This window comes from Anas acuta, chromosome 29, assembly GCF_963932015.1.
Source record: "Anas acuta chromosome 29, bAnaAcu1.1, whole genome shotgun sequence".
NCBI classification, from domain to species: Eukaryota; Metazoa; Chordata; class Aves; order Anseriformes; family Anatidae; genus Anas; species Anas acuta.
Genome location: NC_089007.1, coordinates 2,271,316 through 2,340,101, shown reverse-complemented (window position 1 = coordinate 2,340,101; position 68,786 = coordinate 2,271,316). Strand labels below are relative to the sequence as shown.

At 49.7% G+C, this 68,786-nt stretch overlaps 4 protein-coding genes and 2 long non-coding RNA genes across 14 annotated transcripts in view; 2 read left to right on the top strand and 4 right to left on the bottom strand.

Moving 5' to 3' along the window:
• Positions 1 to 7,609: 7,609 nt before the first annotated feature.
• On the top strand, positions 7,610 to 8,242 carry LOC137845986 (uncharacterized). The gene is made up of 2 exons (XR_011090353.1): positions 7,610 to 7,774; positions 8,125 to 8,242. It is a non-coding gene; the product is annotated as an uncharacterized lncRNA (long non-coding RNA).
• A 13,237-nt stretch (positions 8,243 to 21,479) lies between these two features.
• Positions 21,480 to 60,978, bottom strand: HOXC4 (homeobox C4). 3 transcript variants are annotated; one of them, XM_068663285.1, is made up of 3 exons: positions 60,241 to 60,978; positions 23,180 to 31,277; positions 21,480 to 22,661 (listed from the first exon to the last, which is right to left on the bottom strand). In XM_068663285.1, the coding sequence occupies exons 2-3, from the start codon at positions 23,721 to 23,723 to the stop codon at positions 22,318 to 22,320; spliced, it is 888 nt and encodes a 295-aa protein (XP_068519386.1). In that variant the 5' UTR covers positions 23,724 to 31,277; positions 60,241 to 60,978; the 3' UTR covers positions 21,480 to 22,317. The 3 variants fall into 3 exon arrangements, with proteins under 3 accessions (XP_068519386.1, XP_068519387.1, XP_068519388.1); XM_068663286.1 differs by having other exon boundaries at positions 23,180 to 25,957; XM_068663287.1 differs by lacking the exon at positions 60,241 to 60,978 and having other exon boundaries at positions 23,180 to 25,165; positions 25,256 to 25,673.
• Positions 33,631 to 43,942, bottom strand: HOXC5 (homeobox C5). Its single transcript, XM_068663290.1, has 2 exons — positions 43,452 to 43,942; positions 33,631 to 42,731 (listed from the first exon to the last, which is right to left on the bottom strand). The coding sequence occupies exons 1-2, from the start codon at positions 43,906 to 43,908 to the stop codon at positions 42,517 to 42,519; spliced, it is 672 nt and encodes a 223-aa protein (XP_068519391.1). The 5' UTR covers positions 43,909 to 43,942; the 3' UTR covers positions 33,631 to 42,516.
• Positions 46,177 to 53,048, bottom strand: HOXC6 (homeobox C6). Of its 2 annotated transcripts, none has more exons than XM_068663288.1 (2): positions 48,532 to 53,048; positions 46,177 to 47,365 (listed from the first exon to the last, which is right to left on the bottom strand). In XM_068663288.1, the coding sequence occupies exons 1-2, from the start codon at positions 48,929 to 48,931 to the stop codon at positions 47,028 to 47,030; spliced, it is 738 nt and encodes a 245-aa protein (XP_068519389.1). In that variant the 5' UTR covers positions 48,932 to 53,048; the 3' UTR covers positions 46,177 to 47,027. The 2 variants fall into 2 exon arrangements, with proteins under 2 accessions (XP_068519389.1, XP_068519390.1); XM_068663289.1 differs by having other exon boundaries at positions 46,177 to 47,341; positions 48,532 to 53,042.
• Positions 60,979 to 65,796: 4,818 nt separating the features above from the next.
• The window catches only part of HOXC8 (homeobox C8), a 4,017-nt gene continuing 1,027 nt past the window's right edge, over positions 65,797 to 68,786 (bottom strand). Inside the window, exon 2 of the mRNA XM_068663502.1 lies at positions 65,797 to 67,460. Within this exon, the coding sequence (XP_068519603.1) occupies positions 67,168 to 67,460 (293 nt within the window). The 3' untranslated portion in view covers positions 65,797 to 67,167. The remainder of the gene's footprint in view (positions 67,461 to 68,786) is intronic.
• The window catches only part of LOC137845958 (uncharacterized), a 4,167-nt gene continuing 2,671 nt past the window's right edge, over positions 67,291 to 68,786 (top strand). For 4 of the 6 annotated variants that reach the window (XR_011090342.1, XR_011090339.1, XR_011090341.1 and 1 more), the window contains exons 1-2: positions 67,291 to 67,428; positions 67,723 to 68,786. The exon at positions 67,723 to 68,786 is cut by the window's right edge. This is a non-coding gene — a long non-coding RNA (uncharacterized lncRNA). The remainder of the gene's footprint in view (positions 67,429 to 67,722) is intronic. The other 2 variants (XR_011090343.1, XR_011090345.1) reach the window with 1 other exon arrangement.

Genomic DNA, 68,786 nt, shown 5'->3' with positions numbered 1-68,786 from the left:
TCGCCATCCCAAAGCATCTCTCCCGTGGACACTGCAGGAGGGATGTATCGGTGGCTCAAACCCTGACCGAGCACCGCCACCTGCAATTACCAATCCCAACCTCATTAGCAGGACACATTCACCTTGTTTGGGGCAGTCATTCCCCTCCAGCAGCAGGAGGTGATGACATCCATCCCCTGTCTTTTTGGAAGGGCACTCCAAAAAGGTGCCCAAGGCACAAGGGGCAGCAGCGGGCGCTGCACCGCGCTCGCAGGGCCGCCGGCACCCACGTCCCCGCCTCGAGCCCCAGAAGTCTATTTATTACTCGCAGCGATTAATAAGCGCGAGAAGGGGAGGCAGACGAGCATTTCTGCTGCCTGTTGCTAATTAGTGCGCTGCTCGGAGGAGCGGGAGACGGGGAGACGGAGGCTGCAGGGAGCTCGTTCGCCCACGACGCTTAATGAAAGCAGCACAACCCTTCGCGTTATTTAATTTAATAGGAGAATTAATATCTGGATGGAGGGCGATCGCCTCTGCTCTGCAGACGGGGGGACGGACGCAACATCCATCTTGCTTTATTCCGAAAAGCGTCTCAAAGGCGATTTGATTACACGGTAATAGGTGGGTTTTGGTGGTGTCGGTGGTGTCGGTTTTGGGGTCGGTTTTCCCTTTTCGGCTCGGTGGGGTGGAGGCCTCCAGTCCTCCCATCGCCCAACAAATGAAATCCGCGCCTAACCCTTCACCCAGCGCCATCCGCTGATAAAGTCCCCCAATCTTAATTCAATCTGTAAAGATTAGGCCAGCAATAAGAAGCATCAGAGGGCTGACGTCCGCGGAGTCTCCCCGGGGCGGGTGACAAATGGCTTTGTGACAGTAATCGCAAAATTAGAATCTGCATCGCAATCCCCTCCGCTCGCATCCCGCCGCCGCGCCGCGCTCCTCCCCAGAAGCCGGTGCAAAGAAAGGTCACGCAGCGGCACCGAGCGCCTTGCATGCTAATGCACGGGGAGGATTTCGGGTTAAAAAAAAAAAAAAAAGAAAGAAAGAAAGAAAAAAAAAAAGCGGGTGTTTATTTATTTATTGTCCATTGTTCTCGCGCGGCGCTGGGAGAGGGCTGCTGGCGCGCCGCGGAGCGTTCAAGGCAGCGTCTCCTGCTCCATGCACCCGTGGCTGGAGCGGGGCTGAGCGGGTTTCCAGCTGGGGATTTCCAGCGTGCTGGGGGCAGCCGGTCCCCGGGGCATTTCCAATCTAATAATGATGAAGGCAAACGGCTGGGCCATGCGCCCTGGTGTAGCAACGAGGCCAAACCACGCTGCCCGCCCCAGCTCCCACCGGGCTCCTGCGCTCTGCATCACACGAAATCCGCTCCTGGTTGTGCCCAGCATGGTGAACCAGGGCGATGCTTTGCACCAAAATGTATCTATCACCCCAGCCTGCTCCCACCTTTTTGGCTGCAAATTCACTGCTGCATTAAATCCGTGCAAAGCCGCACGTGGCACGCCTGCGCAAAGCCACCTGCCCTTCACCTCACGCGTGCAAGGGTGTGCAAGGGGCCTCCTGCACCCTCCTGGGGGCTGCGGGAAGAAGCCCAGGAGGGGAAGGAGCTGGGGCGGCCCCACTCGTCTCGTTAGCGCGGGGCGAGGCTGCCTGGAAGCTCTCATTACTGGAACGCCGCAAGCGCGAGTCCCGCTTGACCTTTCCGCCGTACGAGGTGCAATTGAGTTAGCGCCGAGTTGTGATTTAATTCCCGGAATGGAGTTGTAATTCGCTTACAGCAGCCATTTTCCGGGCGCGCTCGAGCAGCCGGCGAGCTCCCGGCTCCTCCGGGGTGCCGGCATTTCACGGCAGCAAGCAGGGTGCTCGTCCCCCCCCCCCAAAGCTGGGGTTTTGGCTTTGGCAAGCAGGAGGGATGCAGATCTGTCCCTTGCACAGAGCCACCCTAAATATACGCATGGGTGTGCTCCCGAATTAGGAAAACACCTGCATAAGGGAAAACACACCTCTGCACCATGCCAGGGCATGTGCACACACGTCTGGTAGCATTTAGCCCTCATCCGTACTCCGACACGCACGGGAGATGAATGCTCATCTCCTAAAGGAGAGAAAAATGCACCGAATCTGCAATTGGACGGGATTTGCACTTTCTCTCCTCATTTTTCACCCTTGCGGTGGTTGCTCTTGCTTGCACCAGGTTCCTTGAAGGGGACCGGGACGTCTCTGTTTCTGAGCGTGGTGCCAGCCACCCGCTTGCACCCCAAAGTTTGGCACCCAAGAGGATGAAGTCCTCCCCCGATGGAATAATAACCGGCTCATTGCAATGCGGGGTAAATCATCTCGGAGGCCATGAGGGGGGCGATGAAATAGATTTGGAAACTGTGTCCTTGTCCCTGTGCAGGATGCAGGATGTGGGATATGGATGCGGGATGAGAGATGTGGGATGAGAGATGTGGGATGAGAGATGGGGGATGAGAGATGTGGGATGTGGATGCAGGATGTGGGATGAGGGATATGGGATGAGGGATGGGAAATGTGGGATGCGGGATGCAGGATGAGGGATGGGAGATGTGGGATGCGGGATGCGGATGCTCCTGGGTGCTCAGGAGCGGGATGCAGGCGCGGGGAGGAGGCGGCATTGTGCGGGGCTGGAGCGGGCGGGCGGCTGCATACAAACCGGGAGATGAAAAGGGTGAGAGGCCTCGCCAAGCGAGGGCTGTCCGGGTGATTAATGGGGGTGAGCGCAGGGTGAGGCCCCTCCTTCCCGAGAGCCACAAGATGGCAAAGTGATTCTAAGAACAAGAGAGCAGTGTTCGCCGAGAAAGCAGCCCAGAGAGCCTCCTGGAAAAAAAGAAAATACACTTTATTCCCAGCAGCTTGGAGAGCCAGAGGTTCCTCTCCTCCTTGGCTTGTTGGTTCTTTTGTTTGTTTGGGGTGGGATTTTTTGTTGTTGTTGTTCGTTTTTTTGTTTTTTTTTTTTTTGTTTTTTTTTTTTTGGTTGATTTTTTTTTTTTTAAACTATTTTAATAAAAATAAATAAGTGCGACGAGGACGTGTAAATGGCAGCGAGAATTGCAACGTGCTGCCAGGTCAAAGCCGCCTGGGAGCTGCCGTATATTTACATCTCTATTTGCTTAGGAAACAATAACCCACGGGGAGGAAGAGGGGAGGCGCCGGCGGAGTGGGTGCAGCACAACACGGCTTTGGGGGGGGGCTGCTGCAAGGGGCCCCCACCCTCCAAAGACAGAAAAAAAAAAAAAAAGAATAATAAAAAAAAAAATGGGACCCACAAGCGATTTTTGCAAAGCATCCCAAACCTGCTCGTTTCTCTCCCTTTTGCTCCAGCACGGTGTCGATGCCAGATTTTGGCTTCTCTTTCCGAATAGCTGCATCCCCGGGGGGGGGGATGGAGGTGGGCAGGAGGGGTAGCGCTGCAGAGCTGCCCCCAAACCTGCCCCAATTCCTGTCCCCAAAAGGGATGGAGCAAGGTGGGAAGCCGGTGCTGCTGCCCGTGGCCACGTCTCGCCCAGACTGAACCTGCCAAAATCGCGATGCTGTTGGGTGCACAGCGATGGGGTTCCCTTACATGACATAATAGGGCCACTGCAATTTTCCCAGCCCCGTTCCCGTAGCAGGAGGCCTCCCCCCAGGCAGACCCTCGCCAGCTCCCCCCCAGGCACAGGACACGCCATCAAATCTCTGGGGCTGGGGATGAGCCACCCTGGGGGCTCCCCAGCTGATTTAAACCCCTCATTTTTGGGGAAAAGCACCGGAGCGCACCAAAGATGGGTCGGGATGCTGAGCCCCCCCCCCCCCCCAGACCTGGGGCTGCTCTTCCTCTCCCTCCTGCTTTTCCTTCCTCCTTTCTTTCTTTATTGCCACCTCTCCCCATCCATCTCGCCGTCCCACCGTGCCTTCTTTAATACGCAGCTAACCAAAGTGACAGCAAAATATAATGCCTGCCACCTCACGAATTGAGATGCAGGAGTTATGCCCAGGGCTCGGAGCCGGGATTAAAGCTCGCCTCCAGCCCAGGCGAGCGTTGTTTTAAGGAAATTAAGGGAGGTTAAGAAACCGCGGGAGGCGTCGCAGGGGGAGCCGGGCATTTTGGTGGTGATGCCGGGGGGGTTGCGGGGATGGGGAGGGTGCTGAGGATGGGGCGCAAGGCAGCATCGCCGTGCCCCGGGACTGTGGGTGCTTTAGGGTCTGGGGTCCCTAGGAGCAGGAGCCTTCCAGGACCTCAGTGACATATCCCAAATGTTGCCAAAATGCAGAGAGAAAAGCTGTAGGAGGCCTATAGGGGACCTATAGGAGGTCTATAGGGGACCTATAGGAGATGCTGAGTGATGGGAGGTATGGGGAGGGTTAGGGGTGGGGGTAGGGGATGGGTGACTGTGGGGTTAGCTCCTGTCTGAGCTGGGGGGTCCTGGGTGGGCTCAGGGGGTGAGCAAGGGGACCCCCACCCTCCTTCACACCCATAGGTGAGCCCACCCCAGCAGCACCCTCGGCAGGGTGACCTCCCCCTGAGCCCCATCCCTGATGGGTGACACTGCCTGGGGGGGCCCAACCCAGCCCCCTCTGCGGCTGCACATCCATACGGCCCACAAGGAGGGTAAGGAAAACAGAAAAAATCTTAAAACATATAGAAAAAATATATAAAAAGTATAGAAATAGGGTCCTACAGAATTACAAACATCCGGGAATGGGGACATACGGACCCCCCCCACGTCTGTGGCTCCATCCCCAGAAATCACCCCCCACACCCCCCCCCCACAGCTCACAGGAGCAGCACACGCAGCTCTATAGGCGTAGAGACGTATGGAGGCACGTATAGGGGCAGGCACATATAGAGAGAGACGCGTAGATATGGAGGCACGTACTTAGGGGGTCATGTGTATATAGAGGGACGTATGTATGGAGACACATATAGAAGAGAAAGGCACATATAGAGAGAGGCACGTACATGTGGAGGCACATATAGAAGAAAAAGGTATATATAGAGAGAAACATACATACAGAGGCACATATAGAAGAAAAAGGCACATATAGAGGCATGTACATGTGGAGGCACGTATAGAAGAGAGGCACACACAGAGAGATGTACATACGGAGGCACATATAGAAGAGAAAGGCACATATATAGAGAGAGACGTACATATAGAGGCACATATAGAAGAAAAAGGCACATACAGAGAGAGGCACGTACATACGGAGGCACATATAGAAGAAAAAGGCACATATAGAGATAGACTCGTACATATGGAGACACATATAGAAGAAAAAGGCACGCACACAGACAGAGAGACATACACATGGAGGCGTATGCATACGGAGGCACATATAAAAGAGAAAGGCACATATAGAGAGAGGCACGTCCATATAGAGGCGCATATATATGGAAGCACGTATACATGGAGGCACACACATGTAGAGGCACATGCATAGAGGGCCATGTACGTATAGAGGCACGTGCAGATAGAGGCACAGAGAGAGGCACATGCGTACGGAGGCACATATAGAGGGGGGCACACATATATAGGGGCACGTATAGGGGTACGTACACATGGAGGCACATATATAGGGCAGCACACACATATATAGGGCAGCACACACATATGGAGGTGACAACACACACAGGGACCCAGCTGTTGCACTGGGTGCCAACCACCAGACCCAGGCAGCAATGGGGGGGCGCATCCTGCCCAGGATAAAGGGGGGGGACCCAACGAGGTGGCCGCGCACCTGCACGCCACTCGGCACCGAGCCCGCTTCGTTAGCTCGGAGCATAAATTAGCCGTGTGCACACACACACACACACACATGGGTGTGTGCACACGCATGCACACGCGCGTGCGCTGGCCCAGAAAGCGATTAGCTGCGGCTCGAATTTGCATCTGATTAACATTCCCACAAGGGTTATCCTACAGCCCAGCGCGGGCGGGGGCTCGCCGCACAAACCCGTTTACGGCGCCGAAAAAATAAAAATTAAAAAAAAAAAAAAAGAACCACAAAATTTTGGCTGATGCAGGAGGATGAGGCCGGGTTGAGGGGGGGGGAGAAGAGGCTGGGGGAGGAAGAGAAGGGGGCTCCAGGGGAATATAGGGGGGGGGAAACGGCGTCAGGATCTGGCCCCAAGCAGTGGGAGACGCATTGGGAAGCGAGTCACGTCGAGTAATTTATGGTTGATGCTTCTGCGGGAGTTTAAGACCTCGATGCCTTCCATAAACTATTTTACTTGTTTAAAACCCACGGTGGCGGGGGCTCGGAAGGAATTCGGGGGTGGGGGGTAGGTTTATTTGGAATTCCCTTGGAAAATAGGGCTGGGGGGGATGTCGCCCTTGCCCAAAGCCATTATTTGGGGGGAATTTGGGGGGATTTTTGCACCCCGTCTCCTACCATCGGTACCTGCGCAGAGCCAGGACCCCCCATCCGGGCTGCGCTTGAAGAGCAAAGCAATGGGGATGAGGGGGGGGCGCAGCCCCCGAGTCTCATTCTCAATTAGAAAGCCTTTTACACTCTCGAAACGCAGCAGTTGAGAGAGCGAGCGAGCGAGAGAGGCATTTCCAATAGTCACACTTGTCAAGTGAGACCATCTTTTAGCCCTCAGGAACAGCAAATCCCCGTGAACTCTGGGTGAACCAAGATTGAAGCCATAAATCAGCCCTACAAAAGCCTGCTGTTGGATGCGGGTGCCGGGCTCCTACCTTTAACGCTTTCGCGGGCGAAGGAAGGAGGAAAGGAAGGGGGGGGGGAATGCAAAAAAAAAAAATAATAATAATATACCGATAGCAAAAGTTCAAATTATCTGGGTGAGGGGAGAGGAAGAGGAGGGAGGGGGATGAATCTCGTCCCAGGGTGAAATGAAGCCTCTGAACCCCTCAGTGGGGTGGGGTTGGGGATTTTTTGGGGTGCTGGGGTGGGAAGGGGGGGGGCGTGTAGCTTGGAGAGGAGGAGGTGGGGGGGTGGGAGGAAGGAAAGGGGTGGAAGGGGAGATGGAGGAGAAAAAAGCATTGATTAGCGAAAGGAAATAGCTGGCGTAATGGATCTGGAGGAGAGGTCTCTTTTGCGGAGGGGCCATCGATCCGCTAATGGGAGAAAGAAAATGGGCGAGAGAAAAATATATAAAAAGCCTATTAAGAAATCCCCGGGAGTGGTTGCACGGCATACAGATGGGCCCTGGGCGAGCCCCGTGGCTATTTGGGACACGCGTGTCCGTGCTCACACGTGTCCGTGCACACGCGTGCCCGTGCACACGCGTGTCCATGCGCACACGCCAAGGAGGCTTTCGCTCCTTTCAACACCCAAATTCCCCCCTTCCCAAAAATCACCCTTCCCTGCTCAGCATCCCCCCTGCTTTTGGGGCCAAAAAACCTAAAATAAACCCAAGGAACCAGCACCCAGCTCGGCCCCAGCCACGAGGAAAGTTGCCCCCACCCGCGTCCCCTTCTCCCGTGCGCCCCGCTTGGCTGCTCGGAGATGACAAACAATATGATGGATCTGGTTTATGTTAATTCGCGGTGCCCTTTCCTCCAGAATTTAACTGTAAGTTAATGTACACCGGAAACTCCGGCTCGCCGTGCTTTGCTAATGGGCTGAGGTATTAGCTTGCTTCTAACGATGCATACAAATGTACTTGTCTCTGTGGGCTGCCCCAAGATTTATGGCTCTTTTGCCTTCTGTAGCTGTAAACAAGGGAGAAAAAAAAAGCCAGTCCATGCACCGCTTACTACCTGAAGGAGCCTTAAAAAAAAACAAAAAAAACAAAAAAAAAACCAACCCGGGCTGGAGGAGGGCGACAACCGTGCGTGCAACTTTCTTTTTTTCTTTCTTTCTTTTTTTTTTTCTTTTTTTCCCTTTTTTCAGGCTGAAAATGCTGGCTGGGAAGCGGTGGGGTGGGGGTCGCAGTTTGCAGCCCGGGTGCGGAGCGCGGCGCAGCTCCGGGGAGCTTCGGGAGGGGGGGGAGCGGCCGGGACCCCCCCCTCCAAAGCCACTGGGGATGCTCGGGGGGCACGGGGCAAGGAGCGGAGCTGCGCGGAGGGGCCGCATGGTTTGGGTTTTAATCGATCCTTTTTTTATTCTTATTTTTTAATTTCTGTTTACACAGCGAAAAGCACGGCGCGCTTTTTATTATTTTTTTTTTTCCTCCTGCAGGCGTTCCCGCTGCCCCCGGAAGAGATTGCGGCTTAAAAAAAAAAATAATAATAATAAATTAAGAATAAATAAGAAGAAAGAAAAAAAAAATCCAAATCGCAGCGAAAAACAAAAACAACAACAAAAAAAAAGGAGCAATTTGGGGAAATCCGCGTTTTCCTGCGGCGGAGATCGGGGCGCGGAGCCGCCGCCAGGTTTGCAGCCGCCGGGCTGGGGCGAAGACGCCGGAGTTTGGGTGCAAATTCCAGAGATTTGGGAAGAGTTGGCTAGCTAGAATTATTGTATTTCTTGAGCGCTGCGGGCCGGTAGGTGAACGCTGAGAGCCGGGGCGGTTTTGTTGGCGTCTCCGTTGGGTTTGGGTCGTTTTAGGGGCTCCGTGAGGCCCTAAAAATGCGTTTCAGAGGGAAAAGAAAAAAAAAAAAAAAAAGGAACCGGAGGAGGGAGGGTTGGAAGCGGGATTCAAAGCCCGGTTAGGTTCCTCCTTGCTTTTATTGTGGCTGTTATTGGCTTTTTAGGAAATGAACTTCGGTTTCTTGGCAGAGTTATGGTTCTCGGGGCATTTCGGAAAGTGCCTTTTATCAGCAGGACATCACTGCGGCTCTATTATATATTATATATATATATACAAGCTTTTTTTTTTTTAATATATATATATAAAATCAGAAAGCTGCTCGCATTGCACCGAGGGAAAAAAAAAAAAAGAAAAAAAAAAAAAAAAGGCAACTAAAAAAACTCACCAAACTACTCCAAGGAGGGGTGGGGACCCGCAATTTTTCCCCGCTTTGCAACCCGGGCTTTGGAGCACGGCTCAAGACACCCTCCTCTCTCCTCCCTCTCTTCGTGGCCGAGCTAAATTTTAGAAGAAAAACAAAAAAAAAAAAAAAAAAGCCCCGGCCCCAGCAGCCGCTGCCTCAGCCCTTCCCGGCTCGCCGAGCCGCTCGGAGCAGTTTAATATCCATTTAAGACCCAAATCGGTTATTTTCGGCTGGGCAGAACACGCCTCCTCCTCGTTCACATGTTGCCAATTTAATCTGGTCGCTCTTTAGAACCACTTCTATTTTATTATTTAGGGGAAAAGAGGGAGGAGGGGGGGGTGGGGGGGGGAAGGCAAAAGAACTTGGACGGGGGAAGGAAGCCGAGCCCGTGTGATGGGTCGGAGCCACATGGTGCTCCTTAAAATGTTCGCTTTGAGATTCATAAAATATTTAAAGCCCCGAGTCAAGCCTTTTCTATTTATTGCAGTGTATAATTCAAAATTATCGTGTATTAATAAGCCAATAATGATAATCTCTATAGGAAAAGCATGCTAGTTGTGCTGGTTTTATGGCTGCCCTTATCCTTTCTAATAACCTTTGGCTCGGCTCTGTAATAACTCACCGCCGAATGAGCAATTGCCTGGAGTGCCTTAAATATCTCCCAGCCTTTTCCACACTCCGGACCCCCCCTCTCCCCCCGCCCCGGCCCCGGGGCTCCCACGTGATCCCCGCCCCGTGCCCGGTTCGAGTCCCTGCTCCTCCTGCTCGGGTATCACACGGGGTGCGGGGCGAGGTTTTGGGCTAAAATCCTTTATTTTTCACCCTCCTATTATTATTATTATTATTATTATTATTATTATTATTATTATTATTATTATTATTATTATTATTATTATCGTTATCATTATTATCATTATTATCATTATTATCATTATTATCATTATTATCATTATTATTAAAACTTTTGGAGTTCGTTTCCTTTCTAAAAACCAAATCCCTCAACTTGGGAATTCAGGATGGGGATGCAGAACCACCCCAGGACCGTGCCTTCAACCCAACGCTGCTCATTTTCCATTTTCCTCTGCGTTTTTACAAACCTCAGCTCCTTGGTGGCCTGGCTGGGCCATCCCGAGGGGACAACACGCGTGTAGGACACACGCACATGCCAGCACACGCAACACACGCACGCGTTCCCCGCACACGGCGCGGGATCATCGGCCTCCAGCGGCAGCGACTGAGTGCGAAGCAGCTTTAACACTGAAGTTACTTTTAATCAAGAGCCGCCGAGGCCTTTTCCTACAGCTCCCGGGGGGGGAATCGCGGCTGCTGGCGCTTGCAGGGTTTTTTTTTTAAGAGTTATAGGTAAACACCGGGCACGGCTTCAAAGGCGGCGAGGGGACACGAACCTGCGGTGGAGTCACCTGCGATGGCACGGCGGGGGGTGGGGGGGGACACACACACACCAAGTCACAGCGGCTCTTTGGTGGGAAAGGGTCGGAAATGGGGTTTTCTGGAAGGCGGTGTGAAATGGGGATTTGGGCCATAAAAAGGGCTGAAAGGTGGATTTATGGCGTTTCTGCCTCTGCGGTGCCTGCCGCGGGCTCCCTGGGTTAATGCACGGCTGCGGGATGCACACCCCTGCGTGTGCAACACACCCCCGCGTGCACGTACACCCCTACGTGTGCAACACACCCCTACGTGTGCAACACACCCCTACGTGTGCACACACACGCACAAAGTCCCAGCCCTGGCTCCAACACGCACGCACACGCATGGCCGCAGCCCCCCTGTTGGATAAAATGTGCCCGATTGCACCCCCACATACAAAAAAAAACCCCTCGTGCATCCCCCAAACCAGCCGCAGAGCTTTGGCCGTGCACTAGCACAAAGCCAAGGTTTTGCACAGACCGTCCTCCCCCAGAAACGGTGCAAAAAGGGCCAAGGTGTCCCTGTCCCCGTGCCCGAAATCTGTGCTTGCAGGCAGCACGCGGGTAACGTGCAGCCAGGGGCACGCGTGCAGAGCACGCACCCCAAAGGCAGAGGCTTCCCCCCCCCCCCCCCAAAAAAAAAAATACCCCCCCCAAGGTGCACAGCAGGCACAAACCCCCTGAAACACACACCCTGCAAGGTGCACAGCCAGCACAGACCCCCCCAGAGTTCAAGTGCATTGAAAAGCCCCCCCCAAAATGCACACCCAGTGCATCCCCCCCCCCCGCCCCATGCACGGTGCAAACCCACCATTAATGCCCAGACACCCCCATACCCAGCGGGGGTCTTCCCCAAACCCCCAGAGCCCCCAAACCTCCTTTTCCCAATCAGCAAACCCACCAGAGGGGTTGGGGGCAGCATCCCCTCTTACCTGAGCCCCCCCTCACCATCTCCAAGCCACCCCCCCCCAGTATAAAGCCAGGCCAGCGTTGCTGGTGATCTTGGGCCTTTCTCCAATAAAGCCTGACCTCTGGGTGCCCTTCGGTAAAATATGCAGGGAGACAAAGCCCCAGCCCCCCCGCAGGGCTGCCAGAGGGGGGGGCACCATCCCCAGCCCTCCCTGAGGGGCCTCATTGCAGCTTTTTGGGGGGAGATGGAGCTGGCACCGGGGGGGCTCACAGCACCCAGCCTGGCCCCTCTCCTGGTGCATGTGCAAGGGGGGGGGGGCACAATCCTGACCTCTGCACCCTGCTGGGGCTGAACAACCCCCCCACAGCCCCCAGGCTTCCACTGGGTGCTTGCACTGGGCTCAGCACTGCTGTGAGCTGCTCAGCATCATGTGCACACGCGTGTGCCAGACGTATTTGCACCCATCACACGTGTGTGTGCAAACGTGCCCACCATAATGCACAGCTATGTGCACGTGCACCAAGCGTGTGTGCACACTGATGCCACACTCAAGCAGGCAAACACACGCTTGTGCGTGCAAAAGTGCCCAGCAGCTGCGTGCAGAGGTGTCATACACACCACTGGTGCACACGTGTGCATGCACACGCGTGCGCAGCTATCACCTGTGTGCAAACACACGTGCATGCACACGCGTGCACGGGTGTCACAGTCCTGTGTGCAAGCACGCATGCGTGCACACGTTCACACACATCTCGCACTCCGGTGTGCAAACACGGATGCTTCCAGAGGCCTGGGAAAATAGATTTAAATTTAAAAAGGTTATAATAAAATAACTCGTAAATTAAAAGGGGACCTAAACCTGCATTCAGGGCAGGGCAGGGTGAGCAGGAATTGGCTCGGACCCTTGCTGGAAGCACCGTGTCTGTGCCAAGCACTGGGTCATTTTTTTGGCCCCACAGCATCATGACTGGGGATGAAACCTTGCAGGGATGTGACCACCTCTGCTGCTCGTGATCTCCTTGTGGTGAGGGTGTTTGAGCAAAGCTCGGTGCCTCTGTGCTGCCTCTCCCCACTTCTTCCACGCAAAGCCTGTCCAGGCTCTGGTTTCACCAGGTTTGGCCCAAAGAAGGTCTCAGATCACCTTTATTCCAGGAGAAAACCCAAACCCTGAATTAAGAGCATCTACTCGTTAGCGTCCCAGCACAGTCTCATCCTCGGATGGGAAATTTGGGCGCTCGTCGTGGTGCCACAGAAATGCTTAGGGATGCAATTGCACCTTGATTTTCTTCCCCCTCGAGTTGCAACCAGGGCTGGAAAAAAAAAAAAAAAAAAAAGAAAAAAAAGGAAAAAAAAAAAAGAAAAAAAAATAAAAAAAGAAACCAACCACAAACCCCGCTCCTCCAGCAGCAGCAGCACAATATGGTAGGTGAGCGTGTTTGGCTAATCAAGATAAATATTGTATGCATCGCAGGAGCGTGGCAGGCCCTGCTAACGAGCAGAGGGGCGGCCGGGGAAGCGGTGCTGGGTTTGGATGCTGCGGCTCCGCATTGCCATGGTTACTGGGGGTTAGAGCAGCCGCATCTCCCCCTCCCTGAACCCTTCTCCGGCTCCAAGGGGTGCAGGGGGGCTGCACCCAGCCAGGCCAACCTCCCTCCCAAAGCCTCCTGCAGGAAAGCAGGGCGGAAAAATAAGCAAAATTCTGGGAATATAGAGATTTTTTTTTTTCCTTGGGTTGTTTTATAGGATTTTCCAAACCAGAGCAAACACATCTCTCTCTCTCTTTTTTTTTTCTTTTTTTTAATTTTTTTTTTTGGGGGGGGGGGAGGTAGGGGAAGCTATTATAGGAAACAATGGATTCCATCCTGGCTAATTGTCTCCAGGTTTTTGCTGTGGGAACATGCCTGGCACATGCGGATGCGCTGAAGAGGGAAAGGGGTTTGGGGGTGCCTGCCCCCACTTCTCTTCCTTCCCTCCTGCTCTTCCTGTGGGCCTTGCCCTGGGGATTTTCCCCATCTACCCCCCCCCCCAGCAGAAGCAGAGATGCTGCAATAGGAAGGGGGGGTGGGGGGGGGGGGGGGCTGTGTTTTATATCGCTCCATGCTGCAGCTCCCAGGAGAAGGGCGAAGGCGCCGGGTCCCAGCCAGGGAGCTGCTGAGCTCCGAAGGGATCAGGTGGGAAGCGGAGAGAAAATTGGGGTTGAAGCCGGGGAAAAAAGGAGGGGAATCAAGCGCAGGCCTGGCCGGTGTGATGAACAGCAAGCCGGGGCGCGGGGGGGGGGGAGGGAAGCGTGCTTTAAAACATCTGCTGCCAGGGTTATAAAGCAGTTGGATTTACAGCTTGCCTCCGCCAGACACCCATGCGGAGCCTGCTCGAGGAATCCCCGCTTTGCACCGGGGGAAGACGGGCAGCGTGCGCACACACACACGCATCCCCACCCCGTATCAACACTACCCAGCCAGGAGGTTCCCCAAATTTGGGTGGCATCTTGGGGGGGGCACCCTGCATCCAAGTGGCACCTGGTGCACATCTGGAGTGCGCCCTAGGGCGACGTCCCACATCTGGACGGCCCCGCGGTGGCAGCACATCTGGGCAGCGTCCCAAAGTGGCCCCCTCTGATCCGGGCACTGCCCCACATCTGGACGTCGTCAGCAGCCCCCACAGCTGGAGAGCCAAACGAGCTGGCACCGCACATCTGGGCACCCCACGAAGGGTTGAGCCAGACCCCCAGACCCCCCCCCCATCCCCTCCCCGGCTGGACACCGCAAGGGGCATCGGCGCACATCTGGATAGCTCCATGGGGCAGCGCCGCCCCACATCTGGATGCCTTCCCCCCCCACCCGGACACCCTCCTTACAGCAGCACCCACAGCCAGGACCCACGGCTGGGTGCCCCAGCAAAGTGTCCCCCCCATATCTGGGCATCCTCCCAAAGCAGCACCCCACATCTGGGCATCCTCTCACATCTGTCCCCCCCCCTCACACACACACACACACACGCGCGTGCTTGTGCCCAAGCCGTGCGCTCCAGCCGGGTTTTTCTCTGCTCCTGACCTTTCTGGGGACCTTCCCACTCTTATCTACCCATATTTGGGAAAAAAATGTTTCTTCCCTCCCGGGAAGATGCTTTCCAGATAGCGGAGGTGTTTGGATTAACCGCCCACCACCCCATGCCCCGCGTCCCAGGGCCCTGCAGGGTGCTGCAGTGCGGGCACGGCGCTCATGAAAAGCCCCAACCCCCCCCTAAAATAATCTGTGGGGGCGACTTTTAGGGCTCTGCCCTGCCCTATTCGTTGCCCCAAAGTTAGTCCGCGAGGTCTGACCCCTAAATTTTCAGAGGGGAGGTGAGAACCCCCCTTTCCTTCCTATAGCTCTGCATTCCTCCCCCTACTTATTTCCCCTCTTGCGTTTCTTTCCCTTAAAACCTCTTTGATTCGTTTTTATTTTAAGATAAGGAGGGGATTTTCCTGGGATTTTTTTTTTTTGGTGTATAAATAAACAAATAAATAAATAAAAGCGAGCAGGAAAAAAAATCAGCAATATACTCACACGTTTTCCTAAGGGGGTAAATGGCATTAACTGAACATTTGCCTTTTCCTTCACTGCAGCTGGATGCAGTCCGAGGATGGAAGAAAAACTTTTCCCTGGGTGTAGCCGTGTGCACCCGGACATGCACGCACACATGTGTACACAGAAACATATTTAGAGCTCCTTAAATTACACAAATGCATGTCTAATTACGTCTCCGCGCAATTACGTCTCCGCAAACGCTGCTGCCCATTAGCGCTAAATGCCCCACGTATTATTGCTAATAAATATTTTCTAATAATTAAAGATGCTGCTGGAGTGCTGATGCGTTTTTTTTAAACCCAGATGGGAAAATCCTGAAGCTGGCCCCTAAAGTGTCCCCCCGCCCCCGCCACGACACCGGCCCCGACCCCCAAATGTTATCGGCAGCAAACTTGCTCGATGCGGCCAAGGCAGAGGCCCGTCCCGGCGGCTTTTTTTTTTTTTTCTGATTTTTTTTTTTTCCCAATTCAGAATGGGCTAAAAAAAGCCTTTTTTTTCGGCTGCAACGTGGCATCTGCCCCTACGCTAAGTTGGCAGCCGGCGGGGGCGGCAGGGAAGCTCCAAGGGATGGGGAGAAGGGGCAGAGCCCCCAAGCACCCTGTCCCAACCTCAATCCAGACCCCCCCTTCGGTCCCTTTCGCCCCCCACCCATTTTGGAAACGGAAAGGGACAGGGCGAGACACCCCCTGCACGAAATCCCTCCAGCCACCATGGCAAAAAAAAAATATGTATTTATTATTTAATATATTATGGATTTATAGAGATCTTTTTGCCCCCTGAAATGAGGGTTGGGGGAAGATCGGGGGTTTTCTCGGCCCCCTCCCCAACCCCCCCCCGGCTGCAGCACCCGCAGGAGATGATTTCTCCCCAGCAGGCTGCCCCCCCCTCGCCCTACGCCAATTCACCTCCACGGCGGTGAATCACCTCCAAACTACGGGGAGAAATCATTAAAAATCTGCTAAAATCCCACAAATCCAAATAAAAGCGCCCGCGTTCAATCCCGGCTCGCAGCCCCCTCCCACACTCACACCCCCAGCCCAAGCTCCTGTCCCCAAATTTGAGGACAGACCCATCAAATTGAACCTGCCGGCCAGGGGCTGGTGGCCGCCCCCGCCCCAGCCCCCCCCAAAAAAGCCCCTTTTGTCCTGCTGTCCAAAGCGGGGTCATGACCCAGCTGCTGCAGAGCCAACCTGGACGTAAACACTTTATGGGCTCTTCTTTAAATATTTAGAGGCACTTCAAGGAACCTGGGGTGGGTTTGGGGCTGGGAGGATTTCAGAGAATCTGGGATTTGAGGTGTTTGGGATTTTTTTTTTTCTTTTTCTATTTTTTTTTTTTTTTTCTTATCTCGCGTCCTCTGCAAAACGCCGCTGCTCATCCCTGCGCCCTCCTCCAAGAATAAATCCGGGGCAGGGGGAATAAAACGCAGGGAATGCCACGCGTGGTGGCGGATTTAAACGCGGGGGGGGTGTTTAGGGTTTTAGGCTCGGCGGTGCTTAAAAAAAAAAAAAAAATCCCAAGGAATGGCAGAGTTGGGGCTGCAGAGAGCCACGCGTGTCCGTGTACCTGCGCGACACGCGTGGGTGTCCCCGCTTTTATTCCTCCCCGGGCACCTCAGCTCGCAGCTCCCTGCCTTGTGTGACTCTAATTGTCCCTATAAAAATGGGGGATAATTATAAATTATAATTATAAATGCATCTCGCCGGATTTCTCTGCCTGCCCATGCTCGCTCAGTGGTCCCTATAAATAAATCCATATGTGCTGGCTGCGTGCATGGCTGGCCATGGCTAAAAGTGCACCCTTGGCCGCACTTTTATTTAAAAGTCCCCAGTTTTGGGGGGGGGCAATGCGTTTTCGGAGTAGTGCACACCCCCGGCACACGGCCCAGCACTGGGGGCTCCCCCCGCAGTTTTATTTCCAGGGGAAAGTTGGGAGTAGAAATCTTCAAGCTGCCAGGTTAACACTAAAAATTAAAACATAATCATAATATATTTTTTAAAAATCCTCGAATTTCCGATTCTCGACCCACTTTCAGCTTGTTTAAGTTCCTGATTCTGTAAGAAGGGGAGAGATGCCGAGAAGGGGGTGAAGGTTCGGTTGTTTTTTTTTGGGGGGGGGGTGGGCTGCTATAAATCACCCCTCGTTTCCCACCTTCGGGTGGGCGCCTTCCGCTGCTCAAATCCGTGTTTTATGGCTGCGGGGGGGGGGAGGTGTTTGGGCCCCTGGGCTGTTCTGCTGTTTTTCACCCAAACTGGTGGTGCTGCTGAAGGCAAGGGGGTGCGCAGCACCCCCAGGTAAGCCGGGGGGGGGGGGGGGGCACAAGAGCCCCCAGAGCTGGGGCCGGGCGCTGAGTGGCAGCTGTCAGCAGAGCGGAGCCGGAGCTGGCAATGGGAAACACATGGAAAAGGATAAAAGTTTGGGGGAATGCTTTGGAAAAGCCCCCCTGACAGCCCCGGCGGGAGAAATTGGAATTTTGTGCCCGAGCAGCGTCGTTTTCCCCGGGTGCTCCTTCCTCTTCCTCGCGGGGCCAGGTATCAAAAAGTGTCAGCAAAGCATCAAACTCCTCGAAAAGAAGGGGAGGGAAAAAAATCCCAAATCCGCGGCTGAAGCTATTTTTAGTGCGAGAGTTTCGGTAGCAGCTGAAGGATCTGGAGCAAAGGTTTAAGAGGGAAAATAAAAAACAAGTTTCCTTTGGGGGATACAGCTAAATATTCCTTCTGGCGCAGGGAGCGCTCCCACCTCTCCCCTCTGCTGCATCCCAGCGTATCCATTACATGGCTCGGGAAATTATGCGATACATATGTTGGATTAGAGAGCAAGGAAAATGTTAATTAAGACATGGGAGGAAAAGTTAATCATTTACAAAGCAGTATTTAATTCCCTACACAGAAAGGGATGATTTATTTATTTACCTATTATTTATTTTGCTCACTCCACAAGCCTGGAGCTTGTCCCATGCACATCTATTTCCCAAGGAAAAAAAAATCACCCCAAAACACTACCAGCACGCTTTTTGCTTTTTTTTTTTTTTTTTTTTCCTTTAAAAAGAGACGAATGCTGCACTGAAGCAGACACCCAAACAGGCAGGAAGAGGTGATATTTGAAAATTGCTACCAGCATCCCCACCGCGGCTGCTGGCTGTTTGGAAAGGAAATTCGAGTCTTTCACTTAAAGAAAAAAAAAAAAAAAAAAAAATCCCCAAAATGTTTAGCTTGGTACCTTGCCCATCAAAATTAATCACGGCGACAGATTAGGAAGTACATAAAACTATATCTCTGGATAATGATATACGAGAGCACAATAAATAAAAGTTGCACGTTGGAGGTGCTGTCAGGGCTGGGGCGAACCAGTAACTCACTCGTTTAACCCCGGCTGCGTGTTTGCCTTTTAATCCCAATTAACGCCGGGGAGGACGAGTTTGCAGCTCCGGAGCCCGGCTGCCAGAGCACCCGCAGCACGGCCCCGGGGCAAAGCGGGGGAATCCCGCACGAAAAAGAAAAGGAAAAGGGGGGAAAAAGTTCTCCTCCGGCCGCAGGCACCTCGCTGGGGGCCGCTTTATCGCCCCGCAGCATCTCCTCTGATTTTTTTCCTTTCCCATTTTCTCGCCGCCTCGGCGTACAAAGACTTCCTGGCGGGTTGATTTATTTATTTATTAATTATTATTTTTTCCCCCTTTTTCTGGCCACTGAAGCCCTTCGCAAAAACGGCTTCCCCAGCCCTCCTGCAACCCAACCCGAGCCCTTCGCGAAGCTGCTTAAAAAGAGAGGGGAAAGCGAAATCCAGCTCGGGGAACCGCTGCAACTTCGCGGGCAACTTCCAAGCAAATTGGGCTCCAGGAACATGAAAGAGGCAAAAGAAAAGCCACCGAACCCAACCTGACCTCAGCTCTTAGGCTGAGCCCCCAGAAACACGTCGGTGCTGGGGAGTTTTATAGCCCCGTAATCAAAGTGGGGGGAATTATCCGAGCAGGAACAATGCAGCAGCCGGGGAGGGGGGGACACATCCTGCAGCAGGACCTAGAGGTGCCAGGGCCAGCCCTGGGCCCTATAGCCTGGGGGTGAGCAACCCCTGCTTCTTCTTGGGGGGGGCACACCTTCCTTCCAGCCTTTTGGCTGTCTGTCCGGCCGGCTGTCCATCCGCAACCCCCCCATCCTGCCCACCTCTGCCCACCTCGCCCTGCAGCAGCCCCCTTTCCCAGCCCACCCCAAAACCTCTGCTCCTGGCCACATCCCAATAAACCCCTCCAATAAAAAAAAAAATAAAAAATAAAAGAATAAAAAAAAAAAAGAACTTTCCGGGGCTCACTTTTTGCTCGGGTTTGGTTACGTTATATTATTTTATTATATTTTATTTCTTTTATTTCTCTTTTTCTTTTCTTTTTTTTTTTTTTCCTTCTACTTACGTGGCTGGGAGCGCTCCTGGGCCAGCCGGGAAGCGGAGCAGCACTGGAGGAAAAGAGGGAGAGAAGTTTGGCCGCCACTTCCCCCTTCTCTCCCCTTTTTCTCCCGGCTTATTTCGGAGAGGAGACAATGCCACAACACGCACCGCATCCCCCCCCAGCCCCCCCGTGCTCGAAAACCCACAAAGCCGCTCACCAGCGCTGCTGCTGCCTCTCAAGCTGGGGCCGCAGACACAGAGGGAACACGGGGGGAGAGGCAGCGGGTCAGGAGGGCTCCGGGGTCAGCCTCCTCGCCTCCAAAGGAGCTGCTGGCACAGAAAAGTTGGCCTCTCCATGAACCCAGTTTTCCCGTTTACCCCAACTTCAATAAAGTTTCTTTCAGCCTCCCTCCATGGAGGCGTCAAGAGGCTGCGAAGGGACAGGGGCGGCCGGGGCTGTTGGCAGCCAGCAGCTTTTTTTTTTTTTTTTTTTTTTTTTTTCCTACCCCCCCCTTTCTCCCTTACACCCCTCCGACCCTATTTTTGAAATTTATTTTTCATTTTTTTTCCCCCAGCTCCCTCGCCTTGTGTCACGGCCAAGTGCCGGGACTGGGGTGGGTGGCGGGGGCAGAGAGGTGCCAACAGGGACAGGGGCGCTGCTCCCCCCTACCCCGGGTGCTACCCCCGCACCCCTCCCGAGAGCTGGCTGGGAGAGGTAGGGGGGCAGCACCCCCAGTAACCCCCAAACTAACCCACAAACCCCTCGTCCCCAAAAAAGAGGGAGAAATCCCACTTTGGGGCCATGCTGCTTCCTCCCCATCCTCCTCCAGCGCTTCCCCCCCATCACCCAGGGGACTGGGGGGAGGGCTGAAATTTGGGGAGGATGGGGGGGATTTGCACCCTTTCCTCCGCAGCTTTTCTGCTGTTTCAAACCTCCCTCTCTCCCCTCCCTGGTGCCTTTTTTTTTCCACCACATTTTTTCCCCCCCCTCTCTGCTTTGATTTCCTGTCTGTCCAGGAGGATATTAAAAATAAACCACGGCACGGGCCGAGCCTCGGGGTGCTGTTTGCCCATGGACTTTTGATTTTGATTCTTTTTGGACGGGTTTGGGTTTTATCGGGTTTCCCCGCCTGAGATGTGCGGGCTGGGATTTGGCTCGGAAGAGCAAAAATCCCAACCGGCTCCTCACGGGTCCCTGCTCTGGGCAGAAAACGTTGCAGGAGGAGTAATGGTGCCCTGCCGAGGTGTTTTATCTTCCCAGCCTCGTCCCTATATTAATATCACTAAAGCAGGATGTTAAAAAGAAAAAATAGCTGATGAGCTTTACATACAAACTCCCCAGGATAAATTACAACCTTCGCTTCATCCCTTTAAAGATCCGCGTCCCCCAGCTATCACAAAGGGTTTGGAGCCCGTGATTTGTTTAATGGCAGCTTAAATCGATTTTGGAGAGAGAGAAAAAAAAAATAAAATAAAATGAAATAAAGCCAGAGGAAGGTGGCTGCCAGGCTGCTCTGCCCTCAGCCCGTCCCAGGCCTCGCTCCCCAGCTCCTGGGCTTTGCAGCAGGGACCTGAGCAAACTTCCCAAAGCCAAGGCCTAAAAAAGAGGGGGCCCAGCCCCAGACCCTCTCCGGGCCCCCCCTGCCCTGCCTGGGAAGCATGGACCCCCTGCACCTTCTCCTAAAATCCCCCCTTGCTGCCAATTTGCATGCTTCCTCCAAAGGCCAGGAGCGATGAATTACAGTTATTAGCACTATTACTACCATTATTCTCATTATTATTATTGTTATTGTTATTATTATTATTTAACAGCCTTTTCATTGCCTCTCCAAATTCAATAGGACCTCTTGGCTTTAGGGGCTGAACGAGTCAACAAGAGCACGCCACGACAGCAAAAGAAAATAATAATCATCATAATAATAACAATAATAAGAATAACACACAGGAGAAAACTTCAAAGCAGGGAGAAGAGATAAAAACAGACAATTTTACGTTGGGTGGCAAGAAAATAAAGAGGTATGAACGGAAGCTAACCCCAATCCACAGCACTGCCCTTGTCTGAAAACCAGATTTATTTTTTTTTCCCCCCATATTTACAGGTTGGGAGGGTCTGAGATTTAAAGTCACTGGCCACGTCGTGATGTCATAAAATCTGGAGTACAGAGTTATCGTTATGTTTGCTTAAACTTAACTTAAGCAGTAACTGGTGCACATGGGATCCATTGCACATCGTCCCAGCATTTTATTATCCTTATTACTATTATTTTGGGGCGGGTTAAGGGGGAGATGTGAGGATAAAATAAGTCACCAGACATAAAAGTAAAACTAATTCACACTGACTGGTTTATTGAACACTGGGACTTTCACATACACACTAAAACTCTTTATTGCAAGTTTACAATGATCATGTAAAATCAGTCCAAAAACACAAATAACCACGACAAAAAAAAACCTAGCTACTGACTTTTTAAAACCTTCTTCTGCTTTTATTTTTAAATATGTCACTCTTTCTTTCTCTCTCTCTCTCTCTCTCATTTTTTTCTTCTCAATTTCTCAGCAAAGACTCGTCCACCCTTGTGTGCTGTTTCGTATCTGGTTTTTGTTTGTGGGGTTTTGTTTTTGTTTTTTTAAATCGTGATTTTTTTAAGCTTATTTCACATTTCTACAAAAGAACTTCATAGCTCCTTCGCTCATTGTGCATTTGTAATGCGGAGGGAAAATATACCTACATTCGCCTGGTTTTTGTTTGTTTGTTTTGCCGTCAATATTATTCTCATTTCTTCATTAAATTCATCTAAACAGAACATTTACCTCTTCCTCCCCCCCGCCCTCCCCCTCCGCCCCCCATCCCCCCGGCTTTAAAAAATAAATAAACCCCTGAAATGGCGTAAAAAAACCTGCAGGTACAGACACCTGGCCTCATGCTATCTGACATGCATCTACAGCCCGTGGTCTTGGGGAGACCCATTGTTTTTTATACGCGCCGAAAAAATAATAATAATTATTATTATCATTTTAAAAAAAAAAAAAAAAAAAGAAAAGAAAACGAACCTACGAGGGAAAAAGGGGAGGGAGGGGGGGAACGGAACCAAAATATATATATATATATATTAGCTTCTATAAATAATCCAGAGTCATTTGTGGGCGGGTGGGGGTGTTTATAACCTGGTGATATCCTCCGGGCGCGGGTCCTGCGCGGCGGCGGGGGGCAGCTCCTCGCCCCCGGCCGTGCTCGCCGGGGCGGCGGGGGGGGGCGCCGCGGTGGCCGCCGCCCGCACTTTGGTGTTGGGCAGCCTGTGGTCTTTTTTCCATTTCATCCTCCGGTTCTGAAACCAGATTTTGATCTGCCGCTCGGAGAGGCAGAGGGAGTGGGCGATCTCGATGCGCCGCCGCCGGGTCAGGTACCTGTTATAGTGAAACTCCTTCTCCAGCTCCAAAACCTGCTGCCTCGTGTAGGCTGTCCGGGAGCGCTTGGGCTCGCCTCCATTGTAATTGGGATTCACTGGAAAGGAGGGAGAAAAGAGAAAAAAAAAAAAAAAAAAAAAAAAAAAACCACAAGGAAAAATTAGCATGAATGGAGAGAGAGGGACGGGGGAGAGGGAGAGAGGCGACTGGAGGAGCCGGGAGAAGAAAGTAATAGGCTAAATAGGTAATAAAGAACTTTGGGCAGCTCAAGAGTTTCTATTCTAATAGGAAGGGGTTTCCCTGGCTCAAAAGACTGAATTATTTATGCACCCCTTACAAAGCTTTCGGAGTTTCACACATACATAACAGAACGAGCCACATGGCTAAGGCTGCCCACAGTAGCTCGGCTATAAAATTTATGGTGGGTGTAATTACCCATTCGGAGTCGTAAATCCAGTTCAATTGTGCTAACCCAAAGACTCTCATGGAAGGGAAGGAAATAAAAAAAAAAAAAAAAAAAAAAAAAAAAAAGGGAGAGAGGAGAGAGCGAGCGAGCGAGCATGGTGTGAAAATAAGAGAGCAGAGAGACAGAAGAGGAAAATAAAAGTTGCATACCAGTACTGACGTGGATTTTTTTCATCCAGGGATAGACTATGGGTTGTTTGGAAGCTGTGCTGTTAGGATGGTCGGGGTTTGGCTGGTTGCAGGCTGGAGGGGCTGGGGAAGGAGTGGTGGAGGAGGTGGAAAGAGCAGCCTGCTCGCAGAGCTGCTGTGCTTTCTCTGAGAGGTGTTGGCCTCCTGGAGTTTGCCCGTGTCCCCTTTGGTGCGCGGCCGGGTTGCCGGGAGCTTGGATACTACCGCAGCTGAACTGGCGGTCGGGGAAGGAGGGTCGTGGCACGGGGTACAGCTCCTGGTGGTGATGCTGGTAGCTGGACTCCCTTGTCCGGCTATAATATTCCGGACTGTGGTCTGGGATGTAATTATTTTGCGAATATTCCTCGCATGGAGGAAATTTCGGATCGATGTAGTTAGAGTCCATCAAATAAGAGCTCATGATCATTAATTTCTGGAGTGGAAAATAATTTTTCTCGCTTTGTCGTTTTTCTGCTCCATAAAGCCCTCCTACTAGCTGGCGACCCCGTAAAGTTACTTTCACCATGTGACTCCCCCGGCCAATCACACCCGCCAGCCCAGTCCCCGGATAAGGAACCAAAAGCTTTTGCAAAATGTACCCAAATTGGGGGGGGGACGACGGGAGTGGGAGTGGGAGAGAGGGCAAGGCTCGGGGTGCACTGCTCCACCCGGGGGAGCCCGGGGGGGGAAGCCCCTGGGTCCCCCCCCCCAGTGTTGTGGGGTGGGAGGTGGGGGTGTGGGAACAATGGGGGACCCCACAAAGGGAGGAGGGAGGAGGGGGAATGTGGGGGGTTGGGGTTGAAGGGTGTCCCCCCCCCACACCCGGAATGTGGGCTGGAAACAACGAGCCCCCCCCCCGGATGTGGGGGTCATGGTGTCCTGGCCGGCGCTGCGTTGACCCTGTAGCCCCCCCCCCCAAAAAAAATCCTGTCCCCCTGCAACCCCCAGCCCCTTCACACCCCCCTTGTTCCTCATCCCCACCCGGGGAGGGGACAGGGCATTCCGGGGGGTTGCCCCCACCCACCCACCCACCTCCACTCCAGAGTGGAAAGGGTTAAGCACTGCCAGCATCTTTTTTTTTTTTGGGGGGGGGGGGTGCGGGGGGCACAAGTTACCTGCAAGGTAGAAGCGGGCATGCAGATCCCACGGGTGTCAGTGACCCTGCTTCAAGCCGGGGGCGTGCAAGGACACCCCCCCTCTGCCTACACAAACAGGGACCCCCCCGAACCCCCCCACTGCAGGCAGCAGGGGGGGACCCCTCCCCGTGCTCCCCAAATCCCCTGCTCCTTGCTGAGCCCCACCACTTTGGGAGCAGAGAGGGGTTTTGGGGGGGCACCCTGCTTTCCCCTCGACCCTGGGTGCTGCAGGTAGGGGACACCCGGGGGGGGGGCACACGGGGTGCCACCCCCCCCACGAGTGTGCAACGCTCAGGCCGCTTTGCCCTTGCACCGGGCATTTTACCTGCTGGTTCTTAATCTGGGGAGGGGGCTCCTGAGGATTTATTTTGGGGAAAAAAAAGAAGGGATGCGTTAAAAAATGGCTCCCAGCGCCCAGCTGGCAGCCCGCAGAGCCGCCCCGGGCAGGTTAGGGAGCTGCAAATGGATGTCAACATTTTTGGGAGGGTTGTAGCTCCCTCAATTAGGGTTTTTTATCTACGGCTCGTCCTAAAGAGAGGGGCAGAGAAGGGAGGTGGGGTATTCCCTCCTTGTGCTTGATAACAATTATAGTTGAAAATCATAGCTTGCAGGGCATTGCCATATTTTACTTGATAACAATAAAAGTGACACATAAAGTTAACTGTTTATGTTTTATTTATTAGACTAAATGTGCCAGCGGTGTCGAAGGCTTTTGGCTGGTTGTTACAGCTTTTTATGGGGTTGTAAAACGCCATAAATCAGTCACTGCGAAATGGTCGGGGCTCTTTGTGCTCTTGGCTGAGAGTTGTGTTTGCGGTAGCTGCTGTTTCTTCTGGAGATGAAAAGTAATAATGGGATTTTATTTTGATTATTATCACCCCCCCCCCCCCCCTCCCCAATCATCGCGGTGATTTCGCTCTACCTTTTTAACAAGCCCGCTCCGGCGCTGCCCTGGCAAACGGCAAACGCTGCTTTGCACTTGAATAACTACCTTTTAAAATGACATCAGCAGGATTTGAGGATTTAATTAGAACCGCTGCAATTAAAGGGAATCAAAGGAAAGCACAACTTTCCAAGGCTCTGGCATCGCCCATATATTCCCCTAGAGACGAATTTGTGACTTGGAGACGCTCACACAAATTCGAGCCTACAGGGTACATATAGGCGACGGGAGGGCTGGGGCCGGGGCTGCGGGCTGGGGGGGCGGCTGGGCCCCCCCCAAAAAAAAAGCCTGCCCCGGCCGGGGGGGCTCTGGGGCAGGGGGTAGAGGCCGCTGCTGGACCAGGTTTGGGACCCCCGCAGGCACGGGATGCGCCTGAACCCCCCCGGCTGAGCCCCCCCCCCCCCAGACACCTCCCCCCCCCAGCCAAGCCCCGTCTGTATTTTGCCCCCACCCGGCCCCGGAATCCCTCGTTTGCTCGCTTTATTGTTGCCGAGCGTTTATGGGGTTTATTGGCAGCTGATTTGCAGGGCTTGACTAATTGCTTGCCCCGTGCGCTGACAAAGCGTGCTCCTTCCTCAAGTTGTAAATCCAGGACTTGCACAGGGACACGCTGCAGATCGGGAGCAGCAGGTACAACCCCGGCTCTTCCCAGAAGAGATGGGGACCGAAGGGGGATGGGAGCTGCGAGGTTGGGAAAAAGACATGAATAGAAATGTATTCCGGGACCCAAAACATTGATTTAAATATCTCCAATAAATTCCTTTTCTCCAGCTATACTTCATTCTGCCCAAACACCTCAGACTCATGCAGGGTTTTGACATTTATAGTTCAGACTGATGCAACAACTTTATTCCAAGGCTGAGGGAATATTGAATAAAGATGGAGAGTTAATAAAGTAATTTTTACCTACGCACATCCTTCCCCCCACCCCTTGAATATATGGTTTTCAATAAGCACCAGCAGAATAAATAAATATCCACAGGTAGTTCTCTTAAGGATATGCTGGGTGGGTTTGTTTAAAAAACAAAATAATCCGCGAAACAAACCAGCAGCAATCAAAGCATTACAAAATCCGAGGCGTGAAGGTCACCAAACGCATTCCTGCCGCTCTCCAGCCCCAAACTCCCAACTCCTTCGCCGAGCGGTGTGTGTGTGGGGGGAAACACAACTTTATTTGCCCCGGCTGCCTCCCCCCACCCCCGGACTCCCCCCAAAATTCTGGGTTTTGGAGCTCTCCGCAAGGACCTGCTCCTCCAGCCCTCTTTTGCCATCCTCCATTCATCCCCTGTGTGTGTTCGGGAGGGGGGGGCTTGCCCCCGATGTCTTACAAGTGCACAAAAAATCCTATTTTCCCCCTCTCTTTGCTTGTCTTTCCACACCACTCCCCCCTTAGCCTTTTTTTCCTGGAGTTTAGAGCTCCCAGTATTTGGAGGATTTTTATTTATTTCACACTTTTTTCTTTTTTTTTTTTTCCCCCCTCTCCGTAAAATAAGTCTGCGGGGACGTGTGAAGAATAGTTGTACAAGAATCTGGCTCTTTTGTCTATAAAGCAGCCCTCCCACCGCTCTCCATCCCGCGTCCCCCCACCAGCACCGTGCCGATGAACACTTCGGGAGTGACAATACCGAGAGAGCAACGCAGCACCTCGGCAGAAAAAAAAAAAAAAAAAAAAAAAAAAAGGAAAAAAAAAAAATCTGAGCTTTATTTCCTTCTCCTAGCCAGGAAGCAGGCTGCAAAATATACGTCTGGTTACCATTGCGGGGACGTTTTTAAGTACAAAGCGCCTTTTTGACAGTACTGAAGAAAAATAAGTATGCATTGTCTCTCCGGATTCATTGTGTTAGCTATTACCATACTGACCGTTTGGTAACCTGTACCTCAGCCCATTAGCAATCTGTGCTTTCCAGAAAAATGAAGTACCTATCTACTGGGGTTTTGTTATCCAATGTTTAATAATAATAGTAAAAGCAGGGTAAAAGCTCGCGCGGTATGAACTCTGCCTCCTTGAGATTCAGGAGGTGGAAATAAATTTTGGAGTGGAGTTTTATTCCGAGCATTTAAGGGCTTGTTTTGAGGTGATTATTGCACAATAAGTTACATTAGTGGTAGGGGGAGGAAAGACGGATATATTTATATACAATCTTATTTTTTTTTATTTTCAGGGGGAAAAATAGTTGGATTCTCTCTGACATAAGCAATGACATATAATTAATTAAATTTTAATTTTTCTAACAACTTGAAAGCAGTAAGTGCAAAGAGACCTTTTCTTTTTGTTCCTTCATAATGCAAATAGACAGGTCTAATTTATGCAAAGAAATATGCAAATGTTTAATTGATTTTTTCTTAAATCTGTTGTCAGTAAAAGTAATGAATCGGCCTAAAACGATTTTAATAAGCAAAGCCTGTCACCCAAAGTCCTAGCCTTCACATTTTTCTTTTGAGCCTCTTTCGTCTCAAAGAAACTAATAATGTAAATATTTATCCCTTCATTTTAAAATATTAAAGATGAATCCCTCTTGTTTGTTTGCGGGGGAAAAAAAATATATATATGCAAACCAGTTTCTCAATCTCTCCCTTCCCTCCTCCCCCCCCTCCCCTTCTCACCCCACCCAGGAATTCAATTTTCTTCAAATCTCGTTGAAAGTGGCTTTTTAAAAAGTGGGCGCATTTTAATATTGGTTAGACAGCGTGACCTGAATTTCACCTCAACTGTTTGACTTGATCCAATAGGTCACTGCCAAGGAGTTATTGATGGGGGAACTCCATTGAAATTTCTCTCCTCACAAATGGCCTTTAGATCTTCTAGCGAGTTCAATAACTAGTTATAATGTAGAAGGGGAAAAATGAAGCCCAGAGGCAAACTAATTTGATGTTTCATTTTTATGCTGGAGAAATTGTTGGTTTTTGTTCCTCTCACCTCCCGCTCTGCCCCTCTCTCCTTCTCCAAAAGGGAGGGGGAAAAAAAATATAAAAAAATCCCCAAATCTGGTGTGAGCGAAGACCCCTCTCAGCCGAGCCGAGGTTTGTCTGGGATACAAATATCTTCTATTTTATTTCGCATTTAATTGGCGCTGGCGTCCAGCCCGTGACCTCCTCGGCACCCGGCGGAGCAGGGAGCCCAGCAGAAGTGTAACTTGCTGCTTGGTAGGAAACGCACTTTTTTTTTTTTTTTTTTTTTTTTTTTTTTTTTTCCCCAGAAAGGATTTGTTTAAAATAAATCAAAGTAGCTGGGAATCAAGTTTCTATCTCGATCCGCTCCAACTTCTCGTGCGGTTCCAAGCAGGGCTGGGGAGCTCCTTCTTTGTGCTACAGCCCTGCTCGCCAGCAACCCGAGCCCTTAAAGAGCAGCGCGGAATTGGATTTAGGCAATAAACCTCAGCTCGGCAGTCATTTTGGTCCTTGGGTTCTTATTTGTTTGCTTGTTTGCCCTGGTTCATGTGACTGCGTCTGGGCTCTTCCCTGGTTTCTTGGTCCTGGGGGGGTTCTTCTCTCCTTGGCTCCCTTTCAGATCCATTTTTAGCCTGAAAATATTTATTTATTTGCTGCCGGGTGTGGGGGGGGGGAAGGTCCGATCGAGCCTCCCCAGCCCGGGCAGGGGAGGCAGAGGCAGAGGCTGGAGGATGCTTTCAAGTGCCATAGACACCGGAGCGAAGGTTTCTCCTTGACTTTTCGGAGACAAAGAATACTTAGAATGACCCACCGGATAACTGCTGAACCCTGGGTTAAGTTGAAAAGAAAACATTGGGCTTGTATTGGGGAAAGGGCGGGGGGGCGGGTGGCGAAAGTTGCAGGGGAAAGTGTTCAGGGGCTACAGAGAGCCCATTAACAGATCTCTCGCTGTTATTGTATGGGGTGGAAAGATATACAAACTTTAGGCTGATCCCTCCTGTCGGAGAGAGCTGCTGCTTGAGTGGTACTTACTGCTCGCCCCTTGGAAATCTTCCTCCGGGATGACAATATTAATAATTAACACCCGCCCCTGCCCCCGGCCTCCTCTCCCGGACCCCCTCGTGTTTACAAACGCACTTCTGAGCCCCGATAACGCCCGAGTTTGGCTTGGGACGGGGACAGGGATGGGGATGGAGGGGGGATGTTGCAAAAGTTTCTCTGGATAATGGACAGAGGCGACAAATGAACTCCTGTCCCCCCACCCAGAAAGTTCATCCAGCCCCAGAATGGGGTTGGAGGGGGGAAATTTGAGGGGAAAAATAGAAATAAAAAGCCCTGCTCCGCTGTTAGGTGCAGAGTAAATGTGGCAGAGATTTCTCAGCCTTCGTTTGAGGTAGTGCAGGGACCCCTGGCCAGGCTGGCACCAAACCGGGGGGGCGAGGGGGAATAAAAGAGCCCTCCCCACATTGCAAAGCAAAAACTCATTTTTTCCCCTACATTTTGAGTCCTCACAGATCGAAGACGAAGCCCAGGCTTCAGCAGCCTGGGCTCGTCCCTTTTGCCACCCTTTCGCAATTAAAAGTCAGTCCGGCGGGGGCAGTCCCCGGGGACACAACCTCATTGCCGGGCACTTTTTTAAGCAAAGGGCAGAGAAGGAAAAAATAAATATATAAATAAAAACCACTTCGTTTTTTTTTTTTTTTTTTTTTCCGCTTCGGTGTTCAAATGGCCGCGTTGCTCTTAGCGAATGCATCCCTGAGCAGCGCCTAATGAGATCCACAGCCCTCGTCGATACACCTTGGCCGCTGCCGAGAGCTCGGATCAATAGCCCGCTGTTATTAAAAACCTCGGGTCCCCCTTGCTCTGGGTGGCGGCTGATGAAAGGCGGGGGCGCGGAGGGACGGACGGGAGGGCAGAAGGACAGGAGGACGGGGAGACGGGAGGACAGGAGGATGGGGAGACGGGAGGACAGGAGGGAGGACAGGAGGATGGGAGGACAGGAAAACAGAAGGAAGGGAGAACAGAACAGGAGGACAGAAAAACGGGGGTATGGGAGGACAGGAGGACAGAAGGACAGGAGGACAGGAGGACAGGAGGACAGGAGGACAGGAGGACAGGAGGACAGGAGGACAGGAGGACGGAAGCCCCGCGCAGGGAGGCAGAGCCCCGCAGCATCACATGGAGGGCAGATCCCCAGCAGCGCGCACCCAGCCGCATGTGTGGAAGCCATGGATCAAGGGCAGGATGATTTAGAGGACCGTTTTATCGCGTTTCGGGCCGTGTTTCAAACTCTCTAGCTGTGTAAACACGCTCTTAAATCCGACATTACACATGCCGGCGGAGAGGGGCACACAGATGCGCGCAGCTCCGCGCACATGTGCGGAGGGAGGAGGACCCCGAGCCTTGACAGCTCGCAGTGAGTCAGGGAAATTTGGCTTCCCCCGGGGTCGATCCGGCTCTTCCCGCTCCCCCAGGACCTCCCAGCACCTCAGTTTGGGGCTGGGGGCTGCGGGACGGGGAGGGGAATCTGCCCCGCGCACACAGACCGCAGCCTCTCCGCCGAGCTATCACATGTAGTTAAATCTTAACAATAATTGCAATAATAATAATAACGCCCCGAAAAGACAGCTCGGACACCCCGCAGCCCCGGGGACCCCCGTTAAGGCTGGAAACAACGGGTATAATGCTGGGAAAGACGTTCCCCGTTCCCTCTAATGTTTATTTATTTTTTTTCACTAGGGTACTTTCAGTTTAATCTTTCGCAGTGCAATAAACTATTATCTTAGTTAATCCCCAAGGCGAATCCATCAAAACCTTTTAATAAAAACGTTTCGTGGCTTCCGCGGGGGCCGCGCCTCCAGCACCAAGGGCTCAGGCGGGGTTCGCAGTGATTTGGGGGGGGGGGGTTCTCCCCAAAATATCCTGCCAGCAAAATGCGGGGAGCCCCTCGGCGGGGCCATTAGGATTCCGGCGGCATGGGGAGCAGCAGGAGCCATCACTCACAGCCCCGGGAGCAAAAGGAGCCGGGTTTGAACAAGAGAAGCCGCGGGGATGATATACAGAACCAGGCCGCCAGCATCAATCCCGACCTGATAAGAAATCGGCTGCTTTCCTGAAAAAAAAAAAAAAAAAGGAAAGGAAAAAAAATCACGGCCCGCTCGCCTGGGCCGTAGGGGGAAAAATCGCCTTTTCCCAGCCCTAAAGGTGTCCCCTGTCCTTTTAGGCTTGCTGGGGAAACTGGAAAAGGTGAGCAGTGGTTTTGTAGTTATTTTTGGGGTGGGTAGGAAGGGAAAAGAAGGGGAAAGCAGCCCTTCGCCCCGAGGACAAGGTGAGGGGCGCTGCGGGGAGCAGCCAGCTCCCCCTCAGATCCTCTTTTAAGCCCCAGCTCTGACTCGAAGCATCGCGTTTGGGCTAAGTGAAGAATTAGGCATTAGCGCAGGAGCGTTGCAGCGCTCTGCAAGCCTCACATAAAATATAGGTTTGTTCATACTCCACTTCTCCCCTTACACATGACCCAGCGACTCGGAGCCCAGCCTATTTTTTAAAGCTTTCTATTTCTCCACAGTATTGTAGGGAATTAATTTCGACAGAGACAGGTACCGAAGAGGAGCAGACACAGATGTAAAGTGTCAGCTTGAGTCTGCAGGTAAATATTTCCCCGCTTCCAGCGTCCGAAAGGCTTTCTTCTTCCCCGAAAGTGCCAGGGAAGGAGAGGGACAAAAATATCTAGAAAGAGGGGAATTTTGGTTGCTTGCTTTTAAACCGGAGCGTCGCCCGCAGGCCGATATTTGGGGTGCAAGGGTCTGGGTTTCGGCGGAGCGCGGAGGGATGTGGGTGTCGGGGTGTGCTGTGCCCCCCCCCGCATGAACAGGCACCCGAGGGGTCCTTTCCTAGCAAATCCCACCCGTGTGCTCCAGAGGAAGAAGGAACCCCCCAGGAAGGAAAAGAAGCCCCCACCTCAGCATCTGCACAAGGCTTTTCTTGGGGGGAGTGGAGAAAAAAAAAAAAAAAAACATATTTCTTCCCCCAGATCTCTTTCAGCAGATGGGGAGGGTTGCACGCAGCCGGGTGGCTTTTTTTGGGGGTGGATTTGCTTACGTCCCCGATTTTGGGGGGCGTTTAGGTCAAGCTCGCTGTTCTGCTGGATACTGGCTGCCAGCGAAGGGTGAAGATGAAGTGTGGGGGAGAAGGAGACGGGGGCCGGAGCGGGGGGCGAGCGACTTCGATATTAATTACAGAAAGCCATCAAGCTCAGCCTGCAAAACCCTCTCGTGCGGGCTAAACCCAAAAGGGACGGGTCTTCCACCTCATGCCCCAAAAGGGGGGTGTCTGACCTCTGCAGGCGCTGGGTGCCCCTAAACTGGGTCCCCCACTAAAGTCCAGTACACGAAGAATCTGCTGGGGGTGGGGGCTTAAAATAATCCCAGGAATGAGAGAATGAGGAGAAAGGGTGGAAAAATTCCCAAGGTGTCGGCGGAGCTGGGCTCTGCTCAGGGACTGCTTTCTGTGGGTTGTGGGGTGCCTCTGTTTGGGGTGGGAAATCATGATTTTGGGCAGGTGAGGGGTGGGCGAAGGAAGGTAGAAAATATAGGGGAGAAGAGAGAAGGAAGGATGAGATGTGTAGAAAAAGAGAAAATGAGAGGGAAAGAAAAGAGATGAAAAAGAGAAAGGTGGGGATGGTGAGGGTGTGAAGAGGAGAAAAGGAAGGAAAGGGGAGGAGAGGAAGAAAGAGAGAAAGGGAAGAAGAGGGAGAGGGAAAAAGAAAGGGAGAGAGAGAAAGTGAGAAAGAAAATGAGAGAGAAGGAAAAAGAGGGAGGAAGGGAAAAAGAGGAAGAGAAAGAGAGAAAAAGAGAGAAAGAGAGAAAGAGAGAAAGGAAGGGAGAAAGGAGGGGAGAAAGAAAGAGAGAAAGAAAGAGAAAGAAAGAAGGAAGGAAGGAAGGAAGGAAGGAAGGAAGGAAGGAAGGAAGGAAGGAAGGAAGGAAGGAAGGAAGGAAGGAAGGAAGGAAGGAAGGAAGGAAGGAAGGAAGGAAGGAAGGAAGGAAGGAAGGAAATTGGATTTTCCAAGGAGAGGGAGAAATGAGGGCAGGGGCGGAGGTGCCGGTACCCGAGCGTGGCAGGAGGGCTCTCCCTGTGTCGTGTGTCGCGACTTTTGCCGGTGTGCGGCCGGGGGGGGGGGGCTCCCCCTGGCCCGAGGTGCGGCTGCGGGCGGGCAGATCAGAGCCAGCTCCTCGCTGCGTGCCCCCCCGCCGGCACCGGGCCCCCGCACAAAGCCTGGGCCCCCCTTGCGTGAGCTGAGCCCCCCCCGGCTCCCCAAACCGCAGCGCAAGGACGGAGATTTGGGGAGGGAGGTGGAAAGGGGGGAGCTGGTGTCCTGGAATCACCATTAAAAAAGAAAAAAAAAATCAATATTGCTTACTGACTCCCTCTTTATATTTTATCTTAATTTTATTTTTAATTTTATATCCTTTTTGCCATCGCCAAAGCCTCGGGAAGGAAAACGCCGTGATTTTGGGAGCGGATGAGCTGGGATTCTGCAGCGAGGTAACGCTGCCGCGGGAGCGGCTCTGTACCAGAGGTCAACAGTAGCCGCTCTCCCTTCCCTTGTGATTATTTTACCGCTGAGAGCGAAGCAGAGAAATCTCTAAGTGCCGAGAAAACATTTAAATATCTCCGTGTCTGTTTACACAAGGGTGCGCGCACGCACGTGGCTGTGCACACGCGGGGCCGGAGCCATCTGGGCAGGCTCCTGGCCGCCTATAGATGCCCACCTATAGATCCCTGCCGGTGTCCTGATAGAAATCTGCCCGGACACACAGCCCAAGCAGGAAGAAAAGAAAAAAAAAAAGAAAAAAAAAAGTCTAAGTGCTGAAATTAGATTTTTTTTCCCCCGCGTTTTTGGCCAAACCGTGTTGCCTTGACCATTTTTCCCTGCGTGGTAAAGGAGAAGAAAAGACTTGGGGATAAAGAGGTGTAAAGCATGTGTCAGTGGAGCGAAAGTAACGTGTGTTTGTTTATTTTCCTTCCTCCCCTCCTTCCTTCTTTCCTAAAAGGAGAGAAAGTGGAGGGGAGGGTGGCAAAGGGGGGGGAGGGGGGGGGGCGCACCCTCGCGTTTGCCAGGCGAGAGAAAAATCGCAAGCAAACCCCCGAAAAAAAAAAAAAGGGAGAGGGAAAAAAAAAAATCGATAACTCGGAATTCAACTCTTGACCGGGAAAACCCAGATCAAAACATCATTTGATAGGAAGGCGCTTTGAGGAGCGGATAATAAATCAATAAAATCAATCCATCAATACCATCGGCGCGGCTCTGCTGGGGAAGACAGGGGCAGAGCGGAGCCGAGCTTCCCAAATTCGCTTTGCCCATCTGGGGGAGCAAAACCCTGCGAGCAGCCACCCCCTGCCGCCCCCATCAGCGCCCCAGTCCCCCCCCAGTAACCTATTTTTCCAGCACCGAGCTGGAGGCGAACAAATTACAATCCCCAGCGTCATTCTCCGTAGTTTTTTTTTTCCTCTCTCTCCTTTTCCTCTCCAATTACGCAGAAAATTATTTTGCTTGGTACCATGAAGTGGCATCTCTTCTGATTATTTAATGTTTTTTTTAACCTAATTCTTCAAATAGACGACCGAACCTGGGAGCAGCAACCCCAAAGGCGAGCAGCGTTCACACTCAACCCCAATGATTCCCAAGCGAAACCCCCAAACCTCCCGAAGAGCTGGCAGCGATTCTCCAGCCCCAGAATTTATTTTTAATGACTCCCCATCCATCACCTAAACGAAGAGGTGGAAAAGGAGAAAGAACCGGCCAAGTTTCACGTCGGTCGCTTAAACTTTCTCCCTTCACCCCAAAATTTGCGAAGCCCTGTAGGGTTCCCTGAACCTTTGGGTTCCTGCTGGAGCCTGGGGTACCCCCGAAACCCTTTTAGATGTTCCCAGGCTTTCGAGCGACTTCGTGTTGTCCCGGAGCACCTTTTAAAGTTTTTTTTCGTGGTTTAAGGGGTGATGGGGGGACGAAGACAACCAGGGGGCTCCCCCAGCCCCTGTGCACCCCCAACCCAGCGATGGAGCTGACCATATTTTTGGCAAGGGGGTTGATTTAGATTTATTTATTTATTTTTAATACCATCTTTCCCCACTATTAAAGACTGGGAAGAAAAGTCGGGACTCACGATATTTCTCAGCATCGGGACGATAGCGCAGTGCCACGGGGGGGGGAGGGGGGGGGACACAGGACCTCCACCCTGCCTGTGGGGTGACAAAGGGAACCCAAGGGCCCCGAGCTGGGGACAGTGGCCTTGTCCCGCAGCCCTGGGGATGTCACGCTGCTCCAGGCGGTATAAAAAAATACAAGTATTTATATTTATTTTGATTTTTGTTAGGTTTTCTACTATCTTGTGACATTCTGTGATTCTACAGCCCCTCGGTGACTTGTTCTGGGCAGGGATCGCAGGGCACGCAAACCTATAGGGACGAAGCCCTATAGACGAGCCCTATAGCGCCCTATAGATGCCCATTGCTGCATAGGGCGTAGGTAAACGGCCCCCCCGGGGAGGTGCACACGCCTTCCCAGTGGGACGGGGGAGGGAATTTCCCCTCCATTCCCACGAGGGAGACCAAAACCCGGCCTTCAAGCACCACCCCCGTGTTTCTCGCCAGACCTCGGGAATGTTTCGCTCCGGGGGCAGCCACAGGGGGAGCCGAGGGCAGAGACCCCCTTTGCGGGGGGGTCGGACAGAAAACGATGCTGACGCTGGAAATGAAGGAGATTTCCGCAACGGGGGCTCCGCATTGATTTAAGCTGCCTGGACGCGGCCCTATCCTCGCACCCACCCCAAAAAGCCCACCCCTCAAAAAAGCCCGGCGTGCCCCAGATAGCATTTTGTCGGAAAAAATGCCGAAAAGCCGCCAGAAGCCCCCCCGGCCCAAAACATCCCCTGCACCCCCCAGATTTAGTCTTGGCAATGGCCTCGTTTGGCCCACGAGTGGCCCCCGGCCCTGAAGCCAAAAACAGGGGCGTGGGGGGGGCCAAAGAGGAGGGGGCAGCGAGGGCTGGGGGGAAGTTTCGACACCCCCACCCCCCCCACATAAAGCACCTCGAGGAGGGGCTTAAACCCCCCGAAACAACAACACCACAGGGCCGAGGGGGCTGCCCGGGTCCCAATGCTGGGCTGCTCTCTGTTTTTTGGGGGGGGGCTTGACCCCCCCCACGGGGCTTTGGAGATTATTTTTGGGGGCCCTAACCCTGTCATCGTGTCCCTGCCTCTCTCTCCAGCCTTACCCCAGATTTGTCCCTGCCCAAATTGTCTGCAACCCTGCTCCCCCCCCGGTGCACCCCAGGGTGGGGGGCAGCCCCCTCCCCTGCACCCAGCTCAGTGGGGGTCCCTGCGAGGGGGGCTCAGCACCCACAGAGCTCCTGCACCCACAGGGAGGTTGCACACGTGAGTTGGGGGGGTTGTGGGCGTGCAAGGCCCCGTGCATGTGCACGCATTTTAGCGGGGGGGTGGGGGTGCACAGCTTTGTAAGCACGTGCACACTTGTGTGCATGCGTAGGAGCGTGCAACCGTGTGCCTGCACGTGTGCAAGCGGGTGCATTTGCACGTCTGTGCAAGTGTTTATGCCCTTATGCAGGATTTGCTTGCTTGCACGTGTGTGTGCACGCGTGTGCATGCCTTTTGCACGCCTGTCCGTGCACACACGTGTGCACGAGTGCGTTTGCGCATGCACACGGGGGTGTAACAGGGAGTGGGTGCACATGGGTGGCTGCTCCCAGGTGGAAATCACTTCCCGGGGCATCTCCTGCGCGTAAAGTTCTGGGGGGCTCCCTCACCGCTATGGGGGGGGGGGCGGGCACGGAGCCCCCCATCCGAAAAAAACTCTCGTTCCCCCAGTCAAACTCACTCTCCCAGTGTCACACGCATGTCCCAGCCAGTGCCACCAGGCCTGCGGGGGGACTGATCCAGGCGAATCACGCCCCCCCCCCCTCAAAACCCACATTAGGAACCTGAAGCTCCCCCAGAACACACCAATCGTGGCACCCCCGGGGACAGCATCCACCCCCCCCCCCCAACGCCAGGCTTGAGGCCTGGGATAAACCCAGGAGGACGGGGCCTAGCAGAGGGGTGCAGGCCCGGGGGGTTCGGGGGGGGGCACAAAGCTGAGCATCACCCCCCCAGCACCCAGAGCAGCAGGACTCCCGTGGAAAATAACGGGGGGGGGTGCCCCACTGCTCCCCCCGGGACTGGCTCCACGCAGGGGTGACGCCAAAGTGGGGGTCGAGGGGGCCAAGCCACCTCTACCCCCCCCAGTTCCTTGGCTTTGCTGCAAGTTTGACCCCCCCCGACGGGACCCCACATCCTCTTTTTGCTTTTTTTTGGGGGGGGGGGATTCCAGGGCCTCCAGGGCTTTCCAAGCACAGGGGGCTCCCCAGACTCGGACGTGGGGGGGGGGGGTTGCAGCCGCCTTCCACGAGTGGTCACCCCACGGGGGACAAACTCGGTACACGGAGGGGAGGGGGGGCCCGGACACCCCCGGAGCAGCCTCGGGAGCGGCCCAGCCTCCGCTCACCTGCACCGGCCTCGCTCCCGCCTGCCTCCGCCTCCGCGCATGCACTTCGTTCGTCAGGGGTGGATTTTTTTTTTAATTTCCTTTTTTTTTTTTTTTTTTCCCTTTCCCCTCCTCTCTTTGCAAAGCCCAACTCTCACCGCACGGGGAGGAAAGAAGAAAATAGTAATAAATAAATAAATAAATAAATAAATAAATAAATAAATAAATAAATGAAATACATTTCCAAACCCCACGCAGACATGAAGAAATCCGCTTAAACTCCTCGCCACGGGGGTGGGGTGGGAACTGGGGACCACGCACCTTCGGGCTGTGCCCTGGGGGGGCCGGCTGGCGGGGGGGGGGAGTGGGTTGCTAAACCAGTACCATAGAGACCTCTTTGGCCTTATCTCGTCTCCAGCAGCCCTGGGGAGGGGAGAGGCGCTGAGATTCCTGCCCGATAAGATGCTCGCCTGCAGCTCGCCCCTTGCAAAACTGCTCGCATTCCTGCCCAACTCCCACGGAAGAAGGAGGAGGGGTGGGGGGGTGGGGGGGTGGGGGGAGAGGCTAATTTTAGTTTGCAATTCTACGAACAAAATAATATTCAAAAAAAAAAAAAAACAAACAACGACGACGACAACAACAATAAATTAAATAATAAATAAATAAATAACACGGAAGGAGAGCCGGGGAAAAGTGCGAGCGAGGCAAAACTTACGGAGGTCGCCGGGGGATGCTCGGGGTCCGCGCTCCGCCTGGAGCCCCGCCGCCGCCGCGCTCCGCACTAAAGCGCCTGTCCCACTGTCCCAGCATTAAACAGCTCTAGCAGCTGCGATGGTGGACAGTTAAGATTATATATGATGTAAATATATTGTGGGTTTGTCAGCTCCCCCAAACCATAAAACTTAGTTTAATGACATCACGTGCTCCCTGAGAGCCATTCAGGGCTTTTGCTTAGGGCCATCCACATAAATAACCTTCAAAAGTTTTAAACTACTAAATTCACATAGAAGCCATGAGTATTTCTGCTAATGTTCTCATGTTCTCGGTGAAACTAAAAGAGCTTTGCTTTTTTTAAAAAAGTCCTGGATTTATATAAAAAAAATGCAACTTTGGTTTGTTTGTTGTTTTTGGGCCATTTTAAGTTCTCACTGGGTTGACACGGATGACGGGGCAAGGTAAGTCCTTTTCTATTTCCTTCTTGTTCGGCAGAGTCTTTGGGAAGGGATTGAGCAGCCGAGAGGGGAAATAAAAGGCAAATCTCTTCAAGACAGCACCAGCAACAACATCCACCAACCATCAACCAGTCCTGAGCAAAATACCCCTAAAGAAGAGAGGGACGAGGGGTCCAAAGAGCCCCCCGGGCCCCCTCGCCCCCCTCCCCAGGGCAGGATGAGCGAATAATTAATCATAAGTAACTGCCTCCGCTCCGCAGGGTGGAAATCCGAAAGTTTGAATTTTAAAGTCTTAGGGTTGTGTTTCTTAAATTATTATTACTATGATTATTTTCGACTGCTCTCGCAGATAAAACACGAGTGGTCTCCGAGATGGTTAACCCTTGCCTTGACGAAACCAAGACGCCTTGACAGCTTCCCGGTTAAAAAGGGAGAGAAAAGGCGCTGTTAAAGTACGAAATGTAATCAGAAAACAAATAATAATCAAGAGACGGCGCAATAATACCGGTGAGAGTGAGGGTAATACATTGTTTAAGAGAAAATAGAACGGAATAATGAGCAATTACCAGTACACGCCAAGAGGTTTTTGTGCCTGAACAACCAGTCAATAGATTTACACAGCATGGGTAAAAAATAAAATCCTAAAAGGAGATGATTGGAATCGCTACGAGCCCTACCAGCCTCGCTGCAATCACCCCAGGCCCCAAGTCAGGGAGCCCCAGTGGTGAGCAAAAACTGGCTCAGGCAGCAAATAAATGTGCAAGGCGAGCTCTGCTTGGCTTTGCAGTATTTCACTCCAAACGGACGGCAAAATGACAGTTGGGACAGCAAAAAATGGGGATTTTCGCCTGACTGTTAAATGACAGGAAAATTAAATGTCGCCGGGCTTGCGCGAGCATTCTTTGCGGCTCGCAACTCGCCAAATAACCAGAACGCAACGTCCACAAATCATAAATAAATGCAAAAAACTAGAGAGAGAGATAGAAAGGAAAAGCCCTCCAGGCTCGGGACGCCTCGTATAATAGCGAGAGATTCCCCACTTGAGCACGCTGTGCTAATTGTACCCGTAAAGGCAGCCGGAGCTGCTGCTGGAAGAAACTTTTGTTTGCAGGTTCAGGAAATTGTTCCATTGTTTCCGCTGTGTAAAGGAAATCCTATAAAGTTTTATGGAGCTTATTGGCTTCTCCAAGCATTTGTTTCTCCTGTAAAGAGCTCGGAAGACACGGGAGGAGTGACCCTGAGTGTGTGTGTGTGTGTGTGTGTGTGTCTGGGTGCACGGAGGCATGTGCCTGCGAAATATAGGTGCAGCTCTATGCAAATATTCCCGCAGACGTATGGACGTGTGCGCGCACCTCGCCGCGGTGCACGAGCGGCTCTATGGGGTTTGTGCGCCCGCCGTCCGCGCCCGCGGGCGGCGGCGAGCACGTGGAGAGGCACGGGGAGACCCTACACAAACAAATTTTCGCAGCCCCGCGCCTATGCCATATGGCTGTAGGGTTGGAGAAGTCCATATGGAGCCAAGTGTGAGCCTCCGGGACGGATGCGCACGCCCGCTGCAACGCGTGTTTCCACCCCGGGAGCAGAGCCCATGTGTTCCGCATTAGGCCCTCCGCGTTAGAAGAGAGCAAACACACCAACAAATATTTTAAAAAGCCGAGGAAAAGGTGTTTGGGAACAGAGCAGCAGGGAAGCGAGGAGGGGAGCAGCCCCCAGCCCTGACCCCAGCACCTCCATCAGCCCTGGGCCCAGCACAGGGGCTCTGGGGGGGTGTAGCTCCCCCTTTCCACAGAGCATCCCTGAAAGCAAAGCCTCTCTCCAGGCTGGGGGGGGGACGGACACAACAGGGCCTGGAGCCCCCCTACCCGCCAGACCGCCCCCCAAGCCCATCCCAGTCACCTCCAGTTAGGCACTGGGACATCCTTGCCGAGTCCAGGTGCTGCCCAACCTGCGGAGAGAGGCACCGGCTGCGAGACTTTGGGCAAAATCCTTTCCCCCCGACTACACATTTGGGGAGAGAAGAGGAGGGAGGAAGGGGGAAAGGGGTGGGGGAGAGAAAGACACAGGGTAATTTTAAACCGATATTCCTATTAAAATGCCATCTGCCAGCCGAGAACACCAGCCTGGAAGGAAAAGCCCGAGAGAAAAAAAAAATAATAATAAAAAAACAAGCCCGAGCTGGGACATGAGCAGCTCACCGGGCGCGTCCATAAAGGCCCAGCCAGGAGCTAATCACTAAAAAAAAAAAAATCTTTTTCCCCCCCTTCCCAATACAGCTCTGGGAAATAGGAAGAGCAGCACGTACCTTTTCCGGGGAGGGGGAGAAGGACATTCTGCGCTAAAGCACCCCTCCACCCTCTGCTCTCCCGAAAACTGCTTTTAAAAAATAGAAAAAAAAAAAAAATAAAGAATCAATACTTTGCCAAAGTAGCAGAAAGAGCAGAAAGCTGCTCCGAGACGGGGAAGGAGCACAGAAAGGCATCTGCCCGGCACGCCAACTTTTTGGGTTATTTACTGTTTATTCCATATGACAAAATATAAGTTTCATGGTCCTCTCGCACACGAAGCGGCACCCAATAAATATACCGAGTACATTATTGCGGAATTAAAGAAAAAAAAAAAAAAAGTTACTGCAATGGACTGAATTTAGACAAAGATGTACAAATCTGGGTTCGCCTTGGCCTTTTAATATATATCTTAGCATTTAGCAAATCTACATTAATTACGCAACAAATAAATACACAATAATATTAAGTCCAGAGGCTATTTCTCCCTCCCCCACCTCCCATGCTGCACTCTCCTGCCCGGAGATTTCGGAGGGTCCGCGCAAGCCGGTGTCTCCCGGTCTATTCATTTCTTTTATATGCAAATAATAATAAAATAACGCCATCCGAGTGCCACGAAAAGCCCCCCCGGGGACCCCCCCCGGCCCCTCTGCGAGGCTTTGCGGGGGGCTGAGGACAAGTGCAGGGAGGCAGCGGTGAGGCTTTGCCGAGCCGCAGCCAGGGTCAACATTTTCCTTCCGACTTCAGGGAGCAGAGCGGGGGGGTCCTGCCCGAGCATCCCGGCAGGCAGATGGGGGCTCACCCCCCCCGCCCCCCAAACACACACCAGCCATTTCCTTTCCCCAGAAGGGCGAGCAGAGGGCAAAGAGGAGGCTGGGACTTCAGGCTTGGCGTTTGGCTCTGGGTTTTTTGTTCTTTTCCTCCTTCGCCAGCTCTCTGATTTTTTTTTCTATTTTTATTTTTTTTTCCTATGAATATTGCAATTTTTAGAGCTGACGGATCACGACCCAGCCACCCTGCGGATTTATATATTTTTTAGCCTTTTTTTTTTTTCTTTTTCTTTCTTTTTTTTTTTTTTTTTTTCTCGAGCAACCTCACGGTGATTTTTTTTCCCCAAACAGCGCACAGGTTAGGACACTTAGTAACAACCTAAAGAGCGATACACTAAATTTTGCATGAAGCTAACAGCGGGTTTTTGCATACTAACAAGAGATCTCCTTTGTCTGACGGATTTGTGAGGGTACGGACCAGAGTCCATTCAGCATCTCCCTCCCTCCCCACCCCGAAATAAAAGTTTCCTCAAGGTAGCTTACACCAGAACTCGTGGAAAGAGCTGGACCCCCATCTCCTGCGAGCCCACCTAAAGAGCCTCTTTGCTTTTCAACTTGGAATCTTTCTTCCACTTCATCCTCCGGTTTTGAAACCATATTTTGATCTGTCTCTCGTTCAAGCACAGGTTGTTGGCTATCTCAATGCGCCTCCGCCGGGTGAGGTATCTGTTAAAATGAAATTCTTTCTCCAGTTCCAGAGTTTGGTAGCGGGTGTAGCTGGTCCGGGACCGTTTGCCATCCGTTTCTGGAAAACGCAAGACACCACATGAAAAGCCAAACCGATCTGGAGAGATTTATTTTTGTATTTTTTTATTTTATTTTATTTTTTTATTTGTTAAGGATAAAATCGGGGTACAACAGCGGGATACAGAGAAGTTTGCTGGGGCACTTCGGGCACTTGGGCTTTGGTCACGCAGGGAGGCTGGGAGTGCAGGAGCCTGAAATCCTTCATTCCCCAACACCTTCAGCCCCAAGTCCCCCCCTTCCTTCCAAGGCACAGATCAAACGCATGTAGATTAGCCAGAAGTGAACCTGTTTCCTCTCAGACAATAAGGAAGTGTACAAAGGAGGGAAATATCTTTTCTTGGGGCTCTCGCCTTTCTTTTCCTCAGACCTGGGAAGGTGGAGGGGAAAATTCTGCCCACGCTTCCCTCCCTCCACCTTCGCTTCTGGTGTCTTTTTTTAAAGCTCACCCTAAAAGAACATGTGTATTTCAAGTTATTTTTAACCCCCCTTCCCAAAAAAATGGAATATTGCCTTTTATACACGTTTTGTTTCTATGATCCAATTATGCTGTCATAAATTTGGGCGTATATAGCCTCTAAGCCTTTTAGTGGACAGTTTTACGAGCAATTGATGCCTTAGTCGTAAAATTTACGACCTCAGGTTTTTTATTATTTGCCCCGTATGGCCTATAAAACCAAGGCAAATCCTGTGAAACAAAATCAAGAAGTGAAAGTTTTACCATGGCTCATGTGTAGTTTGGTCATCCACGGGTAAATTTGTGGAGGTTGTTGCTGCTGCAGTTGTGGTCCTCCTTGTTGTGCTGTTTGCACGGGCTCAGCTTTGATTTCACCAGAGCTCTTAGATCTCTCCTCCAGCGCCGTGTTAGCAGTCTTCTGACTGTAAATTCCGGGGTTTAGAGGTGCCTGGTCGTCTCTGGCTAAAGGATGCCCTGAAGAACCCATGACCGTGCAGGAAGGTCGCTCGGGGTTAGCTCGGGGGGCTGCAGACATGTCCAAGCCGCTCAGAGAGTTGGCAGCCCCAGAGGAGGGGAATGTGATGCTTAGATCCAAGCCACTGTAGCAGTACCTGGATGACTGAACCTCAGGCACACTTCCATAATTTCCATAACTTTGCATGGCATAGGCAGGAACATTGGGACTTTGCTTATAAAACGAATTGGCGACGTAAGAACTCATGGCGGAGGAGGGGAAAAAAAAAAAAACGGGGGGGAAAAATTTGGGGAGGGGGGGGATTTTTCCTTCTTTTTTTTTTTTTCCTTTTTTTTTTTTTTTGTGCAACCGCTTTGATTGGGGTGATTTGTGGCCCTTTGAAGTTCAGGGGTGGGGGGGTAGGGGGGGGGGCGTTTTGTTCCTCCTAAAGTGCAGAATTTATAGGTGGGGATTCTTCTTTCTTTTCCCCCTATATGCTCTGCCCAAATATGGGATATTTAAGTGGCGTCACGTGAAGGAGCCGGCCAGTCATCAATTTGCCTTGATGACCCCGGGCGGGTTATTGATGGGCGCCCGCGAAGCGCCGCGGAAGGCGCGGGGGTGCGCGGGGGGTGCGCGGGGGAGCGCGCCGCGGGACGGCGAGGCGGCAGCGGCACCTAGCGCCCTGCCCCGGCACCGCACCGCCGCTCCGCACCCCCCCGCGCAGCTCCGCGCCTCCCCCCCCCCCATCCCTCCGTTCCCACGTTTTTATTTTTTTCTTTTCTTTTTTTTTTTTTTAATTATTACTATTATTATTTCCTCCGCCTTGCGCGCATCCCCAAATGGCATCTCGTGGGAAAGGCTCGGTTTTGAGTGGGTGCGAGCTCGCAGCAGCGCGTTGGCTCCGCGTAATAAATCTTGGCGTATTTTTTTTTTTTTTTTTGCTGGCTGGGTGGAAGGAAGCACTTTCCCCGTTGCTTTTTTTTTTTTTTTTTTTTTTTTTTTTTTCTTTTCAGATTTAGGGAGTGGTGGCGGTCGGGGAAGCTCCTTAGCGCTATGCACGGGCTGCTCCTCGCATGTAGCTCCTCCAATGCGCCAAAGTTTACATTCCTGTTACCTTTCCCCCTGCAATTTATTGCTGGCAGAAGCCTGGATCTTGCCTGCTGCTCGCTGAGAAACCAGCCCTCTCTTCAAAGGGCACTGAGAGGGAAATAAATGCCTCCAAATCTGACTTTCCAGCCCTCCCTTCTGCACTGGAGCAGGGTGTGTGTGCGGTGGGAGACGAGCAGCACCGAGCCCCCCAGCCTGCTGCGGCTCCGGGCTCCGCATTACAGACCTGAGCACATTTCTTTATATTCCGTATCCATCCAATACCTAGATAACGCCTTCAATGCGCTGGGTGTTGCGTATTGCCTTCCTTCTCTCTGTAGACGCTGAATTATATATGTGTGGTGGTGGATATACGTATGGTTTTGTCCTTTTTTTTTTTTTTTTTTTTTTGAAATTCAAAATGGTTTACACCCAGGGAGCCTCCTGCTCCCTGTCCAGGTCGCTACCCTCTTGCAAAACGCTCTTGGCTTGTGGTTGGTGGTGGTGTTTGCTTGTTTTGTTTCGTTTTAAGACAGATTTTTTTCGTCTTTCCTGCGCCTTTCAAAAATCGCCTGCACATTCCAGGCTGGAGACGAGCAAAGGATGGGCTGAAAAATCCTCCCCGGGCTTTTTTTTTTCCTTTTTTTTTTTTTTTTCCTTTTTTCCTTCTTCTCCCTTTTATTTATTTTTTTTTCCTGGTAATGGTCACTTAACACCGAATCCTGGTTGTTTCATAAAAAAACTTGCAGGGGACTAAGCAGCTTCCAGGGCAGTGTTAGCCCTGGCTGAGTGCTACCTAGTGAACAGCCGAGCAAATAGGAGAGCACTGACAAAGAGGAGAGAAAATGCAGTTTCTTATCCAGCCTTCGTAATACATTATCCGAGCCTGCAATCCACAGCACTCCCATCAGAAGGGTTTGTTTCATAGCGTTATATCGACAATTTCCGCTCTCCCAAGGATGAGTTTCTGGATAAAAGTGACTCCCCCCTCCCTGGAAAGGTTTATTGGGTCGAGATAGGGCTGAGGGGAAGTGGATCCTTCCGCAGAGCTGGCAGATTCTCAGCTTTGGAGAGGTCGAATTAAATCAAAATAATAACAATGCTAATAAAAAGAATCAAAACCTTGGAGCTGGTATTTGACTGAGGAGGTTGCAATAAGAAATATATACTGTTTTGAACTTTGGAAATCCATTTTAATCATGAAGCGAGAGGTATGGCATAGATTCCTGATGCCACCGAACAATACAGTAACAAGACTAATTCAAGGAGACAAAGCAAAATGTATTTTTCCCCCTTTTTTTTGGAATACTCTTGAATGAGAGAGGTATGAAGGAGGGAGAAAAAGGGGAGAGGGAGCTGATTTTCAGGAACAACACACAGAAGATAAGTGAACTTTCTAACAGGCTGTTATCAACATGAAAGGTTTCAACTGAAGCTCAGAGGCCATTCTATAAACTTTAAAAATAATATTCAGTTTTTATTAAATACTCAACATAGTCCTCTGGACATGACCTTTATACATGAGAGGGTGTAACACAAGATTTTTTTTTTTTTTCTTTTCTCTTCTACTGCTATAGAACTCCATTCACTTTATACCGTGGAACATTACAGTGCTAAACATAAATATAAATACAGGTACCACAAACACAGTTAAAAATATTCACACAGAAACTGTCACAGTTTGTTGTATGCAGTGATGAGCCCAGGTATCTGCTTAAATACAAGTAGGGTACTCTCGGAAATGCTATATTTACGTGGAAGGAGCTTTCGCAGGGATTCAGATTTTTCACCATGGGAGGAGAAACTCGTGTGGCTGGCGGAAGGGGAAGCTGGGGGGGGGGGGGGGGGCTGAGGCCGTCTCCAGGGCCGTGCCTCTCGCAAGCCCAATTTGGGGGGGTGGGGGGGGGCAGAAGGTGGAGGAGGGGGGGGCCTGAAGGTTGGGGGGGAGGATAAGTGTGCGGTTGGAAACAGTCTTATTCCGAGTGAGATAAATAGGCGATGTGTGTGCGGGGGGAAGGGGGGGGCACTGAAGAGAGCGGGGAGTTGTGAAGTGTGTGGGGAGCGCTGGGGGGGGTTCCACATTTCCACATTAGCCTTTTTTTTTTTAATAATCCCCCCCATTATTCTTCTTTTATAAGAATAATTATTCTTTTTTTTTCCTTTTTTTTTTTTTTTTTTTTTTAACCGTAGCCAAACATTGTGCCAGTGATAAATAGGGGGGGGGGGTATTATTATTTTTTGGGGGGGGTGGGGGGGGAGTCGAAGGGGGGGGGTTGGGGGGGGGGGGGCGTCCCTTTTCACTCCTTCTGCTTCTCCTCCTCTGTCTCTTCTCGCTTCTCCTCCTTGGCCAAGCTATCGGCGGCGGCTGCGGCTGCCCCACCGCCCGCCCCGGAGAGGGTCGAGCTCAAGTTGCTCTCCTTTTTCCACTTCATCCGCCGGTTCTGGAACCAGATTTTGATCTGCCGCTCCGTCAGGCAGAGCGCGTTGGCGATCTCGATGCGCCGCCGCCGCGTCAGGTAGCGGTTGAAGTGAAATTCCTTCTCCAGCTCCAGCGTCTGGTAACGGGAATAAATCTGGCGGCCCCGCCGGCGGTCGGCCCCGTAGCCCACTCCTAGGGGAGCCGAGACAAAACAGACTAAAAATCGTGAGCGCGGGGGGCGAGCGCCCGCGCCCCTCCGCCCCCGCGCAGCCCCGCGCCGCCCCACGCCCCCCCCCCCCCGCCGCCCCCTCCCCGGCACCCCCCCATTTTCCTCCTTTTTCATCCCCCCTTGGCACGTTTTCCCTCGGGATGCTGCCTTTTTTTTTTTTTCTTTTTTTAAAAAAATCTCTTTTGTATTTGAGGGTTTTTTCCTTTATTTTTTATATTTTTTTCCCTTTTCACTTTTTTTTTCCCTTTTTCACTTATCATTCCCTTGTCACTCATCTTTCCCTTTTCACTTATCTTTCCCTCTTCACTTATTTTTTACCTCTTCACTTATTTTTTACCTCTTCACTTATTTTTTGCCTCTTCACTTATTTATCCCTTTTCACTTATTTATCCCTTTTCACTTATGTTTTCCTTTTTCACTTATGTTTTCATTTTTTACTTATTTTGTAATTTTTTACTTATTTTTCTTTTTTTACTTATATTTCCTTACTTATATTTCTTTTACTTCTCCTTTCTACTTCTTATTTTTAATACTTTTTTGCTTTTTACTAATTTTCCCTTTTTACTTATTTCCTTTCTTACATTTCCCTTTCCACTTATTTCCCCTTTTAATTTATTTCCCTTTTCACTCATTTCCCCCTTTCTATTTATTTCCCTTTATTTAATTCCCCTTTATTTATTTATTTTTCCTATTTTTTTTTCTTTTTACTATTCATTATTCATTTTTACACCCCCCCCCTCCCTCCACCATTTCTCTCCTTTTCCAGCCAATTTGGGGTTGCTTGGGGGGGCGTGGGGAGGGGGGGGGGGGGCAAAGTGCCCCTCGTCCTGCGGGGAGCACAACCGCACTTTCCGCCCCCATCATTAAAACTTATTTTACCCCAGTAATATTTTGTGCTTAACTCCCGAGCAGAGCTCGCTGCACTTTATTATAGATATTTTACACTCTCGAAGTCTTTTAATTAGAAAGAGCATAACAAGCCATATTTGCTTGCAACAACTTAACAAATAAAAGGCCTGTAGCTGCAACTGTGAAGGAGCTATATTATTGTTTTTATGGGGCCATAAAAAGTCGCTCAGCCTGTTCTGCTAGGGAGAAGGTCGTAAAGATGGTTCAGTTTATTTAATTTATATCTCCGAGCTGTAAAACTTACCACTGTGGGAGTTCATACGCTGCATCCATGGGTATATTTGAATGCTAGTTTTTTGTTCTTGCGAAGTGTTCCTGTTTTGGTCACTGGTAAAATCCTGTGCGATTGATGTCTGTGTATTATGTCCCATAGAATTTTGCCTGCAGCTAGAAAGCATGTCTTTTTCTTGGTAAAAAGCATTAGATCCATAGTCATAAGGTCCTCGGCTGGAGCTAAACACAACATTATCTTGCGGTGAATAAAAAGGAGAAGAATAAATCCGGTTTTGAGCAACGGCTGCTCCATAAGTAGAAAAATGCCTGACAGGGTCATAGGCAGTTGAATTGAGGGCTACGTTGGGAAGCACCTCTTGGCCACTGGTTAGATGGCAGGATAAAGATGGGTTTGTAAAATAGGAATTCATATCGTCCTCTATACCTGGCTGTGTGATTTCTTTAATATTTATTTCTGTCTCCAGTTTGTAGTCTGAACTAGATTGTTATAGGGAAGGCTCTGCTCCAGGACAGACAAAATGACAAAGTCAGCTGACCCGGGGGGAGCCAATGGGGAGGCGGGTGTCAAAAAGGGAAAAATTGCTTTTGCTTCTGTTGATTCCCTAGTTGAAACTAAGTGTGCATTGAAAGTAAGTCCTGCACCCCCAAAACCCCCCAAGCAGCCCCGGGGAGCCCGGGGGGGGCCGAGGGGTGGCGGCGCTCCCGGAGCCATCGCTGGGTCCTGCCCCGGAGGCAGCTGCGGCCAAGTGGGAGCTGGCGCAAATTTCCCAACCCAGCCTCAACTTTTCTCCCCCCACACCCCCCTTTTTTCTGCCCCATGGACACTGGGGTTTGGAGGCACCGTGTGTTGTGTTGTGTTGTTTTTTTTTTTTTCCATTCTTTTTGATTTTTTTTTTTTTTTTAAGAAATGTTTGCTTAATATCTTGTAATAAAATAGCTCAGAATTCACAGTAATAAATCTCAGATGTCCACAGAATATTAAGCCATAAATTATCCCGATTTTTTTTTGTCTTGTTCTCATGTAGCATTGGTCAATATTATGGAATCAAATGGTTGTGTTCCTGATGAGAAAATATTACATAAAGAGAGGGGGAAAACATGGCGACTTCTGAATTGATAACGTGTTTCAGAGCATTCCTAAAGTATGTCTTTGGGAGGGGGAAAAAAAGAAAAGACAGACAAGAAACACACAACATTGCGAACTCAGGTTAGTCTGGAAGTTAGGTTTCTCCTCTAGTGCAGTTTGACATTTCTCTCCTGCACGTTTCCCTGCTAATTTTCAACGTGTGGCAATGCTAGAGGATATTTACATTTTCAACAGCAACTACAACAACAACAACAACAAAAAAGAGCACTTCTATCCGTAATTGAGAGCAATTGGGAGCCTGGGCTGGGGACGCAACCTCGTGTTTATGTTTGCAGAAATTTATAGTTTCAGATATTTACAACTGATTGGGAAACTTCTATTGCAAATATTTAGTTAGATGAAAGAGGGGATTATATTACATCTTCTCTGGGTAGATTGCACCTAGAACTAATTGAAATGAAGACAGCTAATCTAATTTTAATTTCAATCTAGAGCCATAAATTGCCCCTTAAATGTAAAACATACCTGCTGATCTGTAAATATTGCGAGGTATCTTTATCATTCTGGTGGCTTCCTATTTAAAAATTCAATTATGGCGGGGAAACCCTGGCCTCCTCTTTTTTTTTTTTTTTTTTTTTTTTTTTTAACCTCCTTCGTGTCCACATTTTTATTTTAAATGTAAGGGTGCATGGGGCTGCTGAGAGGAGGGTTTCTAGGTGCACACTCAAATTCGAAACTGAGAGCATTTGTTTGTCCTGCTCTCAGTCAATGGACTTAATTCCTTTTAGCGATGTATCTCTAAAAGATTTTAGCTGACAAAGAAGGGTTGGGGGGGGCTGTATATTTTTTCCCCAGCTATAACAGGAACCCGGATGCCAACGGATTTTATGCTCTTTTTCCTCTGTGTAACAAAGCAAAGTAATCAATGGTAGCAATAAAACCATAAACGAGACTACAACTGAAAAAAAAAAGCTCGTGTATTCATCTTCTATAACGTTAAGGCTTCCCCTGAGTGTCACTAGGGGAAAAAATAAAGTTTCTAACCAAAAGAAGGAGATAGCTGCAAGTATGCACCATGTTATTTAGCACATGTACCTTGTTAGGGAGCGCAGCCTGACTTTACCTTAGGCTGCCCAACTTGTAGCCAGCCCAGTACAGATATAGGACTCATGGACATGGGGGAAGATTTACAGGCGTTTTCCCCAAAAAAGAGAACTTCAGTTTGCTTTCGTTCCCCTCCTCTTCCTTTCCCCTTTCCCCCAGCCCTCTGGCAGAGCCTACCCGGGAATTTATGGAATCCAACAAACTGGAGAAAATAGAGAAAGTAGCAAAGAAATGCAATTACAGAGGGTTTTTTCCGCCTTCTGCTGACATGCTAACTCCCCCCCCCCAAGCCAGAGGCACTCTCAGCTGGACATATCTGGAGAGCCAGGGCTGTGCTGCAAATATTGTTAGCCATGGGCACATCTCTGAACCCAGTCCTTTCAGGGCATGGTTACTTTGGAAACCAACGCTAACCCTGAAAGCTGCTTCCAGATATTAAATTGTTGCAGGGTCCAACAAATGGACTGGCCGGATAGATGGATGAATGAGGGCTTTGCAGTTATTGGCGTGTTGTCTTACCTTATGTATTGCTTACAGCCCAATGCAATTTGGCGAGTAAATTAAAAGTAGCTCCAGCTCCATGGGTTGGACCTTTGCTAGGGCAGATTCACGTGGGGAGTTTCACCTATGGAAGGGCATTTATAATGACGCCAACCTTACCAAAGTTTGGAGGAAAGTCTGGTGCTGGAAGGACACCCTCTGGGCTATTTTTTTTAATCATTATTATTATTTTATTTGCTTTTTGCTTTTGCTCCCCCCACACACATTTTTTTTATTATTATTTTTTTTTTGTATAGGTGCTCGGGGGCTGTTGTATCCGAGACCTGTGTGATAACCGTGTGACTAGGAGTCGAGAAAGTTAAGTGTTTTATTACTTCTCTAAACAGAGGGCAAGTCTTAAAAGTCTGGTCGATTTATAGTGAACAGAAACCAGCTGCCGTAAAGAAACTTAAAATAGAATCCTCTCCCCACGTTAAAAATCAGGTTTCTGGGTAGGAAACAGAGACACAGAGAGGAGAGGGTAGGAAGGAAAAAAAAAAAAAAAAAAAAGCACAGCCACCCCAAAAAGCTCCTGCAAATACAAATGAGGCATCATTAAAGTATGTTTTGCTCACTGCAATTCCTCAGTCTCACGTTTTGAATGCACTGGATATTTTTTTCCCATTGATATTTTCTAGCAGTTTGGGGATTTCTCGAAAGTATTTCATCAAGATATGTCACTACCAAAAAGGTATTTATTTTTTCCCCCATGAAAACATGTACAGGGAATATGTGGGGCGCTTTCTGGTTAAATTGGTCTGCAAACAATTATGTAAACTCATCAGCAGAAGCAAGAACAGATGTTTTATTAAAAGTGCTACACAGCAGTAGAAATATGTACAAGTCTTCGAGTAGCTCTTTAATAGGAGTTGCTCTTTGTTCCCAGAAAAGAAAAGCGCCCATAGAAATCTGAAATAACATTCACCACTCATAAGCCATATTCCCCCCTTTTTTTCCCCCTTCTCCCCACTCTGATGTTCACACAGAGAGGGAGAGAGGGAGAGGAGAGGGAAAGGGGGGGGGGGAGAAAGAAAAAATATGTGTCGGGAGATTTCCTCCCCCCTCCCAGCTATAATTAGCGAATTGATGAACTGATTTAGAAAAAGGCTTCAAAAAAATGCAAGCCCAACACATGTGTTTTCTATCCCTCAGTAATTACTGAAAGGAAACAAATCCAAATCGGTGTCCCCCCCTCCCTCCTTAAACAGCCTACAGCCTTAATAAACCGCTACTGTCAGGCTCGCATTCTGCGCAGCCCTGCGAGCCGCGGGTTGTTTGTTTGAAGAGGGGCTGGGTGGGATTTGCTGTTTTGTTCCAGCCACGTTGACCACTTGGGTCCGAGCCCGGCCCGGGGAGCAGCCGGGCCCCCCCCCGCGGCCATGCCATGCCCGGGAACCGGGACACACCGAGGGCACCGAGCCCCAATGTGCCCCCCCCTCTCCGGAGTAAAAAAAAAATAAAAAAATCCCAATGGTACAAGTATGGTGGGGGGGGGGGTGTTATGCCAAGTGTTTGCAAAACGCCTCTTTTTGGGATGCGGGCGGGCGGGGGGGGGGCACCCCTGTGCAGCTGAGGGGCGATGCCCCCTCCTAGATGTGCCCACAGCCCTGAGTGTGCAAGGCGCACACGCGCGTACACGCCACTGACATCTGGCCATAAAGCTGCGTGCTCACATCTGATTAAATACTTGAAGCTCTTAGAGGTAAATACAAGTGATGCCATTAAAAGCCTTTTTATTTAAACTGATTTCACCTTGTATATGTTATCTCATCCTTCCCCCCCTTTCCTTTGCTCTCCCCCCCCCCTTTTTTTTTTTAACTTGACATTTATGGCACACGTGAGTCCTAATTATTTATTTGGGTCTTTCGCTGGGAATTTATTCCTGCTCTTTACAACAGGGCTTTCCTAGTCAAATATTGCTTTTGCTGTAAATAACACCTAAAAAAAAAAAAAAAAAAAAAAAGGAATAACAAAATAAAAAGGGCACCACGATAACAACAACAAACTCCTGGAGGTTTATGTGGAGCATATTCGCCACGGGCTACCTCTCCCCCAGCCTGAAATGGCTCGCATTGTTTTGGAGCCGTGTCTATTCTCTGCTCTCTGTAATTACAACCTCAGAGTCAGAGTCTGGGCAGCTCTTGATTAAAAAAAAAAAAAAAAAAAAAAAAGAGAGAGAGAAGGAGAAGAAGATGAAATCTCTCCTTCCCCTGAATACTTCCATTCAGAGCTTGATAGACTGTTTAAACTTTACTCCGGCGCTGCAGACAGCGCGATCTGAAGAGGGTGGCCTATTTGGGAGGTTTATTTGCCAATTAAAAGGCATCTCCTGCACAAAGATGCACGGAGCCATAATTAGCGAAAACACCCATTTTCCCCTACCGCCACCCATATCTTTCCAAGAAGATGGGGTTTTAAATAAATAAATAAATGAATAAAATGAGAAAAAAAAAATAAAGAAAAAGAAATCAGCGCCGTTTCCGCGATTTTTTTAATGCAAAGCTCCGCAACACCCAGTTTCGCCCTAGGTAGATAATGAAGGGAGCATTCACCGCCCCGCGGATGGGGTTCCCAGACGAGGCAATTCTTTGCCTTCGCCTTTTCCTATTGATTTTTTGCTGCGTGGCGGTGGGAAATGGCCTTAAACGTGTTGTTGTTGTCCTGGTTTTATTCTCAGAGTTGGGTTAGGAAAGTGTGCCCTTCGAGCGACCTGCAAAGTTCAGGGCGACTCCAAGTTGCAATGCGGAAAAAAATCTCTCTCTATATATATAGATATATATATAATAACAATGATAATACAAATAATAGTGGGGAAATACCCTGGAGCCGGGCTTTTCTCCTCGCCTGCAAAAGCCCTCATTCTCTGCACACATTTCCAGGGAAAGGAATGGGGTGAAAAAAAAAAAAAAAGAAAGAAAGAAAAGAAAAAAGAAAAAAAAAAGAAAGAAAAAAAGGCAGAATTCTGGAAATTGTCAAAACACATGTCTCCTAAACAGGAAGCTGGGAGGTGTGTGGGGAAGAGAAATTAATGTGTTCCTACTTCTGAAATTTATTCCCTCTTTCTGCCGAGCTTTGAAAGCACTTTCTGACACTTTTAAGCGTTTATTTATATTTTCTCCGCGTCGATATTGCGACGGGTGGAGGAGGCTTTTCTTTATGAAATATTCTGCCTAATCTGCGGGTTTGATTTATTTCATTTTTCTTCTCCTTTCCCCAGATCCATTGGCGACCCCCGGCCCATCCAAAGGAGGCAGCACCGAAACCGAGCCCGGCCGGGGGCTCCCGCAAACGCGGGTGCAAAAACCCCGGGCGCTGCAGCTCCACGCCAAAAGCTCAAGAAGCATCTCCAGCGCTAGGAAGGGGAGCCAAAAAAAGCGAGAAAGCCCCAATATTTTAGGAGATGTGAAATCGCTGAGTGGTGCATTGTTTACAGGGAAGTGGCTGGCGGCTGCGAAACATTCCTGCTGGCTCCTCCGCTAAAAGTGCGGGCGAGTGGGTGGATTTTTTTTTTTTTTTTTTACTTCGGCCTCATGCATGGAAATGTCTTTTTTTTTGCCCCAATTTTGCCGGGCGGAGGGTTGGGATGGCGTCATGGCGTGCCCGCAGGTAGCAGTGTCCCGAGCGGGGCGTTGCAGCGGGGAAAAAAATCAGATTTTTTTTTTTTTTGTTGTTGTTTTTGGTTTCCTTTGGGGGTTGCTTTTCGCGACGGACTGGAAACATTCCCTAAAATCCCGCTGGAAAAATTAAAATGGCAAAACTGAAAAGGACAGTGGCACTCGTGACGTCACGCTCGTCACGGACAATACTTGGTGGCGTAAAATCCCCCAAAAACGCTGTTTTGCTGCATTTGTGTGTGCACCTACATGGAAACATACGTACATACATGTACCAACGCGATTGCTTATGCTCGGTATACAGATTAAAAATAAAAAGGAGTACGATGTTATTACGTTCCGCAAGGATAACTCAACAGTGAAAAATTGTTGTCATTAACTATAGGCAGTTTTACACTTTATTCTTTGCAGATATGAAGGCAGAAATTTAATCATAGGTCGCAAAGAAAAAAAAATAATAATTCAGGAAACAATAATAGTTGCCTTAATGATGTTTTTTTTTAGAGGCGATCACTTAGGCAGAATTAAACTATATATTTGGAGACAACCTCTTGAGCACTTTGGCGAATTTATACATTTACATCGTCTTTAATCGAGCAACAATTTAATATTTCAGGATTTGCTTAAATACACTCATATTTTCAGGGGGAAAATACCGTTCCCGAGTTGACATGCCTTATCTATTTTTATGAGTTCACGTACATTGGAATGATTTAAAACACGATAACACGGAACGAAAGGCGCTTAAGACCTTAAAAAAAAAAAAAAAAAAAAAAAAAAAGGAAAGAAAAAGAAAAAAAACTCTCGAATTAGCAGAAAGTGCAACCGAGGAGTTTCGAATGGCTTTGAGAAACTTTAGAAAGTTTGGTTCAGCTCAGGCGAGGGTTTATGGACGAGCGAGGAGGGGGCCGGGGGGGGGACACACACGCCTCAATGTTAAAGGGACTAAAACTTCTTTGCAAAGTGGGGTTTTATGGCGGGATAACGTTTTGCAGGCGTTTGCACCCTCTCCCAGCGGAGCAGAGTTATTTTTCCTCTCCCCTCCCCGTCTGATCCTCTGTCGCCCACCCCCGGTGTTGTGTCTCTCTCCCCCCCCCCCTTTTACACAAACGGAAAGAGGGGGGAGGAAAAAAAAAAAAAAAAAAAAAAAAAAAAAGGGCACCAAATTGCAAAATTGCTGGATTGCAAGTTTCTGTCACTTGGTGGCAGTATACAAAACAAGTAAACAAAAACGTGCAGAAATTTAAACACTCCCGGGGGGGGAAAGGGGGGAAAGGGGGACAAAGTGGGGGCAATACCTGTGGGACAATAGCCCCGTGCCCCCTCATCCCCAGCTCCGGGGCGAGGACTTTGGTTGGAGGACGAATCTGGGGGGGTTATGTGTTTTTTTTTGTGTGTGTGTGTTTTTTTTTTTTCTCTCTCTCTCTCCTTTTTTTTTTTTTTTTTTTCCGCATTGCTCTCTCCCCCTCCTTTTTTTTTTTTTTTTTTTTTTTTTCTGGGTTTCCTCCCCGCCCCCCATTGAAGTCTTGGGTCTTTAGTCTGGGGACAAAGCCTTTTACAGCAAGGTGTGTCCCCATGCGACAAAGGCAGCGGGAGCAGCGTGTCCTCTGCAGACTGCGTCCAGACACCCGCAATTTCGGGGACTTCTGCCTTTTATTGTGTTTGTGTCTGGGGAGGAGGGGGAGGGAGACGGGGGAGGCTTCTCGCCTCCTTTCCCCTGCTCCCACCCCCCCGATTTCCCCTTGCACCCCCGGCTGGAGGTCACCGCGCTGCTGTAAAACACTTTGGGGCGCCCTGCCCCGATTTCCTCGCTTTTCCGCCCAAAGCCGAGCCCACACTTTCTCCCCCGGCGAACCCAAATCTGAAGGGAAAGGCCTTTTTCTGTTAGCCCTGACCTCAAGCACTAACACTGAAAATCACAACTGTTGTTGGTTGTTTTTTTTTTTTCCTTTTTCTCCATTTTTTTTTCCCTGAGAGCGCGAGCTGCAGGGATTACAGCCCCGCCAACACCAGTAACAAGATCTCCAAATCTCTCCGCCAAAAATAAAAACCTTGATCCTCAATGCTACGCATCATCTCTGCCCAAAGTCCAATTTCCCCTCTATGACGAATTTTTTTATCACTCTGACCCATCTCTATTTTTTTTTTTTTTATCGCTCCGAGCCTCGCTTTTTATCCTTCTCCTCCCTCCGCAAATTTCCCCCTCGAAAGCCTTTGGTGCACAACGCTCCGGGCAGAAACATGGCCAAAAATAACATTTAATCATGCAACAGCTCCTGAGATACGGAGCCCGTAGAAAATCGATCTGGACACGACCACGTTCACCGCTCGCACCTAACACCAACGGTGGTTTGGCACGAGCTCATCTATTATTTCTGGTGGGTTTTTCTTTGATTCGTTCCCCGAGCCGAATTCCTTCACACGACAAGTTGGGAAATCGCCTGGTTATCAGCGGCTCTTTGTAGTTCCAGGTTTTCCAGGCTCTGACAACACGGCGGCTTTGGCACAATGAAGCAGCCCCACGCTGGAGCTCTGCGCTCCTGAATTTGGTGCCCTTGGGTGCCAGCCGCGATAAGCGCCCACGCGTGGGGCAGATCGCGTCCCGCGGGGCTGCGACTCTTTCAAGTAAAATGTCAATCCCTGCTCCTACGCGGCTGGGATTTACGTCCTTCGGAGGCGAATAGGTTGGCAGGCAGTATTTCGGTGTAAAACACCCCTATAAATAAATGAGGAAGCTTTTGGGGACAGCAGAATTTCCATTTTTAAATTTCTCCACGCTCCTTCCCTTTTTTTTTTTTTTTTTCCCCTACCGACTACATCTGTCGAAAAGCTATTATTTCCCTGCAAGTCCATGTCAATAACACGTGGCAATTTTCCTATAATCCCTCCCGAGCACTGATGTTAGAGATACGAGACGCAATTTATTTCCTCTGCTTTAGTCTGGGAAGAAGAAGAAGAAGAAAAAAAAAAACACTACTCGGAGCGTATAAATCATTCCGTTATTCCTGCTCTACGTCCTAAAATGTTTCTCGGCATTACGGGTATATGAAAGATGACAATATGTCAGGGGAAACCGAAAATCAATACATTTAAAATTGTTTTTGGGGAGGCTTCCAGGCCTCACGGAAGCGGGGAGCGAGCGAGCGGCCGGGGCCGGCCAGAGGGAGCAGACGGATTTGGTCTGAAAACAATAAAAGATCCCATTTCTGTAATCATGTGGTTCCAATAAACACTCATTGTTTGCTCATAAAATGTCTTTACGACTAGCAGCGTTAGAGGCAGAGCCTTCACACAACGGGTTTGTTGTTCTTTTTTTTTTCTCTCTCTTTGCTGCAAACAAAACGAAGGCAAAATTGTCTCTTTCCCTGATTTTTTTTTTCCACGTCCCATCCCCAAACCATCTATTTATTTCTAAAAGAAAAAGAAAAAAAAAATCGGGGAAAGGCGAGTTGCCTCCGCAAAGCTAAAATAAAAATATTTATTTTCAGGTGAGAACTGCGGTTGGTTTTGCTCCGGGCAACCCCCGAGAAGCCGATAATTTCCAGCCCCAAATGCAGGCGCAAGGATTTACCAGATTTCTCAAAAGAAAAGGGAAGAGAACAGAAAGGCTGATCCGGAACTTTTGCAACTTGTCTTTTTTTTCTTTCTTTCTTTTTTTTTTTTCTCTTCTTCTTTCACCCCACCAAACTTCTTTTTCAAACACTCTCAGAACACCGCAACCAGAAACCACCCGAGAACTTCAGCAACCACTTTCGCTAATTAACTTCTGCGAGCGCACGCTGGAAATTAAAATAAGGGAGGCCATTTTTATTTTAAAAAACACCAAAAAAAAAAAAAAAGGCAGCCAGGCAGAAAGTGAGAAGCCCGCGTCCTGCAGGCTTCCCCTTTCTCCCAGCAGCTCCAGCAGTGCCCCTGCCCCTGTCGCCACCGCGAACCCCAAAAATCACTTATAATAAGCCCAAAAAATCGCCTCCGCCACCCCTCCCCCACCGCACAACAATGTCAGGCTTTATCGTTTATTTGTTGTCCGCCCCTATATATGTGTACATCTGTCTGCCCAGCCCTATACGTGCACACACAGCGCTGCCGTCCCCAGCAGCAAATCTCTGCACACACACGAGCTGCTTTTTATTATTTATTATTATAATATATATATATATTTTTTTTTGAACAAGGAGAATTCATCAAGAAAAAAAAAAAAAAAGAGACAACCTCGAGAGGAAATGAAGTCACTACGTTATATATCTCCTTACACGGCACCGATATATACACGGAGATAGATAAGATTAGATGATGGATGGGTAGGTGGGGAGGGAGGTGGATGGAGAGGTAGGTGGGGAGGTTAGCAGGGGAAGGGTCACCCTTTAAATCTCACGCCTTAAACCTGAATTCAAGTCGCTGCCGGGGGGGAAAAAGAGAGAAATAAGGGAGAGAGGGGAGGGACCTGCATGCAAATAAAACCGAAAAGCCAACACCGTGTTAACCACTTCGCAGGAAAACCAGAGCGCTCCTGAACCTTATTATTATTATTGCTATTATTATGATTTCACGACAGGGATCTGGTAGCAATCGCTTCTTGCAAGGTGGGGGGGAATTCAATCAAATAAATGCTCAGCACCCCTCCCGGAGAACTTTACACCCCATAGCCGCGAGGTTGCAAAAATAAAGCGAATAAAAGGATGAGCCTTGGGGTGCAGAATTTTTTTTGTTAATCAGCCAGCTCTTAATATTAATTATCGGCCCAGTAATGAAGCTTGCAGTCCCGAGGAAGAGGAGCAGGCCGCGGCCGCTGGCCACTGGGGGGGCTGCGGGGAGGTGGGGGGGGGGGGAAGGGGCGTGCAAGGCCGAGCCTTGTGCACACAATTAGGAGCGCAGCTCATTAAATATGGCACTACCCCAGCCTTGGACGACCCACCCGGGCTGCGCCGGGCCGGCCCCTCCGCGCATGCGTCTCCCCCCCCCCCCCTTTTTATTATTATTATTTATTTATTTTTTTTAAGGAAAAAGTTGAGCGGATGAATTTTTGCTTATTTCTAGACACAGATTTTTTTCCTCCCCCTGCTCCAGCGCGCCCCCAGCCCCCGGCCACCCCCCCTTTCACATTCCCCCCCCCCCCTTTTCTTTTTTTTTTTTTTTTTTCCCAGCCCCGCAGCCGGCTCCCCGTCCTGCCTCCCGCACCCCGAATATGACATCAGCAGCAGCAAACCCTTTTTTCCCCGAATTAACTGCATTTCTGCCGACCCGCAGCAGCTTTCCCTCATATCCAAGCTACACCCCTCGCCTTCCCCTCGCTCGCACCACGATGCATCATTATCCTTAACACCCGGGCTATGGATCATTAGTTACACATTTTAACCAATAAGGGAACACTTACCAGAGGCTCCTGTCTCCCCCTCTCCCTCTCTCTCTCTCTCTCTCTCTCTTTCTGTCTCTCTCTCTTTCTGTTCCACTGACGCTTGCAGCTCAGCTCCACAGAAACATTAAAAAAAAAAAAAAAAAAGGAAAAAAAAAAAAAGAGGGAAAAAAAAAAGAAAGATGGAAACAAAAGCCAAACAGTTCTTCTCTGGTTGGGCAAAGGGATGGGGGAAGCTTAAGGAGGAATCTCCCTCTCTCTCTCTCTTTTTTTTTTTCCCCTAAAAAAAAAAAAAAAAAAAAAAAGGTATTTACAACTGCTTGTGCCCCCTCATCATCGCATCCTGCAAAGGAAATGCATTGCGTTTTGCCCCTAGGGGTGGGGAATAGGAGGCGGCAACCAGACGCAGCAGTAAACTCATTAATGCCAAAATGCCCAAAGCAACCAAGAATTCCAACCCCAAGGAGAGAGGGGGGGAAAAAATCTAGATTTTTTTTGGAAAAAAAAAAATAGTAATCATCATCACGCTAATAATTAAGGGGGGGAAAAATACCATCCTACCCCTGGCACTGCTTGGACTGTTAAAGGAAAGACTACTGCGAAAGAGTCATAAGAGAAACCACAATAAAAAGTTCACGTTCATGGATGGAGTCCACATGACTTCCTGTGGCCAATCCAACTTGTGATTCAGTCGTAAACTTTTATTGCTTAGCTGTAAATTTTCTGCAAACAACCAGGAATGCGTTGCATTTTTGTGACGAGTGCAAATGCTCTCGTCTGTCGCCATGTTTATACAATTCTTTTTTAATATTAGGATTTTTTTTTTCCTATTCGGCCCCCCTCCTTCGCTGCCCCCCCCCTCCCCCCCCCCCTTTTTGTCTTTTAAGCGACCGCGTTAATATCGGGGAGGTTTCTTTCTCTCTCTCTCTCTCCTTTTTTTTTTTTTTTTTTTTTTTTTTAAGATAGACTCGGTTTAATTTGCTGGTTATTAGCTGCTCGGGTTAATTCTCAGCATTTTAACTAAAGAGATCTGGCCTTCAGCACAGAGTCTTCGTGCTGGCAATTAATAAGGGGGGGGGTAAATAGGAAAAAAAATCGAGGAAGAGGGGCAGCGGAGATAGAAATAGAGTACGCTGCCTTTAAAATTTAAATGAAATAAATGATGGCGGTATGTTAATTATAAAAGGCACGGAATTAAACATGAAGAACAAGACGCTCGAGGAAAAAAAAAAAAAAAAAAAAAAAAAAAAGCACAGAAAATGGCCATTCCCGACAGCCCCGCCGGGGTCCCTGCGGGACCATCTCTGCTCTTTCACCCAAGGGTGTGTCCGCTGGAAAAAACCTTGGCAGGGCGCAGAACTGTGGGGTCCCCACGGCCCCGACCCTAACCCCAGCTCCGGGCCCTGCGCACCCTCGGGGCGAGCCCGGAGCTGCCCGAATCCCACCCAAAACTTGAGCCCGAGGCGCGGTATTGACCCCGAAACTCTTGCCTGCTCCCTTCTAAATTTCCTAAACCCACCCAGCGTTATGATTTGCTGGAGGGATATCTACATACGTGTTTTTAAATCACTTAAAGCCTTCCCTGTCCTTTTTTTTTTTTCCCTCCTCCAGCCTCCAGCCTTTTGTTTTATCGCGCCACGGTGTCGGGGATGCGACGCTTTATAAAAGGCGGAATTATTTGGGGGGCATTTGATTTTATTTATTTATTTTTTTTAGTTTTATTTTTTTTTCCAGTCGAGGGCTCCGTGTAGAGGCTGGGAAATATTGATCTGGGGGGCAAGCGACATTTTTGAGCCGTGTAGAGGCCTGCTTTGGAGGCACGTCGCGAACCACAAGTTGTGTAAATAGGAGACCGCAAAGCCCAGCCTGCTCAGATGCTCCAAAGCGAGGAGCCGCAGAGCTTTCTGATGCTCTTCTCCTTACCCCAAGACGGACAGAAATACATCCCCCAGCCTCCCCCCCCTTTCCAATGCCAAATTTTAGCACCCAGGGCCAAGCAATCCCATGCTCGGGGAAGTCTAGCACATTCTGTCGCAACAGCTTTTCCTCCCCAATTTGCGCCCGCACATTCCCAGCGGCAGCACAATTCTGCAGGTATTTCTCCTTTCGGCGCCTTAATTTATTTTTAATTGAGAGGGGGAAAAAAGGGGAGGGGAGGGAGAGGGGGGGTCTCCCTCCCTGCCCCTTTCATTTATTTATTTTTTCTCCCCCTGGCTGGATGCGTGTCTGTCTGCCCAAACAACACAAAGGTTGTAATACAACCGGATGGAAGGGAAATTACTTTATTCACTTTACAAACCACCAATAAATTTTATAACAGGTAGTTAAAAGTTACGAGGGGGGAAACTACGACCACAACAGCTTCCAGAGCACAATGGAGACCCCATTTTCCAGAGAGTAGACAAGATAATAAATTCCATAATGTGAACAGGAAATTTTATCCTTGCAGCCAGAAAGTAACCTGTGCACACATTTCCTCGGCAGCATTTCGGGCGATCACTTCGCTCTTTGCATCAGCCCCGTCTATAAAACCGCCTCCCCTCTCCCTTTCTTGGGTCCTGTATTAGCGAGGCTATTTTCGGGGCGGAGGATAAAAGAGTCCCGCATATGGGGGGGGGATAGAGGGGGGGGGAGTCTGGGAGGCAAAAAATAGGACGAGCTGGAAATGGGGCAGAATCGCCTTTTCTTCCCAAGTCTGGCTCGCAAACTTTCCCCCCTTCTCCGCCCCCGCTCCCCGGCGCATTTTCCTTGCCACCCTCCTTCTTCGCCGCAATCCGCGCAAAAAAAAAATTTAATGCCCGAGAAATTCGTTGTCTCTAAAATATAATCTGTGCCCATTTTCGAGTATAAAATCTAAACGAATTTTTTCGCCTAATGGATGCATTATCACACAGCGGCTGCTGTGATTAGAATAATAAATTAAGGCAAAATAAGCAATATGCTCAAACTCAGCTTTTCAAGGAATTATATTTTTCACAAATCACAAATGGAGATCCGAAGGAAATTTGATTGGCTAATAAAAAGCGTGGAATAGGACGATATTTCTTACTTCAGGCGGGTAGATGAGTCTAATTTCAGTAATACCGAAGCTATGATCATTTCTGAATAAGCCACTTTGTGGAGAGCGAATCTTCTTTCAAATTACTTTACCCCATAAAATGGTCTCTTCTCTTTTTCTCTTGAAATGATGGAGTGATTACAGAAATAACTGGATGTCATCTGAAGATGCGACTCTGTTGTGTTGACTACAGAACATAAACATTTACCCCAAAACTAACTGCTGCGGCTGTAGTTTCAATAATTTAACTCCAGACCCTTTTGATAGATAAATGTCATTCCGTAGTATTCGTTCATATAAAACTACTTAGATTTGTGGATTTAAATATGATGGATAGAGTGCGGATACAGCTTCTTCTTTTTTTATTATTATTATTTTTAAACACTTTGATAAGTTTTCTCTATCCTTTCCCCCTCGTTGGGAGCAATGTGGGTATTTTCTATGCGAAGGCTTTATCGCGATTTTTTTTTTTTAAGTAACATAGAAGATTTTTTTTTTTCTCACTGAGTTTTTTATCGCTCGAATGAATGATTACACATACATCCTATGATAGCAAGTGGAGGGAGAAAAAATCCCTTGTTGTAAACGCTGGATAAATATCCCCCAAGAAGAAAGCTCTGTTAGAATAAACCACTCTGTTTTATGACTAATAAAACTGCTTACCTTACGTGCCTGCCCTCGATATGGAAAAGTCTAGAATAAACCTTATTGGTGTTTTTATGCATTTCTTGGGAGATTAACGCCCGTTAACGAGGACATTACAGGCTCTGCGATGGAGGGGAAATATGCGTGTGGTGGTATTTGGTGCAATTCGGAGTGTGCACACACCGGAGCTGCACACACGCATCCCTTTGGCGTTGCACACGCACGCACACGCGTGCACACGCATACGGGGGCTGCGGCGGCTCAGCCCCATCCCCAGGCAGGATCCGACCCCGCTGATGCGCCTTTCGGTGCCTTCCCCCCCCCCCCCGCCACCCTCGTCTACCCCCCGCCCCATTTACGCTGGCATTGCAGGGGCGTCCGTGCTGCATGCCATGGAAATACGGGGAGAAAAAGGGGGAAAAAGTGGGTGTGGGGGCACCCACCCGAGTCCCTTTTTGCTGTGCGCTGCACAACTTGGCTATTTCTCCTTTTCCAGCCCTCCTGGGCAGAGTCCAGCAATTTCAAGCACTGAGGCATTTAAATCCTTTAAGCTTGGAGGGGTTTGGGTTAAGAATGTCTGAAGCCCACAGACGATTCTCCAGACATAGTTCAGTACATCAGGCTGCATCTGAGGAGCCTTGTGCTTTCTTATCTGCAATATCTTGGTAAACATCCCGTCTACTTCTGCATCCCTGGGCTCTATATGATGTAGACCATTTATCAACAAGAAGAAAAAAAAAAAAAAAAAGGAAAAGGAAAAAATACAGATAGACCCCTTTTTTACAGATCAATAGACATCGTTCAACGAAATGAGACTGGTGCTAAAGGAAATATTTATAAAGTTCACCTTCTACCCGAGAACTATCAGAGAGACCTGAAGGCATCACCGCCAGGTTTTGCCGAAAAAAATAATAAATATATATATATAGAGAGAGAGAGAGAAATAAATAAAAGAATAATAATAATTAAAATGTATTAATAATGCTAATAGTAGTAGTAGTGGTGGTAATAGTAGTAGCAATGTAGTAATAGTAGCAGTAGTAAAATAAATAATAGGTTAAGCCGGGGATGGTCTCCGTGGGTAAGGAGGTATGGCTTTGGGGGGCTAAGGGGCTTGGATTTTGCGTCTGGGAAAAGAAAGAAAGAAGTGAATAAACTGCTTGCTCGCCAACTTCATTTTTTTGGCGATTCTCGCCAGCTTTTCCTATAGGGAACTGCGTTGCCACACAGCCCCTGCCTGGTGCCCAGACCTCTAAAGCCCGTCTGATTGCACACCTAATGCCTGCCCAACCTCGCCAACATTCGCCAACGACCGCCTGCGAGCACCGAATTGCCCCAGGTCTGAAAGGAAAACTGCCTCCCCTGCCCTGCTGGCACCGCCCGGGCACGGGGGGGACCGGGCAGGAGCGGGGGGCTGCAGGGCTGCACTTCCCACCTCCCAAATGTCATTTCCCAGCTGGGAGAAGCAAAACCCCCTCGCACACGCTTAACGCCCCTCCAAACACACAGCATTCCCTCCCAAAAACAGCTTTTCCCACGGCGAAGGAAGACTTAGCACTGCAGTCATTGCAACATCTCGGGTTTTATTCTTCTTTTATTTTATTTTTTTTTTTTTTTTTGCAGTCCTACAGCTTCAGCCAGGCAGCATTCCCGGCGTTATTCCCGATTTTCGCGCAGCAGAGGCAGGAGGATGGATCCTGCTGCGCCCCCGCGGTGCTGCCCACGCCAGATGCGCCCATTGCCTCGCAAGTTACCGCCGGGGCTGGGGGCTGAAGGGTGCCAGGAGGGGCTGGGGCACGAAATATCCCCCAGAGCCCCCTCCTCGCCCATTACAGCATGTCCCAAACAAAGACGTAGCACAGCAGGCGACACAGTCCTTTTAAAATCTTTTATTATTATTATTATTATAATTATTATTATTTACGTAATGTCTCACGTATACAATACAAATCCACGGTGTCCAGAATTTATTTTTTTTCTGGCTGAAATTGCTACATTCAGAGGTTGAACACGCAGAACTATGCTTTTACATAAAACAAATGACGATTTTTTTTTTTGTTTCGAGCATGTTGCATTAACAGATAAGTCAAGACAAATAGATAACTATACATTCAGTGCAATTTAGTTCTACACTACTTTATAAGCACAATAAAATAATACAATACTGTGCGTTCTCAACTAGGCAGTTTCAGTTGTTGGGATTTTTTTTTTATTTTTTTTTTCAAGAAAATAAGCAGCAACAAACGACAATAAAACCGCATTACAAATACTTTCAAAGCATGACTCCTTCTATAGGTAGTGATAAAGTACAATACAAGGTGTTTTTTTATTTTTTTTTATTATTATTTTATGCTACTTAGTAGCTTGCATCAGGGCAGAAACACAGCTCTCTCTCTTAAATAAATTCTGAGCAAGTAAAATTTAGGATATGTAAGCCCCATGTTGATAATAGATTTGATAATTATTGCAGGTTTTCCCTTTAGGTAGTACATGAAGAATTTCGAGTGCTCACACAGCCAGAGGGTAAACAGCGCCTATAGAAATGAAAGGGGGGGGTGATTTTGGCCTATCTTAGGGGAAAAGGCATTTTTTTATATACAGCCAGAGCCCGCTGGAAATGGTGCGGGTGTCTGCGGGCGCTCCCAGGTAGGGTCGCCCGTCCTTATCCCGTCCTTATCTCGCAGGGGCTACAGGAGCGGCCCCTAAAAGGGAGAGGATAAATGGCTTGGGGGGAAGCAGCTCTGCCCAGCCAGCCCCTACCCGAACAGGCTGAGGAAGCTGGAAGCACCCTCGCACTTCCCCTGGGGCAAAACCAAGCGAAAAAGGCAAAGTCAAAGCTGTTCAAATAAATACATCTGCACCCATCACTGGGTGCAGCGAGGCAGGGGGAGCAGGGGTGAGCAGTGACATTTGCTTCCAGGCTTGCTTTGGGCTGCTGGGTGGGGGTTGCTTGGCTTTGCTGGATAATTTTTTCCCCTGCTGTTGCAGTCAAGCCAACGATGAACTAAAGATGCAGCTATTAAAAAAAAAAAAAAAGAAAAAGAAAAAGAAAAAAAAGAAAAAAAAAAGGGGGGGGAGAGAAAAAGTAGGGGAAGTTTCTATGACAATAAAAAAGGCTACAACTGTTTGACAGGTAGTTACTGCTGTGTGAGCCTCTCCATTCTATACTCTATAAAAGCAAATGACCGTCGTAAACATCTCGATTTATCATCTGCCATAAAACGAGACTTCAAGGGGCTGAGAAATCAGTCCTTGCTTTCTTCTTTTTCCTCCTCTTCTTTTTCCTCTTCTTCATTCCCTTCTTCTTCCGTTTTCTCCTCGTCCCTGGCCCCCGGCAGCTTATCTTTGTTGTTTTCTTTTTTCCACTTCATCCTCCTGTTCTGGAACCAGATCTTCACTTGTCTCTCGGTCAGTCCCAGGGCGTGAGAGACCTCAATCCGCCGCTTCCGTGTCAAATACGGGTTGAAGAGGAACTCCTTTTCTAACTCCAGGGTCTGGTACCGGCTGTAAGTTTGTCTGCCGCTGCGTCTTCCGGGAGCTGTAGGACACACACAAAAAAAAATAACTTCGTGGCTCTCCCCCCTCGGAGGCTGCGCTCTTCCCTCCCCCGGCCCTCCTCGCCTGGATTTTCCTAGAGAATCTGATGCCCCCCCCCCCAAAAAAAAAAAAAAAGCCCCCCTTCAGCCTTTTTGCATACTGAAGGCACTCCGAGAAAGTCGCTGGGTTATTAGGGTTAATAATCATATCGCTGCTCTGGGGGCTGCTAATGTTAGCTAGCTGTCCCTTCCTGGCTCTTTCAGGGGAATATTCAGCTCTGGCTGCTTTTGGATGGGTGTGGGGACGTGGCTGTCAAGCTCATTCACAAAAGAGATGTTTCCAGTTTCCCAAAAAGGTGATTCTGTATGGTGAGTCGTGTTGGCCAGCTCAATTAAAAAAAAAATATTTTTTTTTTTTTATAAAGGCTGCATTGTTCACCGTGAAATCCTCCCAGCCTTTCTCCTTCTCCTCCCATTCTCCCGTTCATTTTTTTTTCTTTCTTTTTCTTTCCTTATTATTATTATTATCACTATTATTATCCAAAATGTCCATCTCTGTTTTCCTTTTCCAAACCTTGTTCCCAAAATACAGGCTCAGGGTCCTGCTGTTTGATAATATTTACGCCCTGAGAATTAGGATTTTCCATTAAATTCCCTACGCCTGTCCTCTCGGTTATGTATGTCTCTAAAGCACACACATACAGAGATGGATATGTGCCTGTGCAAACACAGAGATTGCATTTAAAACAACTCGAGGTGGACATTTGTAGCAATAGTCAAAAAGAAAGAAAGAGGACGTAGGTATGTGCAGCTGAGCCCCTGCACTTCCTTCTGCAAAGCCCTTTCTTAATGAGAAAAACAATGCATTTGCAAGAACAAAAAAAAAAAAAAAAAAAAAAGCTTCAGCTTGAAATGATTGCATCCTTGAGACTACCTCTAGGTCAAAGCTTAGATAAATATCATGTTTTCCTCTGCGTCTATCTCCCAGGCTCTCTGGGCCACATCCTCTCTACATTAGCCAGAGCTCCTTCCTATTTCTTTTCTTTCTCTTTTCTTCTTTCTTTTTCAATTTTCTAGGCATAGGGGGCTAGGGGAGAAACTTTGGTGCTCTGATTGTCCTTAAAATTAACACTAACCTTCACATGTTTTGAATTAACAAGGCTTCTAGACAACCTTGGTCCTTAGGTGGGGGAAACTTGTACTTTGAAGTATTCAGATTTCTGTGCAATTATCTGGACTTCACATGAGCAAAGTTCCATTCAGCCCAAATTATTTTGAATTTCCCACCCCCTTCTTTAACCCAGGACAGTATAATGTTCTCCTCCACC

Excerpts from the sequence above, each read along its gene's own strand:
- HOXC4 (XM_068663285.1), bottom strand. The coding sequence starts at position 23,723 with ATGGTGAAAGTAACTTTACGGGGTCGCCAGCTAGTAGGAGGGCTTTAT. Across the intron at positions 22,662-23,179 it reads AAAAATCCACGTCAGTACTG|TGAATCCCAATTACAATGGA; the intron begins GTATGCAACTTT and ends CCTCCTTTCCAG.
- HOXC5 (XM_068663290.1), bottom strand. The coding sequence starts at position 43,908 with ATGAGTTCTTACGTCGCCAATTCGTTTTATAAGCAAAGTCCCAATGTT. Across the intron at positions 42,732-43,451 it reads CAAACTACACATGAGCCATG|AAACGGATGGCAAACGGTCC; the intron begins GTAAAACTTTCA and ends TGCGTTTTCCAG.
- HOXC6 (XM_068663288.1), bottom strand. The coding sequence starts at position 48,931 with ATGAATTCCTATTTTACAAACCCATCTTTATCCTGCCATCTAACCAGT. Across the intron at positions 47,366-48,531 it reads GCGTATGAACTCCCACAGTG|TCTGTTTTGTCTCGGCTCCC; the intron begins GTAAGTTTTACA and ends CACGATTTTTAG.